Source organism: Salmo salar, unplaced genomic scaffold (genome assembly GCF_905237065.1).
Source record: "Salmo salar unplaced genomic scaffold, Ssal_v3.1, whole genome shotgun sequence".
NCBI classification, from domain to species: domain Eukaryota; kingdom Metazoa; phylum Chordata; class Actinopteri; order Salmoniformes; family Salmonidae; genus Salmo; species Salmo salar.
In genome coordinates, this window is record NW_025549288.1 from 1 (window position 1) to 67,242 (window position 67,242).

The 67,242-nt window shown below is 49.2% G+C and overlaps 1 protein-coding gene, 10 non-coding genes and 7 pseudogenes across 11 annotated transcripts; all 18 read right to left on the reverse strand.

Annotated features, from left to right (window-relative positions):
• Positions 1-390: 390 nt before the first annotated feature.
• On the reverse strand, positions 391-556 carry LOC123736328 (uncharacterized; annotated as a pseudogene).
• Positions 557-3,316: 2,760 nt separating this feature from the next.
• Positions 3,317-7,124, reverse strand: LOC106591448 (uncharacterized; the record flags this gene model as incomplete). Its single annotated transcript, XM_045713171.1, has 5 exons — positions 7,001-7,124; positions 6,651-6,859; positions 5,963-6,568; positions 4,260-4,525; positions 3,317-3,449 (listed from the first exon to the last, which is right to left on the reverse strand). Coding segments are annotated over exons 1-5 (1,338 nt in total), but the record flags the coding sequence as incomplete, so codon positions are not given.
• A 590-nt stretch (positions 7,125-7,714) lies between these two features.
• Positions 7,715-7,831, reverse strand: LOC123736331 (U5 spliceosomal RNA). The gene has a single exon (XR_006766060.1). It is a non-coding gene; the product is annotated as a U5 spliceosomal RNA (small nuclear RNA).
• Positions 7,832-8,479: 648 nt separating this feature from the next.
• On the reverse strand, positions 8,480-8,654 carry LOC123736335 (uncharacterized; annotated as a pseudogene).
• A 348-nt stretch (positions 8,655-9,002) lies between these two features.
• LOC123736322 (uncharacterized) lies at positions 9,003-10,681 on the reverse strand (annotated as a pseudogene).
• Positions 10,682-17,239: 6,558 nt separating this feature from the next.
• LOC123736326 (U2 spliceosomal RNA) lies at positions 17,240-17,437 on the reverse strand. The gene has a single exon (XR_006766056.1). It is a non-coding gene; the product is annotated as a U2 spliceosomal RNA (small nuclear RNA).
• A 5,436-nt stretch (positions 17,438-22,873) lies between these two features.
• On the reverse strand, positions 22,874-22,990 carry LOC123736332 (U5 spliceosomal RNA). The gene has a single exon (XR_006766061.1). It is a non-coding gene; the product is annotated as a U5 spliceosomal RNA (small nuclear RNA).
• Positions 22,991-23,410: 420 nt separating this feature from the next.
• Positions 23,411-23,593, reverse strand: LOC123736324 (U2 spliceosomal RNA). The gene has a single exon (XR_006766055.1). It is a non-coding gene; the product is annotated as a U2 spliceosomal RNA (small nuclear RNA).
• A 6,751-nt stretch (positions 23,594-30,344) lies between these two features.
• LOC123736333 (U5 spliceosomal RNA) lies at positions 30,345-30,461 on the reverse strand. Its single transcript, XR_006766062.1, has one exon. It is a non-coding gene; the product is annotated as a U5 spliceosomal RNA (small nuclear RNA).
• A 591-nt stretch (positions 30,462-31,052) lies between these two features.
• LOC123736337 (U2 spliceosomal RNA) lies at positions 31,053-31,247 on the reverse strand. The gene has a single exon (XR_006766064.1). It is a non-coding gene; the product is annotated as a U2 spliceosomal RNA (small nuclear RNA).
• Positions 31,248-37,844: 6,597 nt separating this feature from the next.
• On the reverse strand, positions 37,845-37,961 carry LOC123736330 (U5 spliceosomal RNA). The gene has a single exon (XR_006766059.1). It is a non-coding gene; the product is annotated as a U5 spliceosomal RNA (small nuclear RNA).
• A 482-nt stretch (positions 37,962-38,443) lies between these two features.
• On the reverse strand, positions 38,444-38,615 carry LOC123736325 (uncharacterized; annotated as a pseudogene).
• Positions 38,616-44,352: 5,737 nt separating this feature from the next.
• On the reverse strand, positions 44,353-44,469 carry LOC123736334 (U5 spliceosomal RNA). The gene has a single exon (XR_006766063.1). It is a non-coding gene; the product is annotated as a U5 spliceosomal RNA (small nuclear RNA).
• Positions 44,470-44,999: 530 nt separating this feature from the next.
• LOC123736338 (uncharacterized) lies at positions 45,000-45,180 on the reverse strand (annotated as a pseudogene).
• A 7,205-nt stretch (positions 45,181-52,385) lies between these two features.
• LOC123736329 (U5 spliceosomal RNA) lies at positions 52,386-52,502 on the reverse strand. Its single transcript, XR_006766058.1, has one exon. It is a non-coding gene; the product is annotated as a U5 spliceosomal RNA (small nuclear RNA).
• Positions 52,503-53,144: 642 nt separating this feature from the next.
• On the reverse strand, positions 53,145-53,319 carry LOC123736336 (uncharacterized; annotated as a pseudogene).
• Positions 53,320-53,637: 318 nt separating this feature from the next.
• Positions 53,638-55,304, reverse strand: LOC123736323 (uncharacterized; annotated as a pseudogene).
• A 6,554-nt stretch (positions 55,305-61,858) lies between these two features.
• Positions 61,859-62,056, reverse strand: LOC123736327 (U2 spliceosomal RNA). The gene has a single exon (XR_006766057.1). It is a non-coding gene; the product is annotated as a U2 spliceosomal RNA (small nuclear RNA).
• Positions 62,057-67,242: the final 5,186 nt, after the last annotated feature.

A 67,242-nucleotide genomic window follows, 5' to 3' on the forward strand; every position in this document is an offset into this window, starting at 1 on the left:
ACACACACACACACACAATCCTGGTGAAGTGATTGTATTTTTGGGGGGCACAAACACACACACACACACACACACACACACACACACACACACACACACAATCCTGGTGAAGTGATTGTATTTTTTTGGGGGCTACAAAACACACACACACACACACACACACACACAATCCTGGTGAAGTGATTGTATTTTTTGGGGGCTCAAAAACACACACACACACACACACACACACTCCTGGCCAATGTTTTTTTTTTATTTTTTTGGGGACCCCTATGAAGGGGGGCTTCGCACTTGTTTCAGTTTGGATGATTCTTCTTTTTCATTCCTTCTCTTCTTCTGCTAGCTGTTTTACATAGCTTGGTGTATTTCTTTTCCTTGACAATGGGAGAAAAGTGTTGCACCGTTCCCGGAGGTACTGCAATACCGGTCGATGCGTGGAGCGGACGGAGCAAGCCCCATTTCCGACTCCCTGTTCGAAAAATCCATTTAATATGTAGTCCCCGATGGGGGACGTATCAGATATTAAACTGATAAGAACAGATGATGATTAAAAGATTTTATTACTGTTCAAAAACATAAGCATAATAAACAAACCATCAACAATCATAATCATCACTTCCATTAAACTCAACACAAGGCATTTGAAATTTCAAAACAAATGAAACCCAAATTACAAATCAGGGGAGCATCTTCCCTCCCCCCTCAACACCGACATAAACTAGATTCCTAAATCTCTATATTTCCCTATCTCCCCATACCTATCTTATTCCGTTTCCCTATTCCCTTTACCACAGTCCTAAACCCCCTTCCACCTCTCCCGGCTGCATGCTGCCCCACTTCCTCTCCTCCCTCTTCATCCTCCCCCTCACATTTTCTTCCACCCTCCTCACTATCCCCTCCACTCCCCAATCTCTCCCTGTCTTTACCATGTTCTGTCTGGCTTCCCACAGCCCCCCGTTTAAAGAGGCTTATGAGAAGCCATAGTAGAAATCTGTCCCTTTCCGTCCCCTCGCTCTCCCTACTCCTCTCTCTACCCGAGCCCACGACAAAATAAAATCCCTCTTACCTTACCTAACAACACCCGTGCCCTAGCCCACACTACTCCGGCAAAGGCACAGTCCCAAAAGGCATGGCGCACTGTCTCCTCCCCGCCACAAGATGTTCTTGGGCAGGTGGGGGATCGCGCTAAGCTATGCCGGTACATAATGGAACGCACCGGCAAACACTTATGGAGGCTCAACCAATTCAGGTCCTTGAGCCTGTTGTCCAGACCCCGCGCCTGCACTCCCTCCCAGACCACTTCCGGGATACCCACCACAGGTGTCGGACACCCTCCCTGTCTGACCTCCTCGTACAGGTGCTTGTGGTCTAAACCTACTCGGGCAACTTCAACCTCGGGTGCGCACGTAACCACTTGGCCGCGTGACCAAAGTGCCACGGCAGCTGTTCCGCCCGAGGACCCGTGTTAGACCACACCATTACGCTTTCGCCTGGTATGAGAAGAACACCCGCAGGAGGTAACCGGACGGATGTACTACCGGATGAGCAAGCTCTGTCAACAAAAAGAAACAAAAATTGAGTCCAGCTTGAGGGGGAAGTGCGGTACCCCCCTACCTCCCTCCCCCGATGGGGCAAAGCATGCGTGCCCTGGCGACCCACTCGTACCTGCCACCCCACATGAACTGAAACACTAGCCTCACTAGAGGCCTCCTCAGACAAGCCGGCAATGGGTAGATGTACGCCAAATATAAAAGAGACGGCAATACATCCACCTTGAGGACCAGGACCTTGCCTACAAAAGACAACGACCTAGCCCTCCACATCGCTAGCTTCCTCTGTACCACTGCGATGCCCATGTTCCAGTTCAGCGTCGCTGAGTCGGAGGTCTCAAAATGAACCCCGAGAATCTTCAGGGCCCCGTTACAGAGAGATAACCCCCCGGGCACATCCGTCCTACCACGCCATCTTCCGAAAAACTTAACGGAAGACTTTGCGTGGTTAAGAACCGCTCCCGACGCTCGGGTGAAGTCCCCAATAATGGCAAGGGACCTTGTCAAGCACGAGTCCTTGCAAAGCAGCAAGGAAGTGTCGTCGGCGTACTGCGTCACCTTAACGCGCAGACCGCCACTTCCAGGGATTAACAAGCCTTCCACCCCTGTGTCTGCCCTAATGGCAGCCCCCAGAGGCTCCATGTACAGTACGAAGAGGAGAGCCGAGAGCGGGCACCCCTGCCTGACCCCTGACGAGAGGTCAAAAACGTCACCCATGTGACCGTTTACGCTAACCCGGCACCCCGCTCCGACATATAAAGTACGGATCCATCCTATGAACTTTTCCCCAAATCCTAATCTACCTAATACTCTGAAAAGAAAAGATCTATTCACGCGATCAAAGGCTTTCGCCTGATCAAGCGCTGCTACCATTAAAGGCAGACCTCTATCTTCTACCCAAGCGATGGAGTCCCTAATCAACTGCAGGTTCCACCTGATAGAGCGGCCCTCTACCCCGCACGCCTGATCCTCATGAACGACGTGAGGGAAGGGCTGTGCGCAACAGATCCGCTAGGACCTTTGCAAGTATCTTGTAGTCTACACACAGCATGGTCAATGGCCGCCAGTTGCCAAGGTCTGTGGCGTCCCCCTTCTTGTGAAGAAGTGACAGCACACCGACGGTCATTGATCCCCTGGGAACCCCGTCTCGAGAATGGCCTTCAAGACTTGAGGACCACCGGTCCGAGTATCCCCCCAAAACTTGAGGTAAAACTCGGCCGGCAGCCCATCCATCCCAGGTACCTTCCCTTTTCCCATCCTCCTAAGGGCGCTCTCAACCTCTTCTAGGGAGATCTGAGCCTCCATCGCTTCTCTAATGTCCTTCCGGCAATCGCCGGGACAAGTGTTCTAAAAACACATTTCCCTGCTCTACATCTACTTCCCTCTCCTTAAAGAAACTTCGGAAATGATCAGTTGTTACTCTGACCATCTCCTCCGGCTCTCTAGCTACACTACCATCTTCTTTCCTAACCCCGTACATTACCTTTCTACTCTGTCTATCCCTAACCGACTTAAAGAACATTGTGGAACAAGTCTCGTTATGTTCTAAAAGCCGCTTATGCGCACACTCCAGGAAAGCTCGAGCCTTCCGCTCCTGCAGCTCCCTGAGTTGCGCCTTCAGGGCAGTGGATCTCTCCCAGTCGACCGACCCGCCGAGGTTGCCTGCCTCGTACTCGAGTTCGAGCAACCTATGGATATGATCCACCTCCCTCCTTTCCTCCCTTTTTCTCCTCTTAATATCCTATAATAAAGATCCTAATCCTTACCTTGACTAAGTCCCACCACTCCAATACCCCCTCGCACATGGACCGGAGGCCCTCAAGCCCCCGAAACACACCAATAAAGGCATTAACAAAGGCTTGCTCATCCAGCACCTCCCGATCTAACTTCCAAAACCCCCTACCGAAGAGGCAGACTGGAGAACTCACCTGCAGGAGCACCCCGTCGTGATCTGAAAAGAACACAGGCAACAGCCGACCAGACAACTGACCCAAGGACCTGGATAGAAAAATATAGTCAAGCCTCCGCGCAACCCCCCTGGAGTTGCGCCATGTGGGACCGGCCATTTTCGGAGCAGTGTGCAGGCCACCATCAACCAGACCATGGCAAGCCATTAGCCCGGTGATGGCGCCTGCACTGCTGTCCCCCTACCCCTAAATCTATATTAAAGTCCCCCCCTATCACCAACTGCCTATTTGTGACACACAGGGGCGTCAGACAGTCCACCATCTCCCTCCTGTCTGCCGCCACCTGTGGTCCGTACACCCCAACTAATCTATACCTACAATCTCTTAATGTGACATCCACCCCAAAACCCTCCCCTGCATAACAACAAAAGTATCCTCAACCTTTACCTCCCTATTCCCAAACAAGATCCCTACCCCCGAAGAGTGAACCCCCCTATACCCCAAACTGATTCCCCTTTATCCCACTCCCTCTTAAACCTCACAACATCCCCCCATCCCTTAGGTGAACCTCCTGTAAAAACAAAAATCAAATCCCACACCCTCTAAATAACTAAAACCGCCCTTCTTTTATCCTATCCCTCAAACCCCTTACATTTAAACTAACAAAAGTAATTTTATCCATAATGAAAACATTAACAACAACCTACTAATAACAAAAACAAAACAAGAGGCTCACCCGATGCTCCCCTGCTCCATCTCCTCCGACAGGGAAACAAAAATGCTCCCCTCGTCCGAAGGATACAGGTCCTCCTCAGATGAGACCACCTGCTCGCACACAACTTGGGACACTCCGTTTCCCCCTTCCTCTAAGACCCCCAAGTCATCTGCCCACGAAGCCGGGAAAGGGTTGGGGATGGAGGTTTCCGGCTTCTCTGAACAGCCTTGCGACCCTCCATCCCCAGGATGCAGAGAGAGAGTAGAGGCCGTCATGTCCATTTCCTCTAGGGGTAAAGGGAGGGATGAGCCCTGTGAGGACAGGGGGGCCACTTCAGCGGCACTGTCTTTAACCTGTTGGGTCTAGGGGGCAGCATTTGCACGTCTGGATAAAAAAAATGTACCCGATTTAATCTGGTTACTAATCCTACCCAGTAACTAGAATATGCATATACTTATTATATATGGATAGAAAACACTCTAAAGTTTCCAAAACTGTTTGAATGGTGTCTGTGAGTATAACAGAACTCATTTGGCAGGCAAAACCCTGAGACATTTTCTGACAGGAAGTGGATACCTGATGTGTTGTATTGAGTTTAAACCTATCCCATTGAAAAACACAGGGGTTTAGGAATATTTTGGCACTTCCTATTGCTTCCACTAGATGTCACCAGCCTTTACAAAGTGTTTTGAGTCTTCTGGAGGGGAGATCTGACCGAACAAGAGCCATGGAACGGTGATGTCCCATTAGACACCTGGCGCGCTACTTCATGTTGGGTACCCTCGTTCCAATACGTTATAAAAGGCTATGCATTCGTCCACCTTGAATATTATTCATGTTCTGGTTAAAAAGGCCCTAATGATTTATGCTATACAACGTTTGACATGTTTGAACGAACGGAAATATATTTTTCCCCTCGTTCATGACGAGAAGTCCGGCTGGCTTACATCATGTGCTAACGAGACGGAGATTTTTGGACATAAATGATGAGCTTTTTTGAACAAAACTACATTCGTTATGGACCTGTGATACCTGGAAGTGACATCTGATGAAGAGAATCAAAGGTAATGGATTATTTACATAGTATTTTCGATTTTAGATCTCCCCAACATGACGTCTAGTCTGTATCGCAACGCGTATTTTTCTGGGCACAGTGCTCAGATTATTGCAAAGTGTGATTTCCCAGTAAGGTTATTTTTAAATCTGGCAAGTTGATTGCGTTCAAAAGATGTAAATCTATAATTCTTTAAATGACAATATAATATTTTACCAATGTTTTCTAATTTTAATTATTTAATTTGTGACGCTGACTTGACTGCCGGTTATTGGAGGGAAACGATTTCCTCAACATCAATGCCATAGTAAAACGCTGTTTTTGTATATAAATATGAACTTGATAGAACTAAAAATGCATGCATTGTCTAACATAATGTCCTAGGAGTGTCATCTGATGGAGATTGTAAAAGGTTAGTGTATCATTTTAGCTGGTTTTATGGTTTTGGTGACCCTGTCTTTGACTTGACAACACATTACACACAACTCTTGTAAATGTACTGTCCTAACATACTCTAAATTTATGCTTTCGCCGTAAAACCTTTTTGAAATCGTAAAACGTGGTTAGATTAAGGAGATGTTTATCTTTCAAATGGTGTAACATAGTTGTATTTTTGAAAAATTTGAATTTTGACATTTATTTGGATTCAAATTTGCCGCTCTTGAAATGCACCTGCTGTTGATGGAGTGCACCACGGGTGGCACGCTAGCGTCCCACCTAGCCCCAAGAGGTTAACCCCCATCGCACGCTTGCCTGTCCCTTCCCCTAAGCCTCCCACCTCTTTCTGCACATCACCCTTTCGCTTCGTCCTCTTCTTTTTGCCGATGTAGGGTTCCTGCTCCAGCTCCGGGATCACCCTCCCTACTGATGGTTCCTTCCCATCCTGCCTGAGCTCCAGCAGCACCCCAGAGTCTGAGGCCCACTCCCCTGCCCTTGACCCCAACACAGGAAGGTTTTCAACCATTTCTACCAGGGCCCCAAGCCCCTCCACCCCATCAAGTGATGAGCCCATCTCCTCCATTCCGCCACCCGCCTCCACCTCCGGCTGCTTGATAGCGGACCCCTCACCTCCTTCCACTGACGGCCCTGATGCCACCTCTTTCCTGGCCCTGGCTCGTGGAGTGGGCGTTGGTGAGGACATTCTCTCCTGCTCCTTCCTCTCTGAGTCTTTCTCCCTAGACCCAGGGTCCTTTTTCTCCAGTTGTTCCTCCGCAGAATCCCCTCCTTCCTTCCTCCCCGCCGCCGCCTCGGCATATGACTGCCGACGGGACGGGCAGTCTCGGAACAGGTGCAGCCTACTACCACACCCGTGGCACTCCTTCGGCTCCCTACAGTCCTTTGCCTCATGCTCCCCGATTTACAAAAACGGCATTTCCCCGTACTGCAGGCAGCCGTGACGTGTCCATACTCCCTACACTTCTTACAAAAGGGGGTTGACGTGTGTAGAAAAGCATCCCCCTGTCTGAGCCCAGTGAAAAGACCGCCGGGGGATGGAGGAATCCGTCTAAACCTCCTTTATCTGGCCTCAGCAGAACCTGGAACTGGCGGCGACCATTCCAGAACCCCAACGAGTCCTTCACGTACCTCGCCCCAGACGTCACGTCACAAAACCTACTCAGGAAAGCCCCTATTGCTATGTCCGCAACATGCGGATTGTACATGTGTACATTGATTGTCCTGAAGTTTGTCTTTGCCAGGCATGTTATGTTAAAAAAGGACAATGGCCTCTCCTCAGCCGCCACCTTGACTCTATCCATTACGACGTCACACATACCTTCTGTGTGTAAAGTAACGTCGTAGGCCTCCTCCATTGCGTTTCCCTGCAGGCACATCACTTCAGACACTCTTAGCTTCAGGGCCCCCATCAGCACGGTTCTTCCAAACGAATCCCTTGGCATTCTCATTTCCTCTTCCTTCTTCCACGCAAATCAGATCGTATTCTTCAGTCCAGTCCTGGGGACCGACCCTGCGCTGCTATTAGTGGCCATATCCTCACGGAAAAATGGCCGTAAATCCACGTTCTCACCGCAACAATAGAACTGGATTCTCTCTTACGCCCTCCGGCCTTCGGCTTTTGACCCAGCGAGCTTTGAGGCACCGCAGTACCGAGCTTGTATCTGAGCCAAAAGGCCGAGAAGCGATAACCCACAAATTGACCCCTGCACCCGCCGGTCCCCGGGGGCCTCGGCAGACCTCATCGGTTTGGCAAAAGTTGGCTCCTCCTCACCCAACGCTTCCCTGGTGACAGACGGGTGTGTTTTTTTAAAAAGTCGCTAATGCGTCGTTAGGTCACTAGCTCTTTAATCCTAGTGCGACTATTTGTTCAATGCCCAGCAAATACACCAGTCATCGTCGGGCTTGAACTCAATTGCCCGAGCGACTACTTTGAGTGGAAAAAATACGCCGGTCGGTCAGCCGGCTTCAAGTCAAACGCCTGAGCAAAAGTCTCGGCGTCATCTCTGTCAATTTCTCTTGAAACAAGATACCGGGCTCTGCCAGAAGCAAAGCCCTTCCAAAAATACGTTGAACTCGTAAGTGTTCCTCTCCACGGAAGTCTTTAGTAAAAGGCGAAAGGCTTGTGCGTAATGAAGAGAAACCAGAGTCGTATGGAAGTCAGAGGTCGGGACCCGAGACACACACGGTGCACTCTAGGCCGGGTCCCCGCGGGTGGTCCCCGAACCCACTCTTCCAAGTTTTCGAGGGCTGTGGGTAAAAAGTCACAGACAGACAGACAGACAGAGACAATCCTGGTGAAGTGATTGTATTTTTGGGGGGCCCAAAAAAACACACACACACACACACACACACACACACACACACACACACACACACACAATCCTGGTGAAGTGATTGTATTTTTGGGGGGCCCAAAACACACACACACACACACACACACACACACACACACACACACACACACACACACAATCCTGGTGAAGTGATTGTATTTTTTGGGGGCTCAAAACACACACACACACACACACACACACACACACACACACAATCCTGGTGAAGTGATTGTATTTTTTGGGGGGCTCAAAACACACACACACACACACACACTCACTCCTGGCCAATGTTTTTTTTTTTTTTTTTAATTTTTTAAGTAAAATGGCGGGAAAACAGGGGACCCCCATGAAGGGGGCTTCGCACTTGTTTCAGTTTGGATGATTCTTCTTTTTCATTCCTTCTCTTCTTCTGCTAGCTGTTTTACATAGCTTGGTGTATTTCTTTTTCCTTGACAATGGGAGAAAAGTGTTGCACCGTTCCCGGAGGTACTGCAATACCGGGTCGATGCGTGGAGCGGACGGAGCAAGCCCCATTTCCGACTCCCTGTTCGAAAAATCCATTTAATATGTAGTCCCCCGATGGGGGACGTATCAGATATTAAACTGATAAGAACAGATTTTTTCTTTTGGAAAAGTTTTATTGTCACAGTTCCTTTAAAAACAGCTCATATTTATATTTTTACATCATTTATACACAAAAAAAACAGCATGGAGGCATAAAACACAGCATTTGAGTTACATATTTGAAATTGTTAAAAAGTACATGTTGTTTACACCAATAAAAACAACCATTAATAAAAGTACTTTTCGTTGTATAAAACATCAATCTGTAAAGGCCATTTAAAATGTGTACAAATGATTCAAAAAGGACAAACATTTTTAAGACATAAAAAATGTATTTAAAAAGTCACTTGTTAAAAAGCTGTCTTCCGTCCTCTGTACAGGAGCGGGGTGAGTCCTTATCAAACTTGCCTCCTCCTGCTCTTCCGAATCAATCACCGTCCCGTCCTTCGGGGCCCAGAGGAGATGCCTCCCCTAGGTGCATCGCCCTAGGCGCCGCAGCGCTGTCAGGCCGTGGCCGCAGGGACCTTGGGTGTTGTGGGGGACCCTTCGCCTGGGGTCGAGGCCCCCTTCCTTCTGTACCACCCCAGGGCTTCTGTGGCTACCATGGCCACTGCCTGGGGGGTGGTGTTGACCTGTTTCGCTACCAGCAGGTTGCGGGAGGACCACAGTGCTGCCTTCAAACACGTGAGGGTGGGCCAGAGCTTGGTGAAGGCCTTTGATGGAATAGGCCTTCGGCCCACCCCATACAGCACGAGCTGGGGCGTTAGGTCCTCCCCTGCTGGCAGACACGGGGAGATCAGGGGGCCTACTTCCTTCCACAGGTCCCTGGCGGCTCTGCACTCCCAGAGCAAGTGCCTCACCGACTCCTCTTGGCCACAGCCTGGTCGGGGGCACGCGGATGTCCTCGCCATGCCCCGGGAGTGCATGACGGCCCTGACCGGGAGGATCTCATGGGCGACCATCCAGGACAGGTCCCGGTGCTGGTTCAGGAGAGCAGGATGAGCCACATTACGCCAAACCGTTGTGGGCTCGCCTATAGCAAGCCCACGCACTGGACACACTGGTTCCCGATCCTGCACAAGAGAGAGAAGAGAGCGATGTTTAGTTAAAACTGTGACTGCTTCTTTTTCCAATTTAAAATGTCTTAAAAACTTCTGGAGCTGGGCGTAGTGTGTGGGAAGCAGGAAAGAGACTGGGGCTCGCAGGTCGACTGGGATCAGCCTCAGAGACCTGAGGTAAGATCCCAGCCAGAACCTTGCGAGGGCCTGGGTCTTATTGGTGGCCGGGGAGGTGGCAAGAGTAAGATGTAACGCTATGTAGCGGCTGCCCAGGAACAAGTAGAGGTCAGGCAAGCCTTTCCCCCCTTGGACCTGGGCCTCTTGACCACCTCCCTCCTCAGCCTCTCCCACTTGCTCCCCCACAAGAAGTAAAACAGCATCCGCTCCAGGGCTAAGAGAATTCTCCTAAGGGGGATAAAAACAGAACTGATTAATAAAAGCACAGGTAAAATCACTGCTTTAATGATTAAAACCTTGCCCTCAAAAGTCAGCTGTCGTAGTCCCCAAAATCCCAGTCTCTGTCTTACTGTCCCCAGGATCCCACTCCAATTACCTCTCCCTCCTCCCTCCTTGTCAAACTTTACCCCGAGTACCCTTATGTCCGTCGTCTTCACAGTCAGTGGTAGTCTGGTCAAGTCTGGGTCTGCCCACGGTCCGAAAAATTGGGCCTCTGTCTTGTCTCTGTTCAGTCTCGCCCCAGAGGCTCGTCCGTACCAGTCAGTCCTGTCCAGGGTCCTGTCGACGGATAAAAGGTCGGTGCATAAAATGTTGACGTCGTCCATGTAAAATACGCACTTGGCGGTCATCCCCCCACTCCCCGGGATACCCACCCCACTGATCCGTTGGTCCCTTCTCAAGACCTGTGCCAGTGGTTCAATGCCGGCCACAAACAGAAGGGGAGATAACGGACAGCCCTGACGGACGCCGCAGTGTACTCCCACTGCTTTTGACAGATGCCCATTTACAAGGATTTTGCTGGTGATATCCCCGTACAGCAGTCCCACCCAAGCTAAAAACCTGTCCGGGAAACCCATTTTTTGCAGTACCTTAACCTCTTGGGGCTAGGTGGGACGCTAGCGTGCCACCTGTGGTGCACTCCATCAACAGCAGGTGCATTTCAAGAGCGGCAAATTTGAATCCAAATAAATGTCAAAATTCAAATTTTTCAAAAATACAACTATGTTACACCATTTGAAAGATAAACATCTCCTTAATCTAACCACGTTTTACGATTTCAAAAAGGTTTTACGGCGAAAGCATAAATTTAGAGTATGTTAGGACAGTACATTTACAAGAGTTGTGTGTAATGTTTTGTCAAGTCAAAGACAGGGTCACCAAAACCATAAAACCAGCTAAAATGATACACTAACCTTTTACAATCTCCATCAGATGACACTCCTAGGACATTATGTTAGACAATGCATGCATTTTTAGTTCTATCAAGTTGATATTTATATCCAAAAACAGCGTTTTACTATGGCATTGATGTTGAGGAAATCGTTTCCCTCCAATAACCGGCAGTCAAGTCAGCGTCACAAATTAAATAATTAAAATTAGAAAACATTGGTAAAATATTATATTGTCATTTAAAGAATTATAGATTTACATCTTTTGAACGCAATCAACTTGCCAGATTTAAAAATAACCTTACTGGGAAATCACACTTTGCAATAATCTGAGCACTGTGCCCAGAAAAATACGCGTTGCGATACAGACTAGACGTCATGTTGGGGAGATCTAAAATCGAAAATACTATGTAAATAATCCATTACCTTTGATTCTCTTCATCAGATGTCACTTCCAGGTATCACAGGTCCATAACGAATGTAGTTTTGTTCAAAAAAGCTCATCATTTATGTCCAAAAATCTCCGTCTCGTTAGCACATGATGTAAGCCAGCCGGACTTCTCGTCATGAACGAGGGGAAAAATATATTTCCGTTCGTTCAAACATGTCAAACGTTGTATAGCATAAATCATTAGGGCCTTTTTAACCAGAACATGAATAATATTCAAGGTGGACGAATGCATAGCCTTTTATAACGTATTGGAACGAGGGTACCCAACATGAAGTAGCGCGCCAGGTGTCTAATGGGACATCACCGTTCCATGGCTCTTGTTCGGTCAGATCTCCCTCCAGAAGACTCAAAACACTTTGTAAAGGCTGGTGACATCTAGTGGAAGCAATAGGAAGTGCCAAAATATTCCTAAACCCCTGTGTTTTTCAATGGGAGAGGTTTAAAGTCAATACAACACATCAGGTATCCACTTCCTGTCAGAAAATGTCTCAGGGTTTTGCCTGCCAAATGAGTTCTGTTATACTCACAGACACCATTCAAACAGTTTTGGAAACTTTAGAGTGTTTTCTATCCATATATAATAAGTATATGCATATTCTAGTTACTGGGTAGGATTAGTAACCAGATTAAATCGGGTACATTTTTTTTATCCAGACGTGCAAATGCTGCCCCCTAGACCCAACAGGTTAAAGAGGTACTGGTGCGAGACCCGATCAAAGGCTTTTTCAAAATCTAAATTTAGGACTACAAGCCGCATGTTTCTGTCTCTCGCATAACAGATGGCATCTCGGATCAGTATCAGGCTGTCCGTGATCTTCCTTCCGGGAATGGCACAGGTTTGATCCGGGTGGATCACCTCCCCTAAGACAGAAGACATTCTGAGTGTTAAAACCTTGGTAAAAAGTTTACAATCAAAATTTAAAAGGGTTATCGGTCTCCAGTTCTTCAGGTCCGTCCTGTCATTTTTCTTATATAAAAGAGTCACGATCCCCACTCTAAAACTGTCAGGTAGTCTGTCGAGGTATTCAAAGTCAGTAAAAACAGTCAGAAGTTCATCGGCTAAAACATCCCAAAAGGTCAGATAAAACTCCAAAGGGAGGCCGTCCTCCCCGGTGATTTACCCCTCTTAAAATGTTTCAGTCCTTGGTCAATTTCTGTCCTCGTCAAGTCTTTTGTCAGGTCGTCTGTGTTGGGTAAAATCTTGTCAATGTATGTTAAAACGTCCCCCATGGTTTCCTCACATACAACTTTTTCCCCAAACAGTTCCCCATAAAAATCCTCGACTACTTCTTTCATTCCCTCTGTGTCTGTTTTTAAAAACCCATCTTTATTTTTTAAACCTGTCATTGTCCTACCCTTACTAACTATTTTCTTAAAAAGTACCTTGTACACTTCTCCCCCTCTTCTAATTCCCTCTCCTTACTTCTTAAAATAACCCCCTTACTTTTCTGTTCAGCTAAAAGTGCCATTTCCTTTTTACTTCTTTAATTTCATAGTTAAAATCAAAGCCCTGTTGGCCAAGGTTAAAATATCTTTCCAGTCGCTTTTGCAGTCCCACCATGCGTCTATCTTTTTCTTTGCTTTTCTTCTTTCCTATCTCTCTAAAGAAAGTCCTCGTCCTACCCTTCACCATTTCCCACCATTGTGCTCGTGTGTCAAAGAAGTCCTGTAGCGTCTGCCACTGGCTGAACTGCTCCCTGTACTGGCTAACTACTCTATCATCTTCTAAAAGGGAACAGTTCAATTTCCAGGGCCCTCTTCCCACAGTCACACCCGAAGTTAGTGAAAGGGTGCACGTCAGCATTACGTGATCTGAGAAAAAGGCAGGGGTTATTCTAGCATCAGTTGGGGGCAGTCCCGGGTAAACAGATAGTCAATGCGAGAGGCTCTGGTGCCGTCACCACTGGTCCAGGTGAAGCCCTCCTCTCTTGGATGCAGGGTTTTAAAACAGTCAGTCAGTTTAAAATCCCTGCACAGCCCTTGCAATAAAACACTTGACCTATCTACCTTAAAATCCTCTCCCGCCCCTCTCCTGTCTGCTCTATTTAAAACACAATTAAAATCCCCACCCACCACTAGAGGATCCCTCCCTAGCATGTGGGACTGCAAGTCTTCTAAAAGTGCGCACCGGTCATGTTTATCGTTAAAACCATACACATTTAGCATGTTAAAATCCCTCCCCATAAAAGTACAATTGGCTAAAAGAGCGCGCCCACCTACCACCACCGTGCTCCCCCTCACCACCACATGTGGGGTCTTGATTAAAATGGCAACACCGTCATTTTTATTAAAATTTGAGCCACTCCAAATGGAGGGCCCATGCTGCCACTTCTCCTCCCATTTCCTATAAGAGGATAAAAAGGGTAGACCACACTCCTGTAATAAAAACACATCTGAATTAAACCTTTCTAAAAAGGATAAAACCGACTGTGCTCTTATTTCTGTTTTTATACTTCTCACATTTATAGTGGTGATGTTAAAACCATACACATTTAGCATGTTAAAATCCCTCCCCATAAAAGTACAATTGGCTAAAAGAGCGCGCCCACCTACCACCACCGTGCTCCCCCTCACCACCACATGTGGGGTCTTGATTAAAATGGCAACACCGTCATTTTTATTAAAATTTGAGCCACTCCAAATGGAGGGCCCATGCTGCCACTTGTCCTCCCATTTCCTATAAGAGGATAAAAAGGGTAGACCACACTCCTGTAATAAAAACACATCTGAATTAAACCTTTCTAAAAAGGATAAAACCGACTGTGCTCTTATTTCTGTTTTTAAACTTCTCACATTTATAGTGGTGATGTTAAAAGCCATAAAAGGGTGAGTAAAAACAGTGCTAAATGAAAAGGCATTTAAACAGTTGAAAGGAGGTTATTTTTCTGGTACTTCCTCTCTCTCCCGCCGGGGTAACGGGGGATGGCAGGGAGAGGAGGTTAAAACCGGACTTAAAAAGGAGATTGTGTTGGGGGAGTTGGGGGGGAAGGTTCTGGGTTCTTCCTCCCCTGGGAGCTCTCCCATTCCACCTTGCCCTTTTTCTCATCGCCTTGTTCGGGGTCGGAGAGCTCCTCCGCATTTCTTTTTCGTGGGGGGAGGTGTTCCTCCAGAATCTCCACCCCCTCTCCCATATCTCTTTCCGACACAGTCTCCATACTGTCTGACCCACTTGGGGAGTTCTCACTCAAGATCTCTCCGGGGCCGTCTTTCTCGGCCCTTTCTCCTTCAGGGGTCACATTAATCTGGGGCAGGGGGATTGGGGGGGGGGGTTGTCCTCTCCTCCCACTTTTTCCACCACTGCACCTTCCGCGCCCTCCACTACCACCGGCTCCACCACTACATTCTCAACCACCACCGGCTCCACCACCACCTCCTCGGCAACTGCCGTTCCCTCCCCTTGGCGCTCAGGAAGTCCGGTCCGCGGCCGCCGTCTCCCTCTCCCTCCTTTCGGCCCTGACCTTATTGGCCCAGGAGAAGGGGCAGCCGCGGATGAGGTGGGACCGCTCGCCACAGAGGTTGCACGACCTTCCGTTCGTGCACTCCTCGTAGCGGTGGCCCACCTCCCGGCACTTCATGCAGACGACCTTTTACAGGCCTCTGCCAGGTGGCCATGTTCACCACACTTACGGCACAGCTTGGGCTGGTCCTGGTAGTGAACATGGCCTCTATTCTCTCCGAGGACTATGGTGGATGGGATGGCTTTCAACCCACCATAGCCCCCAGGGTCCTCCCTCTGCTGGACAGTAACCCTCCAGGCCCCTGTCCAGATCCCATCGGGATCCTTCACCTGGACCAAGGGCCCCTTCACGTTGCAGTACCTGCCCAGCCATACTGCAACGTCCTCCGGCTGTACGGTTTCATTATACATACGGATAATAACGGTTTTAATGCTATTATCCGTCAGCTTGGTCACCTCAAACATGGCTGTGAGGGACCCCTGGGTGTTCAGGGAGTTCTGGAGTTGCCCCCAGAACTCCCGCAGGAAGCTGGCGTTGGCAAAACTGACATCGAAGCCCTTCCCATAGGGAAGGGCTAAGATGCAGTTTACCTGCGCGGGATGGAAACCGAGCTCTTTCTGGAGGAATTTTCTGGAGAAATCCAATCGGGATAACTCCATTATTTTCCCTCCCTTCTCCTTTAAGAGGAGGCGCACTGCATGGTGCCTCCTCATGCCAACCTGTGCTGCTGACATGATGGAGGCCCACTCCCTTTACAGCCCAACACCGGTAAAAAGGGGGGAGGGGAAGGGAAAAAGGGAGGGAAAGGAAGGGGGGGGGAGGGGGTTGGGAGTGGGGGTTGGGAAGAAGGAAAGGGGTGTAAGACACCCGAGGAAGCTGGCGGGCTCGGCCAGACTAAGCTAACCGGGCCTACCAGCACCACGGGACACACAACAACCTATCTAGCACAGCACCCAACTAATCTTATTAACAATGGGAAGGAACACTAGGAGGGGAATTTTTTGTTTTATATTTTCCACAAGAGGGGGAGGCACAAAAGGGAGAGACAAAAAATAAACCACACAACCAAACTAAGGCTAGAAAGCTAGCAGGCCCCGCCAGCAGGCCAGGCTAAGCCTACCAGCTGGCAGGCCCACCAGCCAAGAGGCCTCACAACAAAAACAAACACGGCACACCAACCAAAAGGGAAGACAAACTAGGGGGTAAGACTAACAATGCACAAGACTAACAAAACAAATTAATTAAGGTAAAAGGGGAACAAGGGGGGTAAGGGAGAAAAAAGGACACACTGACTAACAAACACCTGCCCAAACTTGAGGGACACGAAGGCTAGCAGGCCTCACCAGCAGGCCAGGCTATGCTAACCAGCTAGCAGGCTAGCCAGCAAAAGGTCCCTCAGTTGGCAACACAAATAACAAGAAACAGAAAAAAAAACTAAGGATACAAAGGGGATGGGGGTAAAGAAAAGAAAAACAGTCAAACAATGCCTGCCACGCCTAAGGGGCCGGGAGGCTAGCAGGCCAAGCTAAAGCTAGCAGGCCGACAAGCCAGAAAGCCACCCCAGCTAGCAGACTACACACAACTGAAGACAATGGGAGGAGCTAAGGAGGGGACTATAGGATACACAGGGGAGGAGAGATGCAAAACAGGACAAGCAGGGGAAAAACACAAATAAGTTAAATAACTAAAGAAAAAGACCAGAGGGCCTTTAAACTCACCCTACAGGTGCTGGTGCACCTGTAGTCCACCACCAAAACCACCACCTAACCCAGGACAAAGAATAAACAAGGGTGAGACAAAAAAACAACAATAAATAATAATTTGACCAAAATAAATAGCACAATTTCCCGGGTGCCCTCCGGCCTACGATCGCTTCTCTGATCAAGTGCAGCACTGACAAGGTAACTACACTTGATCTGAGCCAAAAGGCCGAGAAGCGATCATTCACACACACACACACACACAATCCTGGTGAAGTGATTGTATTTTTTTGGGGGGGGCTCAAAACACACACACACACACACACACACACACACACACACACACACACACACACACACACACACAATCCTGGTGAAGTGATTGTATTTTTGGGGGGGGCTCAAAAAACACACACACACACACACACACACACACACACACACACACACACACTCCTGGCCAATGTATTTTTTTATTTTTTAATTTTTATTTTTTTAAGTAAAATGGCGGGAAAACGGGGGACCCCCATGAAGGGGGCTTCGCACTTGTTTCAGTTTGGATGATTCTTCTTTTTTCATTCCTTCTCTTCTTCTGCTAGCTGTTTTACATAGCTTGGTGTATTTCTTTTTCCTTGACAATGGGAGAAAAGTGTTGCACCGTTCCCGGAGGTACTGCAATACCGGGTCGATGCGTGGAGCGGACGGAGCAAGCCCCATTTCCGACTCCCTGTTCGAAAAATCCATTTAATATGTAGTCCCCGATGGGGGACGTATCAGATATTAAACTGATAAGAACAGATTTTTATTTTTATTTATTTTTATTTTTTTTTATTTAACCAAACCATTCATTGTAAACACTTTACATTTCCCAAAATACTGGACATTTCAAAACCGGGACATGGAAAAAAACCACATAATCAAGCAAACAGTACATACACTTTGGCCAACCACTGCAACAAGGCCTCTTACTCATAAAGGTACTTCCAGCGTTCCTTAGAGGCATGGAAGCCATATTTGTCCACATCGAAATCAAACCTTTTCCTCAGGTCAGCTCTAACCCTACTTACCACTCCACCCACTCCCCAGTCCACATTGGATTTAACCAAAACCACCCTTGAATCCCACAGAGCTACCTTCCCCAAGGAAATCAAGAGCCAGATTAAAAAGGATCCCCTCCCGCTCCTGATCCCCAAACCCCTCCTCAACATAATTGCATCAAAGGATAGAATCCCCAGCATCTGGAAGAAGGAGCCCAAATCCCCCAAACCCTCCTGGCAAAGGAGCACTCCCAAAAAGTGTGACGGAGCGTCTCCTCGCCTTCACACCCTTCCCTTGGGCATATCTTGACCTTTGACAGGCCGTGCCTGTAAAGGACCTCCCTAACTGGCAGACGCCCATGTATACACAACCAATTTAGATCCTTCAACCTGTTAGAGAGACCCTTTTGCTGAATTGCCTGCCATACCACCGGCCCTACCCCATAGACACCGACAGGACCCCGCTTAGCCACCAAGGTCCTGTATAAAGCCCTGTGGTCCATGCAGAGCAGACCCTCCTGGCACTCAGTGTGCCTTCTGCTCCACTTCACCGCATGTTCAAAATGAGCCGGGAGGGATTCCGCCTTAGGTCGAGAGTTGTCCCAGGCTATCAACCTCCGCAGAGGGAAAGATAGCCAAAACAAAGCAAAAGCCTTGTAACCATGGTTACAAGGGTTAACCAGACTTTTACATATTGAAGAAAAGAAAATAGTGTCTAACTTCAGAGGGATGTCAGGAACTCCCCTTCCTCCCTCCTCCACTGATTGCACCATCCAGTCCCTTTTTATATACTCATAGCCCCCCAAACAAAAGAAAAAATGGTTCGCACTAAATCCTTCCTGTAACGAGGAGGTAAAGGAAAAACATAGGCCAAATAAACCAAGGACGGAAGAATGTCTGCTTTAATGACTAGAACCCGTCCACTCATAGAGAGCCGACGAGCTTTCCAGAGGCCCACCTTGGTGCGCACTTTCGCGATCCTCTGCCCCCAGTTAATTCCCTCACTACCTGTCACTTCAAAATCCACTCCCAGGACCCTCATAGGCCCCGAGCAGAGCGGGAGACCACTGAGGCCTTCCTCTCTCCCTGCCCATGGTCCAAAAAACTTGACTGAGGATTTCCCCAGGTTGACCCTAGCCCCGGATGCCAGTCCGAACTCCCCCAGGACCTCCACCGCCCTGGCGACACTCCCCTCGGATGTCAGAAACAAAGTCATGTCGTCCGCATACTGGGAGATCTTGACCTCTGAAGAGCCCCCACCAGGGGGCCGGAGGCCCCTAATACGTGCATCTGCCCGAATGGCTGCTGCCAGCGGCTCCATGTACAACACAAAGAGCAGTGGAGACAACGGGCAGCCTTGACGTACCCCAGTCTGCTGAGGAACCACCTCTCCTGCATGCCCATTTACCAAAACCCTACTTCCCACTGCAGTGTATAGAATCTCCACCCACCTCATAAACCCAGCCCCAAAACCCATCCTTTCCAACACTGAAAAGAGGAACCCATGGTGCACCTTATCAAAAGCTTTTTCCATGTCTAAGCCCACCAACATGAGGTGCACCCCTCTGTCCTGGGCCCAAGCAATACAGTCCCTCACCAGACTCAGGTTCCATTGTATGGACCTCCCCTCCACCCCACAGGTCTGGTCCTCATGTATGACATGGGGCAGAGCCTTCCTTAGGCGGCCCGCAAGGACACGGGCTACCACCTTATAGTCTGCACACAGTAGCGTAATGGGCCTGTAATTCCCCAGGTTATCCCTTTCCCCTTTCTTGTAAAGCAGCGTCAAAATCCCCTCCCTCATTGAAGACCCCAGGAGCCCTGAATCATATACCGCCTTTTAACTACCAACAGAAAATCTCTGCCCAAAATCTCCCAAAAGGTAACATAAAACTCCCGGGGAAGCCCATCGCAACCTGGCACTTTGTTGGTTGGTAAACCCCGCAAAGCAGCCTCAACCTCCTCAAGCTCGAAAGGGCGATCGAGATCAGAGGCTTCCTCCGGGGGAACCTTTTCCCTCAAAAACCCCAGAAAGACGTGTTCTTTCGACCCATCTATGTCCTTTTCCCTAAAGGACTCTTGGTAGAAAGATGACGCTGCTTCCACCATCCCCTTTGGGTCCGATACCATTCCCCCCTTTTCTGTTCGCAGCTGAGCAATAACTGCTTTGGCATGGGCAGCTTTTACCTGTTTGAAAAAATATGAACTGCTAGCCTCACCAAACTCGAACTTATCTCGTTGACACCTAAAGAGAAAGTCCCTGGCCTTACCCTGAAAATACAGGCCCAACTTACTTTTTAAAACCTCCATCCTCTCCACATCCCTCCCCTCACCCTTATTCTCGGCTGACACCAAAGCAGTCAGCTCCCCCTGAAGCCGCCGAAAAACCTCCCTGTCTGCTCGGGCCTTAGCGACACAGTGCGAAATAGCCAGGGTGCGCACATTGCGCTTTACGCACTCCCCCCATAGCTCATAATGGGATCTAAAAGCCTCCCTAAAGGAAAGATCTGCCAAAATTTGGGAATTTAATTTCCAAAACCCTCTTCCAAATATTGGCACGTCTACCGAGAACACTACCTGGACTTGGCAATGGTCAGAAAACCAGACCGGAGAAACAGTGACTTGCGATATTGGCACAGATACAGGTAAAAAAATGAAATCTATACGACTACGGGAACCCCATGTCATACCCTCCCCCTTGGGGTCGCAGACTCTGAAGGAGTCCCTAAAAGAAAAATCTTTAACCACAGAAACCAAATAGGGAAGGCTAAAGTCCCCCGTACCTTCGAAAGAGACATTGAAATCCCCGCCCAAAACCACAGTTCGGTTAGTAACACAAATATCTGGCAGAGCCAAAAAAAAGATCTTTCCTACCTCGAGGCTCTGCAGGTGCATAAATGTTAATAAAACGAAACTTCGCCCCCCTCCAATCTGCATCAACCACTAAAACCCTCCCCTGTATAACAGAAAAGGAACCCATCACACAAAAGTCCCTATCCCCAAACAAAATCCCCACCCCAGAGGAGTGCACCCCCCCCATCCCCCATCTGGACTCTCCCTTCGCCCACTCCTTTGAAAAAACAGGAACATCCCCCATATCCCTTAAATGAACTTCTTGTAGAAAACAAACCTGGAAGGAGACACAGGAAAGGTACTGAAACACCCCTCCTCTCTTCCCCATATCCCTTAATCCCCTTACATTCACTGTTATTACTGTGAAAAGTGCCATAAGAAATAAACAAGGAAATAAGCAAGATCACCCAGCGTCTCCATACAGTCTGTCAGATAGGAGCCTCCCCCATCCCGCTGTCACTCACCCCTTCCAGGTACCGGTCACTGTTCGGCGTGCCTGGTGCCACGAAAGAGCGTTCAGGGCTGGAAAAGTTCACACAGGCTGATACCTGTCCGCAGACCAACGACTCTTCCCCAGGACTGGAAGTGTGGTCTCCCCCTGACAGTACCTGTGCACAGTCCATTGAGGCCTCCTCAGGATTGGTGTCCATCTCCGTGGTGCCTGTCCCAGGAAGCGCAGGAACCAAGCAGATCCCCTGGACCTGCTCCCTAGACCTCCCCACCGAGGCTTCAGAGGCTGCTAATGCAGGAACCTTCAAGATAACAGAATCCTGTGTCTCGGCCCCCACATCTGACCCTTCATCCCCGGTATCAGGATTCAGCACTGTGAACCGGTTGGAGATGGCCACCAAAGGCCTCCTGTGTTCTTCCATCGCTACCCGACCAGCGACCCTCCTCCTCTTCTTTCTTTTCCCCTTGTACACCTTCCCGGACTCTCCATTGTCTGAAGATGCCGATCCAGTCGACCCGCCCCCGAAGACGACCTCATCTTCCGCGAGAGGGTTCGGGTAGCCGAGTCGTCTGACATCTCACTCAGTATACTATCCTCCCAGGCTCCCGTCAGCAGTTCCATCTCCTCCACAGTCCCCTTCGGACTGCCCTCCTTTACTGTACTTTCCCCTGGGGCTTTCGCCACCTCCTCTGCTGCCGCTCGGATTTCCTCAAAGACCTCCTCTATTGGCCGGAGGGGAGAGCCCGCAGCACCTTCCTCGGGGCCATCACCGGCTGCCTCCGCATAGGTCCGTTGCCTATTTGGACAGTCTTTAAACAAGTGGCCCTGCTTCCCACAGCCATTGCATACTCGAGCCTCCCTGCAGTTGGCTGCCCTGTGACCTGGTTTCCCGCAGTTTCTGCACTTCAGCAGATTGCACCCCGTGGCCAAATGACCGAAGCTACGGCAGTGCCTGCAAAAACTTGGTTGGCCTGAATAAAAAAGGTACCCCCGGTCCACTCCAATGGAGAAATAGGCTGGTGGGTGCACCAACTTATCTGCTCCTTCCGGATCTCTGTTCAGTGCGACACGGAATTGCCTCCTCCCTGACCAGATCCCATACCCGTCCCTTAGGTACCGCACCCCGGGACTCACTTTCCCAAACCGGCCTAGGAACGCCACGATGCTGTCATCCCCCACATAGGGATTGTAGATATGCACGGTAATCACCTTTAGATCCAACCGGCACAAGGGGACAACCTGAAAGTTTGAGAATGGCTCACTGGCTTCCTTCTCTTTGCAGGTGTCCATACACCGCCTGTACAAGGCCTCGCCATTTAGAGACAGGTCGTAGCCCTCCGCCGCCATGTTCCGCTGCAAGCAGAAAACTTGCCCTGGGTCCACCTTTAACCCTTCAATGATCACCGTCCTGATGAACCATTCTCTATTGCCAATTTGCTTGCCCTTGTTCTTCCAAACGAACTGCAACGTATTGCGCAGTCCAGCCCCTCTGGCTGACTGTGGATCCTGCCCTCCGGCCATCGGCTTTGGACTAAGAGTGTTATGGCACCTCGGTACACAACCTGATCTTAGCCAAAAGGCCGAGAAGCGATAACCCACAAATTGACCCCTGCACCCGCCGGGCCCGGGGGGCCTCGGCAGACCTCATCGGTTTGGCAAAAGTTGGCTCCTCCTCACCCAACGCTTCCCTGGTGACAGGCGGGTGTGTTTTTTTTAAAAAGTCGCTAATGCGTCGTTAGGTCACTAGCTCTTTAATCCTAGTGCGACTATTTGTTCAATGCCCGGCAAATACACCAGTCATCGTCGGGCTTGAACTCAATTGCCCGAGCGACTACTTTGAGTGGAAAAAATACGCAGGTCGGTCAGCCGGCTTCAAGTCAAACGCCTGAGCAAAAAGTCTCGGCGTCATCTCTGTCAATTTCTCTTGAAACAAGATACCGGGCTCTGCCAGAAGCAAAGCCCTTCCAAAAATACGTTGAACTCGTAAGTGTTCCTCTCCACGGAAGTCTTTAGTAAAAGGCGAAAGGCTTGTGCGTAATGAAGAGAAACCAGAGTCGTATGGAAGTCAGAGGTCGGGGCCCGAGACACACACGGTGCACTCTAGGCCGGGTCCCCGCGGTGGTCCCCGAACCCACTCTTCCAAGTTTTCTAGGGCTGTGGGTAAAAAGTGACAGACAGACAGACAGACAATCCTGGTGAAGTGATTGTATTTTTTGGGGGCTCAAAAACACACACACACACACAATCCTGGTGAAGTGATTGTATTTTTTGGGGGGCTCAAAAACACACACACACACACACACAATCCTGGCCAATGTTTTTTTTTTAAGTAAAATGGCGGGAAAACGGGGGACCCCCATGAATGGGGCTTCGCACTTGTTTCAGTTTGGATGATTCTTCTTTTTTCATTCCTTCTCTTCTTCTGCTAGCTGTTTTACATAGCTTGGTGTATTTCTTTTTCCTTGACAATGGGAGAAAAGTGTTGCACCGTTCCCGGAGGTACTGCAATACCGGGTCGATGCGTGGAGCGGACGGAGCAAGCCCCATTTCCGACTCCCTGTTCGAAAAATCCATTTAATATGTAGTCCCCCGATGGGGGACGTATCAGATATTAAACTGATAAGAACAGATTTTTTTTGATTTTTTTTAATAAAATATATTTATTACGTTCAATGCCTTTCAATACAAAACCATATATCAATCAAAAATCATAACTAGGCATTTTTAAACTATATCACAAACACTAAAACCCCAAAACAAAGACTCGTCTTCCCTTCCCACCTAAAAACCAAAACCCATACCCACATCAAATACCCAAAGAAACTCACCCTATACTCCCGACCGACGGGGACGCCTCCTCCACTCCTGACGCTCCTCCGTCGGCCACCATCCCCTCTCCCCTGGAAACAACACCAATACCCGGCACACCCACACTCTGTGTCTTGTGCCCCCCACTCAAATCCACCACCCCCCCTCCTCCGGGCTCCGGCTCGAGCACCCCATGCCCCCAAACAGGAAACTTGCTCCTTCCTCCATCCCCCATTCCTGGGCCATGCCTGGTAGGTCCAGCTCTGCCAGGGGTATAAAAACACATGAAGAAGAGGGAGCCCACGAGAGCCCTGCAACCTCTCCCCCCTGCCCTTCCCCCACCACCACCCTTTTACCACCCTTCTTCCTCCTGCTGTCCGGGCGCTCCCCCTTCTTCGGTCTCTTTATTGGTGGAGGGCGCAGCCAGGGAACATTCCTTTCCGCGTCCGTCAGCCCCCCCCTCGCTTCGTTCATATTGTCTGGCAGCCCCCCCACCATCTCCCTTAGCTCCTCCACCCGTGATCTCACCTCTTTACTGTCCCCCCACTCCTTCACTCCTTCTCCTACTGGTCCCGCCAACACTGCCTTCTCTGTCTCCTCCCTTTCTGTCTCTTTCTTCTCCACCACCTTCTTCCCTGTCTCCTTCCTTTCTGTCTCTTTCTTCTCCACCACCTTCTTCCCGGTCTCCTTCCTTTCTGTCTCTTTTTTCTCCACCGCCTTCTTCCCAGTCTCCTCCCTCTCTGTTCCCTTCTCCGTCTCCTTCCTCTCCACCGCCGTCTTCTCCGGCCCCTCCACTCTCCTGTCTCCTTCCTCCTCTTTCTCTCCTTCAGCCTCCTGCCCTTCCGTTTCCACTATGCTGTAGTCTTCTTTTCCTTTTTTTCCTCCCGCTTCCGTTTTTAATTTATTACCGTCAATACCATTCATACTTTACAAAATCATAATTTTCATTCTAATTCAAATAATAATGGCATTTGTATTCCAAAAACAAAATAAAACCCAAACAAAAAACTCAGGGGAGCATCATCCCTCCCCGTCATCCTACACACTACCTTTCCCGTCCCTATTCTAAAATAACCCCAGCCCTAATCCCCCCTTCCATCTCTCCCGGGCAGCGTGCTGCCCCCACTTCCTCTCCTCCCTCTTCATCCTCCCCCTCAAATCGCCTTCCATCCTCCTCACTATTCCTTCCACCCCCCAATCTCTCCCTGTCTTGACCATGTTCTGCCTGGCTTCCCACAGCCCCCACTTAAAGAGGCTCATGAGAAGCCAGAGCAGAAACCTATCCCTATCCGTCCCCCTCGCTCTCCCTACACCTCTCTCTAACCTAGCCCAAGTCAACACAAAATCACCTCTAACCCTTCCTAACAACACCCGTGCCTTTGCCCATACTACTCCGGCAATGGCACAGTCCCAAAAGACATGGCGCACAGTCTCCTCCCTGCCACAAGAAGTTCTTGGGCAGGTGGGGGATCGCGCCAAGCTATGCCGGTACATGGTGGAGCGCACCGGCAAACACTTGTGGAGGCTCAACCAATTCAGGTCCTTGAGCCTGTTGTCCAGACCCCGCGCCTGCACTCCCTCCCAGACCACTGCCAGGATGCCCACTACAGGTGCTGGACTTACTGCCCGTCTGACCTCCTCGTACAGGTGCCTGTGATCTAAACCTACTCGGGCGACTTCAACCTCGGGGTGCACACGCAGCCACTTGGCCGCATGGCCAAAGTGCCACGGCAGCTGTTCCGCCCGAAGACCCGTGTTAGACCACACCATTACGCTTCTCGCCTGATACGAGAAGAACACCCGCAGGAGGTAACCGGACGGGTGTATTACTGGCTGAGCAAGCTCCGTCAACAAAAAAGAAACAAAAATTGCGTCCAGCTTGAGGGGGAGATGTGGTACCCCCCTACCTCCCTCCCCGATGGGACAGAGCATGCGTGCCCTGGCGACCCACTCGTACCTGCCACCCCACATGAACTGAAACACCAGCCTCACTAGAGGCCTCCTCAGACTAGCCGGCAATGGGTAGATGTACGCCAAGTACAATAGAGATGGCAATACATCCACCTTGAGAACCAGGACCTTGCCTAAAAAGGACAAAGACCTAGCCCTCCACATCGCTAGCTTCCTCTGTACCACTGCGATGCCCATGTTCCAGTTCAGCGTCGCTGAGCCGGAGGTCTCAAAATGGACCCCGAGTATCCTCGGCCCCGTTACAGAGAGATAACCCTCCGGGCACATCCGTCCTACCACTCCATCTTCCGAAAAACTTAACGGAAGACTTCGCATGGTTAAGAACCGCCCCCGACGCTCGGGTGAAATCCCCACTGATGGCAAGGGACCTCATCAGGCACGAGTCCTTGCAAAGCAGCAAGGAGGTGTCGTCGGCGTACTGGGTCAACTTTACACGGAGACCGCCACTTCCAGGAATCAGCAAGCCCTCCACCCCTGTGTCTGCCCTAATGGCAGCCCCCAGAGGCTCCATGTACAGAAGAGGAGAGCCGAGAGCGGGCATCCCTGCCTGACCCCAGACGAGAGGTCAAAAACGTCACCTAAGTGACTGTTAACGCTAACCCGGCACCCCGCTCCGACATATAAAGTACGGATCCATCCTATAAACTTTTCCCCAAAATCCTAATCTACCTAACACCCTGAATAGAAAAGATCTATTCACGCGATCAAAGGCTTTCGCCTGATCTAGCGCTGCTACCATTAAAGGCAGCCCTCTATCTTCTACCCAAGCGATGGAGTCCCTAATCAACTGTAGGTTCCATCTAATCGAGCGGCCCTCTACCCCGCACGTCTGATCCTCATGGACGACGTAGGGAAGGGCTGTGCGTAACCGGTCCGCTAAGACCTTTGCTAACAACTTATAGTCTACGCACAGCATGGTCAACGGCCGCCAGTTGCCAAGGTCAGTTACTTCCCCCTTCTTGTAAAGAAGTGACAGCACCCCAACAGCCATTGATCCCCCCCGGGACCCCCGTCTCAAGGATGGCCTTCAAGACTTCGAGGACCACTGGTCCAATTATACCCCAAAACTTGAGGTAAAACTCGGCCGGCAGCCCATCCATCCCAGGCACCTTCCCTTTTCCCATCCTCCTGAGAGCACTCTCAACCTCCTCGAGGGAGATCTGAGCCTCCATCACGTCTCTAATGTCCTCCGGCAATCGCCGGGACAAGTGTTCTAAAAACACATTTCCCTGCTCTACATCTATTACCCTCTCTTTAAATAAACCTCGGAAATGATCAGTTGTTACCCTGACCATTTCCTCCGGTTTTCTAACTATGCTACCATCTTCTTTCCTCACCCCATGCATTATCTTCCTACTCTGTCTGCCCCTAACCGACTTAAAGAACATAGCGGAACAAGTCTCATTATGTTCTAGAAAGCTATTATGCGCACGCTCCAGGAAAGCTCGAGCCTTCCGCTCCTGCAGCTCCCTGAGCTGCGCCTTCAGGTCAGTGGATCTCTCTCAGTCAATCGACCCGCCGAGGTTGCCTGCCTCGTACTCGAGTTCGAGCAACCTTTGGATACGATCCACCTCCCTCCTTTCCTCCCTTTTTTTCCTCTTACAATATCCTATTATAAAAGCCCTAATCCTTACCTTAACTAAATCCCACCACTCTAACACCCCCTCGCACATGGACCGGAGGCCTTCAAGCCCCGAAAGAAACCAAAAAGGTGTCGACGAAAGCTTGCTCCTCCAGCACATCCCGATCTAATTTCCAGTACCCCCTACCGAAGAGGCAGACTGGCGGCCCCACCTGCAGGAGCACCCCGTCGTGATCTGAGAAGAAAACAGGCAACAGCCGCCCAGACAACTGACCCAAAGACCTAGATAGAAAAATATAGTCGAGCCTCCGCGCAACCCCCCGAGAGTTGCGCCATGTGGGACCCGCCATTGTCGGAGTAGTGTGCAGGCCTCCATCAACCAGACCATGGCAAGCCATAAGCCCGGTGATGGAGCCTGCACTACTATCACCCCCTACCCCTAAATCTATATTAAAATCCCCCCTATCACTAAGTGCCTATTTGTAACACACAGGGGCGTCAGACAGTCCACCATCTCCCTCCTGTCTGCCGCCACCTGTGGCCCATACACCACCACTAACCTATACCTACTATCCCTAAAAGTGACATCCATCCCCATAACCCTCCCCTGCATAACCACAAAAGAACCCTCCACCTTTACATCTCTGTGCCCACACAAAATCCTTACCCCCGATGAGTGCACTCCCCGATCCCCCCAAACCGACTCTCCCTTGTCCCACTCCCTTCTAAACCTATTGACATCCCCACCATCCCTCAGGTGAACTTCCTGTAGAAAACAGAAATCAAAACCCACCCCTTCTAGAAAACTAAACACCGCCCTCCTCTTAACAAAATCCCTTAACCCTCTTACATTTAAGCTAACAAAAGTAATCATCTTGAAAGAAAATTAAATTAAAATCAATACAAAACAACCTAACATCACCCAAATACTAAACCCAATGAAAACAAAAACAGGAGGCTCACCCGATGCTCCCCTGCTCCATCTCCACCGGCGGGGACTCCCTCCGCACTCCCGACGTCCCCCGTCTTCCTCCATCCCACCAATCCAGGATGATGGAATGGTGTTTGGCCGCTGAGTTTCCTGTACCCTGGGTTGACCCCCCACCTCCTCCACTTCCCCCTCCTCGTAACTTGTTGGGAAGAGAGTGGGAGAGCCCATGTCCTCAATCAAGAACAGCGTCCCCCCCATCCTTGTTGGGTTGTTCCACAACCCCCTGGAGTTGAGGGGCTGGGGAAGCCAGCGAGGACACAGATTTTTCTCCCAGCCCCATCGCTCGCTTGGCCACCCCCTCCCCCCTCTCGCTGTCCTCCGAGCCCCCCTTCCTTTTTCCTTTCTTTTTTTCGGTGTTTGGTGTAGCGGGGAAACACCACCCCCCCTCCCCCAGCTCCTCCACCATTCCCCTCATCTCCTCCACTAGGGCACTTGATGTTATGCTGTCCCCCCACTCCCTCCCTCCCACCCTCCCCCTCCTCCTCGTCTTCTGGTCCTTCCGCCGTCTCCTTCTTCCCCACCTCTTCCTCCTCTGCTGCTCTCTCTGGCTCCTCCACTTCCTTGCTTCTTCCTGCTTCCTTTCCTTTCTCTCCTCCTGGTTCTCCTGCTCCCTTGCCATCTCCATCTCTTCCTGCTGCCGCTCTTCCCTCCTCTGAGGCCTTCACCTCTGGGCCTGTAGTCGGGTCTTGTTCTTGGCCTCCTCCCCTCCTCTTCTTCCCCCATCCCCCGCTCCTGTCCCCCCTCCAGCTGCAGACGCGTATGACCGCTGACGAGCCGGGCATCCCCGCCACAGGTGTGCGGATGAGCCACACCCGTGGCACGCCTTCGGCTCGTCACAGTCCCAAGACTCGTGCTCTCCAGATCCACAAAATCGGCATTTTCTCGTGCTGCACGAGGCTAGGATATGACCGTAGGCCATACAGCGCCTGCAAAACGGGGGCTGACGTGCATAAAATAATGTCCCCCTGTCAGCCCCCAGGGAGAACATTGCCGGGGGATGAAGGTAGCCACCCAGCCCCTTCGGGTCCTCCCTGAGGAGGGCCTGGAAACCCCTTCGGCCACTCCAAAATCCAAGTGAATCTTTGAGGGCCCTTGCTGAGGAGACATTATCCATATATCTCCCCAGAAAGGCCCTCACCTCCTCATCTTTGACATACGGATTGTACATGTTTACAGTTACAACCCTGTAATTATTCCTCGCAAGGCTGGTCACCTCATAATTGCACATTGGCTTCGTGCCTCCCACTGCTTTCGCCTTTCTTAGTACCTCCTTGTGTTTTTCTTCTGTGTGTAATGCCACGTCAAAAGCTCCTTCCAATTAGTTCCCTTGTAGGCAAAACACGTCCTTAACTGACAGCTTGAAGATTCCAATCAAGATAGTCCTTCCAAATGTTTCCCGTCCAAACGGATCCAACTCCTTGTTCTTCCACGAAAAACGAACCGTGTTTGCAAGCCCGATCACAGGGACCGACCTGTATGAAGTATTTTGCGCCATCTCTGCTAGGAGATTGGCGCCCTCGACTCCTCTCTTGCTTCCTTCTCAGAAAGGGAAAAAAAAACCTAAAAAGATAAACAAAGAACAAAATGGCCGAGATACAATACCCAAAAATTAAAAAAAACTTACCGCTCTCCTGTCGTCGACCTTTTGACTCAGCGAGCTCTGGGGCACCTCGGTACCAAGCTTGATCTGAGCCAAAAGGCCGAGAAGCGATAACCCACAAATTGACCCCTGCACCCGCCGGGCCCCGGGGCCTCGGCAGACCTCATCGGTTTGGCAAAAGTTGGCTCCTCCTCACCCAACGCTTCCCTGGTGACAGGCGGGTGTGTTTTTTTTTAAAAGTCGCTAATGCGTCGTTAGGTCACTAGCTCTTTAATCCTAGTGCGACTATTTGTTCAATGCCCGGCAAATACACCAGTCATCGTCGGGCTTGAACTCAATTGCCCGAGCGACTACTTTGAGTGGAAAAAAATACGCCGGTCGGTCAGCCGGCTTCAAGTCAAACGCCTGAGCAAAAGTCTCGGCGTCATCTCTGTCAATTTCTCTTGAAACAAGATACCGGGCTCTGCCAGAAGCAAAGCCCTTCCAAAAATACGTTGAACTCGTAAGTGTTCCTCTCCACGGAAGTCTTTAGTAAAAGGCGAAAGGCTTGTGCGTAATGAAGAGAAACCAGAGTCGTATGGAAGTCAGAGGTCGGGGCCCGAGACACACACGGTGCACTCTAGGCCGGGTCCCCGCGGGTGGTCCCCGAACCCACTCTTCCAAGTTTTCGAGGGCTGTGGGTAAAAAGTCACAGACAGACAGACAGACAGACAGACAGACAGACAGATAGACAATCCTGGTGAAGTGATTGTATTTTTGGGGGGGGCTCAAAAACACACACACACACACACACACACAATCCTGGTGAAGTGATTGTATTTTTTTGGGGGCTCAAAAACACACACACACACACACACACACACACACACACACACACACACACACACACACACACACACACACACACACACAATCCTGGTGAAGTGATTGTATTTTTTGGGGGGGCTCAAAAACACACACACACACACACACACACAATCCTGGCCAATGTTTTTTATTTTGTATATATTCTTTTTAAAGTAAAATGGCGGGAAAACGGGGGACCCCCATGAAGGGGGCTTCGCACTTGTTTCAGTTTGGATGATTCTTCTTTTTTCATTCCTTCTCTTCTTCTGCTAGCTGTTTTACATAGCTTGGTGTATTTCTTTTTCCTTGACAATGGGAGAAAAGTGTTGCACCGTTCCCGGAGGTACTGCAATACCGGGTCGATGCGTGGAGCGGACGGAGCAAGCCCCATTTCCGACTCCCTGTTCGAAAAATCCATTTAATATGTAGTCCCCCGATGGGGGACGTATCAGATATTAAACTGATAAGAACAGATTTTTTGTTATTTATTTTTTATTTTTTTATTAATACAAAAATTTACAATTTACTGTGACATTCTTTTTCCATCAATACTTTCCCAGTTTCATGCAAGTTTTACACTTCCCCAAATGCCTTTACAAAAGTCTTCCCCATACACGTGTTTGTCCATTTCAATCACATTTCTTAACTTCCATACAAACAAATAAAAGGCATCTGCTGGTACCGTTGTATCTTTCTCCTTTTTAATACAAACATTTCTTTTTTCCCACAGTACCAGCTTCCCCAAACTGATCATACTCCACACTGCTCTAAACTCTTTCTTTGGCAATGTTAGGATCTCCTCTCCATACACAATATTCTTACCATTCAAAACAATATTGTTGCAGACCATGTTAATGAAAGGTGCGCACTTTCCCCAGAAATCTTTTGCAAAACCACACTCCCAGAATACATGCATTACTGTTTCGCTTTTTTTGCACCTGGGGCACTCTGCGTTCACTGCACAGTTGTGTCTATACATCCTCTCCTTTACGGCCAACCTATTTAACCTCTTGGGGCTAGGTGGGACGCTAGCGTGCCACCCGTGGTGCACTCCATCAACAGCAGGTGCATTTCAAGAGCGGCAAATTTGAATCCAAATAAATGTCAAAATTCAAATTTTTCAAAAATACAACTATGTTACACCATTTGAAAGATAAACATCTCCTTAATCTAACCACGTTTTACGATTTCAAAAAGGTTTTACGGCGAAAGCATAAATTTAGAGTATGTTAGGACAGTACATTTACAAGAGTTGTGTGTAATGTTTTGTCAAGTCAAAGACAGGGTCACCAAAACCATAAAACCAGCTAAAATGATACACTAACCTTTTACAATCTCCATCAGATGACACTCCTAGGACATTATGTTAGACAATGCATGCATTTTTAGTTCTATCAAGTTCATATTTATATACAAAAACAGCGTTTTACTATGGCATTGATGTTGAGGAAATCGTTTCCCTCCAATAACCGGCAGTCAAGTCAGCGTCACAAATTAAATAATTAAAATTAGAAAACATTGGTAAAATATTATATTGTCATTTAAAGAATTATAGATTTACATCTTTTGAACGCAATCAACTTGCCAGATTTAAAAATAACCTTACTGGGAAATCACACTTTGCAATAATCTGAGCACTGTGCCCAGAAAAATACGCGTTGCGATACAGACTAGACGTCATGTTGGGGAGATCTAAAATCGAAAATACTATGTAAATAATCCATTACCTTTGATTCTCTTCATCAGATGTCACTTCCAGGTATCACAGGTCCATAACGAATGTAGTTTTGTTCAAAAAAGCTCATCATTTATGTCCAAAAATCTCCGTCTCGTTAGCACATGATGTAAGCCAGCCGGACTTCTCGTCATGAACGAGGGGAAAAAATATATTTCCGTTCGTTCAAACATGTCAAACGTTGTATAGCATAAATCATTAGGGCCTTTTTAACCAGAACATGAATAATATTCAAGGTGGACGAATGCATAGCCTTTTATAACGTATTGGAACGAGGGTACCCAACATGAAGTAGCGCGCCAGGTGTCTAATGGGACATCACCGTTCCATGGCTCTTGTTCGGTCAGATCTCCCTCCAGAAGACTCAAAACACTTTGTAAAGGCTGGTGACATCTAGTGGAAGCAATAGGAAGTGCCAAAATATTCCTAAACCCCTGTGTTTTTCAATGGGATAGGTTTAAACTCAATACAACACATCAGGTATCCACTTCCTGTCAGAAAATGTCTCAGGGTTTTGCCTGCCAAATGAGTTCTGTTATACTCACAGACACCATTCAAACAGTTTTGGAAACTTTAGAGTGTTTTCTATCCATATATAATAAGTATATGCATATTCTAGTTACTGGGTAGGATTAGTAACCAGATTAAATCGGGTACATTTTTTTTATCCAGACGTGCAAATGCTGCCCCCTAGACCCAACAGGTTAAAGCACACAGCCATCCCAAATCCTTGCACTCATTATCCATCCATTTTGGTTGTATCCCCTCCCAATTAACTGCTTTCAAATCAGCCTCATATCTCTGCTCCCAATTTTCCCTTATAATTTCATTAATTTTCCTGTGGTCTAATAAGACCTCTCTTTCCATTTCCTTTATGTGTATTTTCAGAAATGATATGGCCTGCGTGTAATATTCAGGTTTTACCTCTGCATTCGGAACCCTGTTGTCCCAAGGTAACATCCCTCTTAAAGTAGACCCGAACCACATCCTAACAAAGAAAAATGATTTATGCTGTATTCCTTTCAACAAAGTTTTACACATCTGATTGAGGAAAAGACAATCCAGTTTCACCGACAAACATGGGATGTCTCTCCCTCCCTTTGATACTTGCCCATACATCATCTCTCTCTTTACGCTTTCATATGAGCCACCCCATATAAATGAAAATATCAACCTTGTCACAACGATTTTACTCCTGGCATTGATTGGGAACACCAGTGCCAGGTAAATTAAAGTTGGTAATATATCTGTTTTTATTGCCATAATCTTTCCGCTGATCGTTAACCTTCTGCTTTTCCACATGTTGAGTTTTACCTTTACTTTTTCAATCTTTCCTTCCCAATTTTCTTTTATTCCGTCCTTTTGAAAGAAATACACCCCTAATATTTTTAACCCATCTTTACAGACAGTTATGCCTCCCTTGCCCTCTGTTCTCCCTTCCCAGGCGCCACAGTACATCATAGAAGACTTCCCCAAATTAATTTTTGACCCCACTGCTTCTCCATAAGTTTTCAACAGTATGATCGCCCTGTCTATCGCCCGGTCAGAGCATAGGAACAAAGTGGTGTCGTCTGCATACTGGGCGATTCTAACCCTTTCTCCGTTACTCCCTGGGATATGCACCCCGTCTATACCTTTATCGTTCCTTATCACATTAGCTAGTGGTTCAGCAAATAGCACGTACAGTAGTGGTGACATTGGGCACCCCTGTCTCACCCCACCTTCTTGAAGTACCGGTTTGCTGAAAAACCCGTTGATTTGCACTCTACTGTATGCTTTATTATACATTGTCTTAATCCAATTAACAAAAATCGTGCCACAATTCATTCTTTCTAGAATTGAGAACAGGAAGTCATGACTGACCCTGTCGAAAGCCTTCTCCTGATCAACGTTCAACACACACAAAGGTAGGTTTCTGTCTTTGGCCCAAACGATCACATCCCTGGTTAACTGTAGGTTGTATGTTGCGGACCTATTCATAACCCCGCATGTCTGGTCTTCATTAACCAGGCTAGGCATCACCTCTTTCAGTCTATTTGTTATTACTTTCCCCAAGATTTTGTTGTCCACATTTAGCAAAGTAATGGGCCTCCAATTTTTTAAGAGCTCTTTTTCTCCCTTCTTGTATATTAAGCTTACTACACCAGACCTCATAGATTCCGGCATCATCCCATCGACCAAGATCTCTCTATACACCTCCAGTAAGTCCTCACCTAGGATTCCCCAAAAACAACAGTAAAATTATTTTGGTAATCCATCACACCCGGGAGTTTTATCAGCTTTCAGAGATTTCAATGCCTCCTCTATTTCCTTTTTGGATACTTCTCTTTCTAAATTTGTTCTTTCTTCATTATTTAGCTTTTTGCTTATATTATTTAATAATTCCTCCGCTCTTGCATTATCCACTTCTCTTTTCTTAAACAAAGCTTGATAGAACTCCTGAGCATGCGTCATTATATCTTCTTTTTTGGTGACTTTCCCCCTACCTGTTTCTAATTCGGAGATTGCACACCTTCTCTGTTTTTCTTTAATACTTTGAAAAAAAAACTTGGAACATTTTTCATCTTGTTCTTTTTCTGTTATTTTGGCCAAAAATGCAAAGTTCTTGACCTTTGTTTCAATGTTATGCTCTATTTTCTTTTGGATGTTTCTGTATTCCTCCCCACACACCTGCTTACCCTCGTTTATTTCAGAATGTATAGCCTGTAATTCATCTTGCAATTCTTTCTCAAGATGCCGCTCTTCCTTTTTTTCCCTTTTGCTATAAATTTGACAAAAATACCTTATTTTGATTTTTACCGCCTCCCACCATTCAGCTGTATTTTTAAATGCCCATTTCATATCCCTCCATGAATTATAAAGGTCGTAAACTCAGCTCTAAATTCCGCACACTCCAACTCCTTCATGTTTAACTTCCAAAATCCTCTTCCTATCTCCACCCCTTGAACTTGACAAGAAGCCCCAATTGTGTCATGATCTGAAAACCAGTTTGGATATATGAAGAAGCTCGAACTTTGGATGGTCTTGGATATAAACAGATAATCTAGTCTTTTGCTTGCTCCTCTTGAGTTTCTCCATGTATGCCCTATACCTTTTTATTATGTCTCCTATATATGTCTGCCAAATTGTAGTCACCCAAAACGTTTTTTAAGTATTGTGCAGTAAAATCATATTCCCCCTCTAAGTAGGTGTTGAAATCTCCACCCATTATCACTATGCGATTTGTGCACAGAACATTAGGTAAATGCTTAAAGAAATCTAACCTTTCTCCTTTTAAAGCAGGAGCGTACACGTTTACTAGGCGAAGCTTGTTGTTGTTCAGCCTGCCATCTACATATACAAGCCTCCCTGGTATAATAATTCTTTCCTCCTCAATTACAAACCCAGTATCCTTAAATATTATCCCCACCCCGTCCGAGTGCACGTTGCCTATGCTCCATACTGAAGCACCTGCCTTCCAGTCCTTGCTGAACCTTTTGATGTCCTCTGTGTTCTTTAGGTGACACTCCTGAAGGAAGCACACCTGGAAGTCCAATGCCTTTAAGGAAAAAAACAGAGATGTCCTCTTGACAGTGTCTCTCAATCCCCTGGCATTAACTGACAGGACATTAAACATAATTTTCTTTTATGTTCCGTCTCTTTTCCCCTTGGTCAGAAACATTGTTGTTGACTTCAGGCTATCCACCATAGAGCCACTCGCAAACTCCGGCTGGGAATCCACGCTGCCCTCACTGTCCTCCTCTGATGGTGCGACCAACGGCACTGGTGGAGACTCTCCTGCTGAGGACAGCTCGGGACCCGGATCTCCTTGCTCTCTCGTCTCCTCATTCTCCAGAGCGTCGAACCTGCTGAAAGTCTCTATTACTTGTTTGTTTTTTTCGGTGTCCAACCTCTCCTCTGTTCCTTTCCGCTTTGCTGTTCTCTTCCCCTCTACTGTTTTCCAATCCATCTCTTTATCCTCTTCTGTTTCACCCCACTGTACTCTACTTTCCTCTGGGGTATCTGATATTATTATCCCCAGTGAAGATTCCTCTATTGCCACCTGTCCTGGTTGAGCAGAGGTTCCTGCCACCGGATTCCCGAAAGCGTAGGGATCCGACACATCACCCGGAGTCTTTCTCAGAGAAGCCTCCGGAAGAGGCCTTGGGAGATTCTCCTGTGCGGGTGCATGGTCTCTCGAGATCTCGTCCAATACCACCTCAATGTTCCGCAGTGATTCTGCATAGGTTTTGTGTCTGTCTGGGCAGTCTTTGAACATGTGCTCAATTGAATCACACAGATTACACGATTTGGGTTTTTTACAATCTCTTGCCAAATGACCCGCCTCCAAACAGTTTCTACAGAATGTGTTCGGGCACAGTGCTGCGATGTGGCCCTCTTCTCCACATCTCCTACACGTTTTAGGCTGCCCATAGAAGTAGAGGTACCCCTTTACACCGCCAATGTAGAAGGACGCTGGGGATACTCAATTCCTCCCGTCCGTGTTCTGAATCGGACAGCGTACTTTCTATTCCCATTCCACATACCATCATAATCCATTTCTTTTGTTCCAACCCCCAGTACATCACAGTATTTACCCAGGAAGGATCGTATATCCTGCTCTTTCACATACGGATTTTGCATGCAGACAGTTATGGTCCTTACCCGACTTGCGAACAGAGGCTCCACATTGAAGTTGGAAATCGGTGTTTCGTCCTTGTGTTCCAAGCACTTGTTCCAAGCTTCCTGACACAGGTAATCCCCCATGAAGGTGACCTCGAAAGCATTCCGTAGAGGAAAATATCTGTAGCAGTAGATTCGTTCTGTCGTCACTCCAAGAAATCCAAAGATGACATCTTTTGCGAAGCTCCTTCTTCCCATAGCGAACTGCATTCCGTCCATTTCCTTCCCGACAAACCGGATTGTATTCAAAAGTCGCGCCGAAGGGGCCGACGTAAAGTCTCCCGTCGCCATCACCTTCTCTTTTCTTTCGTTGATCAAACTGCGGGCGTGCCACACGCTTGGTTTGAGCCAAAAGGCCGAGAAGCGATAACCCACAAATTGACCCCTGCACCCGCCGGGCCCCGGGGGCCTCGGCAGACCTCATCGGTTTGGCAAAAGTTGGCTCCTCCTCACCCAACGCTTCCCTGGTGACAGGCGGGTGTGTTTTTTTTTAAAAGTCGCTAATGCGTCGTTAGGTCACTAGCTCTTTAATCCTAGTGCGACTATTTGTTCAATGCCCGGCAAATACACCAGTCATCGTCGGGCTTGAACTCAATTGCCCGAGCGACTACTTTGAGTGGAAAAAATACGCAGGTCGGTCAGCCGGCTTCAAGTCAAACGCCTGAGCAAAAAGTCTCGGCGTCATCTCTGTCAATTTCTCTTGAAACAAGATACCGGGCTCTGCCAGAAGCAAAGCCCTTCCAAAAATAAGTTGAACTCGTAAGTGTTCCTCTCCACGGAAGTCTTTAGTAAAAGGCGAAAGGCTTGTGCGTAATGAAGAGAAACCAGAGTCGTATGGAAGTCAGAGGTCGGGGCCCGAGACACACACGGTGCACTCTAGGCCGGGTCCCCGCGGGTGGTCCCCGAACCCACTCTTCCAAGTTTTCGAGGGCTGTGGGTAAAAAGTCACAGACAGACAGACAGACAGACAGACCGGGAGAGCAGCGAGATAGACAATCCTGGTGAAGTGATTGTATTTTTGGGGGGCTCAAAAACACACACACACACACACACACACACACACACACACAATCCTGGTGAAGTGATTGTATTTTTTGGGGGGCTCAAAACACACACACACACACACACACACACACACACACACAAACTCCTGGCCAATGTTTTTTTAAAGTAAAATGGCGGGAAAACGGGGACCCCCATGAAGGGGCTTCGCACTTGTTTCAGTTTGGATGATTCTTCTTTTTCATTCCTTCTCTTCTTCTGCTAGCTGTTTTACATAGCTTGGTGTATTTCTTTTTCCTTGACAATGGGAGAAAAGTGTTGCACCGTTCCCGGAGGTACTGCAATACCGGGTCGATGCGTGGAGCGGACGGAGCAAGCCCCATTTCCGACTCCCTGTTCGAAAAATCCATTTAATATGTAGTCCCCGATGGGGGACGTATCAGATATTAAACTGATAAGAACAGATTTTTTTTTTGAAAAATAATTTATTACTTTCAAATGCCATTCATACAATACAAAATTATAATTTTCATCCAAACATAGCTAATGGCATTTTTAATTAATAAACAAAACCACAAACAAAAACCTCAGGGGAGCATCGTCCCTCCCCATCATTCCTACAAAATACCTTTCCCTATCTACCCTTCCCTAATCTATCCCGTTACAATCCTAAATTAAACCCAGCCCTAAACCCCCCTTCCACCTCTCCCGGGCAGCATGCTGCCCCCACTTCCTCTCCTCCCTCTTCATCCTCCCCCTCAAATCTCCTTTCACAATGCCTTCCACCCCCCAATCTCTCCCTGCCGTGACCATGTTCTGTCTGGCTTCCCACAGCCCCCGCTTAAAGAGGCTCATGAGAAGCCAGAGCAGAAACCTATCCCTATCCGTCCCCCTCGCTCGCCCTACACCTCTCTCTAATCTAGCCCAAGTTAATACGAAATCCCCTCTAACCCTTCCTAACAACACCCGTGCCTTTGCCCATACTACTCCGGCAATGGCACAGTCCCAAAAGACATGGCGCACAGTCTCCTCCCTGCCACAAGAAGGTCTTGGGCAGGTGGGGGATCGCGCCAAGCTATGCCGGTACATGGTGGAGCGCACCGGCAAACACTTGTGGAGGCTCAACCAATTCAGGTCCTTGAGCCTGTTGTCCAGACCCCGCGCCTGCACTCCTTCCCAGACCACTTCCGGGATGCCCACTACAGGTGCTGGACTTACTGCCCGTCTAACCTCCTCGTACAGGTGCCTGTGATCTAAACCTACTCGGGCGACTTCAACCTCGGGGTGCGCACGCAACCACTTGGCCGCATGGCCAAAATGCCACGGCAGCTGTTCCGCCCGAGGACCCGTGTTAGACCACACCATTACGCTTCTCGCCTGATACGAGAAGAACACCCGCAGGAGGTAACCGGACGGGTGTAGTACTGGCTGAGCAAACTCCGCTAACAGAAAAGAAACAAAAATTGCGTCCAGCTTGAGGGGTAGATGTGGTACCCCCCTACCTCCCTCCCCGATGGGACAGATCATGCGTGCCCTGGCGACCCACTCGTACCTGCCACCCCACATGAACTGAAACACTAGCCTCACTAGAGGCCTCCTCAGACAAGCCGGCAATGGGTAGATGTACGCCAAATACAAAAGAGATGGCAATACATCCACCTTGAGGACCAGGACCTTGCCCAAAAAAGACAAAGACCTAGCCCTCCACATCGCTAGCTTCCTCTGTACCACTGCGATGCCCATGTTCCAGTTCAGCGTCGCTGAGCCGGAGGTCTCAAAATGGACCCCGAGAATCCTCAGGGCCCCGTTACAGAGAGATAACCCTCCGGGCACATCCGTCCTACCACTCCATCTTCCGAAAAATTTAACGGAAGACTTCGCGTGGTTCAGAACCGCCCCCGACGCTCGGGTGAAATCCCCAAAAATGGCAAGGGACCTTATCAAGCACGAGTCCTTGCATAGCAGCAAGGAGGTGTCGTCGGCGTACTGTGTCAACTTGACACGGAGACCGCCACTTCCAGGGATCAGCAAGCCCTCCACCCCTGTGTCTGCCCTAATGGCAGCCCCCAGAGGCTCCATGTACAGAACGAAAAGGAGTGCCGAGAGCGGGCATCCCTGCCTGACCCCAGACGAGAGGTCAAAAACGTCCCCTAAGTGACTGTTAACGCTAACCCGGCACCCCGCTCCGACATATAAAGTACGGATCCATCCTATAAACTTTTCCCCAAATCCTAATCTACCTAACACCCTGAATAGAAATGATCTATTCACGCGATCAAAGGCTTTCGCCTGATCAAGCGCTGCTACCATTAAAGGCAGCCCTCTATCTTCTACCCAAGCGATGGAGTCCCTGATCAACTGTAGGTTCCACCTAATAGAGCGTCCCTCTACCCCACACGTCTGATCCTCGTGGACGACGTAGGGAAGGGCTGTGCGCAACCGGTCTGCTAAGACCTTTGCTAAGAGTTTATAGTCTACACACAGCATGGTCAACGGCCGCCAGTTGCCAAGGTCGGTTGCTTCCCCCTTCTTATAAAGAAGTGACAGCACACCGACAGCCATTGATCCCCCGGGACCCCCGTCTCCAGGATGGCCTTCAAGACTTCTAGGACCACCGGTCCAAGTATACCCCAAAACTTGAGATAAAACTCGGCCGGTAGCCCATCCATCCCAGGCACCTTCCCTTTTCCCATCCTCCTGAGAGCGCTCTCAACCTCCTCGAGGGAGATCTGAGCCTCCATCACATCTCTAATGCCCTCCGGCAATTGCAGGGACAAGTGTTCTAAAAACACATTTCCCTGCTCTACATCTATTTCCCTCTCCTTAAATAAACCTCGGAAATGATCAGTTGTTACCCTGACCATTTCCTCCGGTTTTCTAACTATGCTACCATCTTCTTTCCTCACCCCATACATTATCTTCCTACTCTGTCTGCCCCTAACCGACTTAAAGAACATAGCGGAACAAGTCTCATTGTGTTCTAAAAAGCCATTATGTGCTCGCTCCAGGAAAACTCGAGCCTTCCGCTCCTGCAGCTCCCTGAGCTGCGCCTTCAGGGCTGTGGATCTCTCCCAGTCAAACGACCCGCCGAGGTTGCCTGCCTCGTACTCGAGTTCGAGCAACCTTTGGATACGATCCACCTCCCTCCTTTCCTCCCTTTTTGTCCTTTTACAATAACCTATTATAAAAGCCCTAATCCTCACCTTAACTAAATCCCACCACTCTAAAACCCCTCGCACATGGACCGGAGGCCTTCAAGCCCCGAAAGAAACCAAAAAAGGCGTCAACGAAAGCTTGCTCCTCCAGCACATCCCGATCTAATTTCCAGTACCCCCTACCGAAGAGGCAGACTGGCGACCCCACCTGCAGGAGCACCCCGTCGTGATCTGAAAAGAACACAGGCAACAGCCGCCCAGACAACTGACCCAAAGACCTGGATAGGAAAATATAGTCGAGCCTCCGCGCAACCCCCCGGGAGTTGCGCCATGTGGGACCCGCCATTGTCGGAGTAGTGTGCAGGCCTCCATCAACCAGACCATGGCAAGCCATTAGCCCGGTGATGGCGCCTGCACTTCTATCCCCACTAACCCTAAATCTATGTTAAAATCCCCTCCTATCACCAAGTGCCTATTTGTAACACACAGGGGCGCCAGACAGTCCACCATCTCCCTCCTGTCTGCCGCCACCTGTGGCCCGCACACCCCACTAATCTAAACCTACAATCCCTTAGCGTGACATCCACCCCCAAAACCCTCCCCTGCATAACCACAAAAGAACCCTCCACCTTTACCTCCCTGTGCCCACACAAAATTCCCACCCCCGTTGAATGTACCCCGCCTATACCCCAAAATGACTCCCCCTTATCCCACTCCCTCTTAAACCTATTCACATCCCCTCCATCCCTCAGGTGAACCTCCTGTAAAAAACTAAAATCAAAACCCACACCCTCCAAATAACTAAAAACCGCCCTCCTCTTAACAAAATCCCTTAAACCCCTTACATTTAAACTAACGAACGTAAAATTAGACCCCATGAATAAAAATTAAAAACAAAACAACATCCTACACCCAACTACTAAACACAAACAGAAAACAAAAACAGGAGGCTCACCCGATGCTCCCCTGCTTCATCTCCACCGGCAGGAACGTCATCTCCTCTCCCGACGTCCCCCCGTCTTCCTCCATTTCCCCAATCCAGGATGCCGGAATGGTATTAGGCACCCGAGTGCCCTGCATCCTGGATTGTCCATCCAAACCCTCCATTTCATCTGCCCCACATCTTGCTGGGCAAAGAATATTTGAGTCCGTGTCTCCAAACAGGGATTGTGATTCTCCCCCTGCTGCCCAACCCTGAGCCACGACCGGGGAATCCAAAACCACCAGTAGTTCAGCACCTGGGGGAGCCAGCGAGGACATAGATGATTCCTCACCTCCTTTTTTCACCCATTGGCCTCTTGGCCTCCCCTCCTCACCGCTCTCCCTCTTGCTTTCTGTGGCGTGCACCCTCCTCCTTCCTTTCCTCTTCAGTGTAGGCGGTAGAGGCAGCACATGGGAGACATCTCCCCCCCTCTCCGCCAGCTCCTCCACCATCCCCCTCATTTCTTCCACCAATGCACTAGCCACCCCCCTTCCCCCCCAATCCTTCCCTTCATCTCCCCTCTCCTCCTCTCCCTCTGGTCCTGTCGCTGCTCCTTTCACCACTTCCTCTTTCTCCGCCGTCACCGTCTCCTGCCTCTCCACTCCCTCTGCTCCTGTCGCTTTCTGCCCCTCCTCTCCTTCTGCCCCATCCTTCTCAACCCTTTGCTCCTCTCCTCCCTGTGCCTCCTTTCTTCCTTCCTCCTCCCGTGTAGATCCTTCTTCTGGGCCTGTCCTGGTGTCCGGGCCCCCTCTTCCTCCACCCCCTGCTCCCCCCCCGGCTGCAGACGCGTATGACCTCTGACGAGCCCGGCAATCCCGCCACAGGTGTGCTGATGAGCCACACCCATGGCACGCCTTAGGCTCGTCGCATTCCTTAGCCTCGTGCTCACCTGATCCGCAGAATCTACACTTCCTGATGCCTCCGCACGAGGCCAAGGTATGTCCTTAGGCCATACAACGCCTGCAGAACGGAGGCTGACGGGCATAGTACAATGTCCCCCTGTCAGCCCCCAGGGAGAACATTGCAGGGGGATGGAGGTATCCTCCCAGGCCCTTTGGGTCTTCTTTAAGGAGAGCCTGGAAGCTTCTTCTCCCATTCCAGAATCCGAGAGAGTCCTTGAGGTGCCTTGCTGAGGAGATATTCTCCATATACCGCCCCAGGAAGGCCCTCACATCTTCGTCCTTAACGTGTGGGTTATACATATTTACAGTCACCACTCGGAAATTGTTTTTCGCCAGGCTGGTGACTGCATAATGGCCCAACGGCTTTGCCTCTCCCACTTCTTTTACCTTCTTCATTGTCTCCTCATGCTGCTCCTCAGTATAGAGGGTCACATCGAATGCCCCCTCCATCAGGTTCCCTTGAAGACAGAATACTTCCTTCACCGTAAGCTTCAGGACTCCCATCAGGATCGTTCTCCCGAAGCTCTCTCTCCCAATCGGCTCCATTCCTTTCTCCTTCCATGTAAAACGTATGGAGTTCGCCTGGCCGATCCCGGGGACCATCCTGCTCGCTGTATTTCGTGCCATTTCTCCCCTGTAAATGGCGTACTTGAATAAACAAAAAAACGTCTCTCTTCAAAAAAAGAAACCGTTAAGAAAATTTGTTTTGGAAAACAGAAAAAATACCTGGTTCAACCAAAACTTCGTACGCCCTCCGGCCTTCGGCTTCCAGCTAAGCGAGCTTTGGGGCACCGCAGTACCAAGCTTGATCTTAGCCGGAAGGCCGAGAAGCGATAAACCACAAATTGACCCCTGCACCCGCCCGGGCCCCGGGGCCTCGGCAGACCTCATCGGTTTGGCAAAAGTTGGCTCCTCCTCACCCAACGCTTCCCTGGTGACAGGCGGGTGTGTTTTTTTTTAAAAGTCGCTAATGCGTCGTTAGGTCACTAGCTCTTTAATCCTAGTGCGACTATTTGTTCAATGCCCGGCAAATACACCAGTCATCGTCGGGCTTGAACTCAATTGTCCGAGCGACTACTTTGAGTGGAAAAAATACGCAGGTCGGTCAGCCGGCTTCAAGTCAAACGCCTGAGCAAAAAGTCTCGGCGTCATCTCTGTCAATTTCTCTTGAAACAAGATACCGGGCTCTGCCAGAAGCAAAGCCCTTCCAAAAATACGTTGAACTCGTAAGTGTTCCTCTCCACGGAAGTCTTTAGTAAAAGGCGAAAGGCTTGTGCGTAATGAAGAGAAACCAGAGTCGTATGGAAGTCAGAGGTCGGGGCCCGAGACACACACGGTGCACTCTAGGCCGGGTCCCCGCGGGTGGTCCCCGAACCCACTCTTCCAAGTTTTCGAGGGCTGTGGGTAAAAAGTCACAGACAGACAGACAGACAGACAGACAGACAGACAGACAGATAGACAATCCTGGTGAAGTGATTGTATTTTTGGGGGGGCTCAAAACACACACACACACACACACAATCCTGGTGAAGTGATTGTATTTTTGGGGGGGCTCAAAAACACACACACACACACACACACACACACAATCCTGGTGAAGTGATTGTATTTTTTGGGGGGGGCTCAAAAACACACACACACACACACACACACTCCTGGCCAATGTTATTTATTTTTTTTAAGTAAAATGGCGGGAAAACGGGGGACCCCCATGAAGGGGGCTTCGCACTTGTTTCAGTTTGGATGATTCTTCTTTTTTCATTCCTTCTCTTCTTCTGCTAGCTGTTTTACATAGCTTGGTGTATTTCTTTTTCCTTGACAATGGGAGAAAAGTGTTGCACCGTTCCCGGAGGTACTGCAATACCGGGTCGATGCGTGGAGCGGACGGAGCAAGCCCCATTTCCGACTCCCTGTTCGAAAAATCCATTTAATATGTAGTCCCCCGATGGGGGACGTATCAGATATTAAACTGATAAGAACAGATTTTTTTTTTTTTTTTTTAATAATTTATTACATTCAATGCCATTCATACAATACAAAACAATACAAACTCATATATTCCATCCAAACACAAATAATAATGGCATTTTTAATTCAAAAACCAAACGAAAACCCAAAACAAAAACTCAGGGGAGCATCATCCCTCCCCGTCATCCTAAACACTAACTTTCCCTATCTTCCCGTCCCTAATCTAAAATAACCCCAGCCCTAATCCCCCCTTCCATCTCTCCCGGGCAGCATGCTGCCCCCACTTCCTCTCCTCCCTCTTCATCCTCCCTCTCAAATCTCCTTCCACCCTCCTCACTATTCCTTCCACCCCCCAATCTTTCCCTGTCTTAACCATGTTCTGCCTGGCTTCCCACAGCCCCCGCTTAAAGAGGCTCATGAGAAGCCAGAGCAGAAACCTATCCCTATCCGTCCCCCTCGCTCTCCCTACACCTCTCTCTAGCCTAGCCCAAGTCAAAACAAAATCCCCTCTAACCCTTCCTAACAACACCCGTGCCTTTGCCCACACTACTCCGGCAATGGCACAGTCCCAAAAGACATGGCGCACAGTCTCCTCCCTGCCACAAGAAAGCCTTGGGCAGGTGGGGGATCGCGCCAAGCTATGCCGGTACATGGTGGAGCGTACCGGCAAACACTTGTGGAGGCTCAACCAATTCAGGTCCTTGAGCCTGTTGTCTAGACCCCGCGCCTGCACTCCCTCCCAGACCACCGCTGGGATGCCCACTACAGGTGCCGGACTTACTGCCCGTCTGACCTCCTCGTACAGGTGCCTGTGGTCTAAACCTACTCGGGCAACTTCAACCTCGGGGTGTGCACGCAGCCACTTGGCCGCATGACCAAAGTGCCACGGCAGCTGTTCCGCCCGAGGACCCGTGTTAGACCACACCATTACGCTTCTCGCCTGATACGAGAAGAACACCCGCAGGAGGTAACCGGACGGGTGTAGTACTGGCTGAGCAAGCTCCGTCAACAGAAAGGAAACAAAAATTGCGTCCAGCTTGAGGGGGAGATGTGGTACCCCCTACCTCCCTCCCCGATGGGACAGATCATGCGTGCCCTGGCGACCCACTCGTACCTGCCACCCCACATGAACTGAAACACCAGCCTCACTAGATGCCTCCTCAGACAAGCCGGCAATGGGTAGATGTACGCCAAGTACAATAGAGATGGCAATACATCCACCTTGAGAACCAGGACCTTGCCTAAAAAGGACAACGACCTAGCCCTCCACATTGCTAGCTTCTTCTGTACCACTGCGATGCCCATGTTCCAGTTCAGCGTCGCTGAGCCGGAGGTCTCAAAATGGACCCCGAGTATCCTCAGGGCCCCGTTACAGAGAGATAACCCTCCGGGCACATCCGTCCTACCACTCCATCTTCCGAAAAACTTAACGGAAGACTTCGCATGGTTAAGAACCGCCCCCGACGCTCGGGTGAAATCCCCACTGATGGCAAGGGACCTCATCAGGCACGAGTCCTTGCAAAGCAGCAAGGAGGTGTCGTCGGCGTACTGGGTCAACTTTACACGGAGACCGCCACTTCCAGGAATCAGCAAGCCTTCCACCCCTGTGTCTGCCCTAATGGCAGCCCCCAGAGGCTCCATGTACAGAACGAAAAGGAGTGCCGAGAGCGGGCATCCCTGCCTGACCCCAGACGAGAGGTCAAAAACGTCACCTAAGTGACTGTTTACACTAACTCGGCACCCTGCTCCGACATATAATGTACGGATCCATCCTATAAACTTCTCCCCAAATCCTAATCTACCTAACACCCTGAATAGAAAGGATCTATTCACGCGATCAAAGGCTTTCGCCTGATCTAGCGCTGCTACCATTAAAGGCAGCCCCTATCTTCTACCCAAGCGATGGAGTCCCTGATCAACTGTAGGTTCCATCTGATCGAGCGACCCTCTACCCCGCACGTCTGATCCTCATGGACGACGTAGGGATGGGCTGTGCGTAACCGGTCCGCTAAAACCTTTGCAAGTAGCTTGTAATCTACGCACAGCATGGTCAACGGCCGCCAGTTGCCAAGGTCAGTTGCTTCCCCCTTCTTATAAAGAAGTGACAGCACACCGACCGCCATTGATCCCCCGGGACCCCCGTCTCAAGGATGGCCTTCAAGACTTCGAGAACCACTGGTCCAAGTACACCCCAAAACTTGAGGTAAAACTCGGCCGGCAGCCCATCCATCCCAGGCACCTTCCCTTTTCCCATCCTCCTGAGAGCGCTCTCAACCTCCTCGAGGGAGATCTGAGCCTCCATCGCATCTCTAATGTCCTCCGGCAATCGCCGGGACAAGTGTTCTAAAAACACATTTCCCTGCTCTACATCTATTACCCTCTCTTTAAATAAACCTCGGAAATGATCAGTTGTCACCCTGACCATTTCCTCCGGTTTTCTAACTATGCTATCATCTTCTTTCCTCACCCCATGCATTATCTTCCTACTCTGTCTGCCCCTAACCGACTTAACCTCTATGGGACCGGCGGGACGAATTCGTCCCACCTACGTAACATCCACTGCCAGCCTGTGGCGCGATTTTCAAAATCTTCAAAATCCTATTACTTCAATTTCTCAAACATATGACTATTTTACAGCCATTTAAAGATAAGACTCTCGTTAATCTAACCACACTGTCCGATTTCAAAAAGGCTTTACAACGAAAGCAAAACATTAGATTATGTCAGCAGAGTACCAAGCCAGAAATAATCAGACACCCATTTTTCAAGCCAGCATATAATGTCACCAAAACCCAGAAGACAGCTAAATGCAGCACTCACCTTTGATGATCTTCATCAGATGACAACCCTAGGACATTATGTTATACAATACATGCATGTTTTGTTCAATCAAGTTCATATTTATATCAAAAACCAGCTTTTTACATTAGCATGTGACGTTCAGAACTAGCATACCCCCCGCAAACTTACGGGGAATTCGCTAACATTTTACTAAATTACTCACGATAAACGTTCACAAAAAGCATAACAATTATTTTAAGAATTATAGATACAGACCTCCTCTATGCACTCGATATGTCCGATTTTAAAATAGCTTTTGGTGAAAGCACATTTTGCAATATTCTAAGTATATAGCCCAGGCATCACGGGCTCGCTATTTAGACATCCGGCAAGTTTAGCACTCACCATAATCATATTTACTATTATAAAAATGTCATTACCTTTTGTTGTCTTCGTCAGAATGCACACCCAGGACGTCTACTTCAATAACAAATGTTGGTTTGGTCCAAAATAATCCATCGTTATATCCGAATAGCGGCGTTTTGTTCGTGCGTTCCAGACACTATCCGAAATAGTAAAGAAGTGTCGCGCTTGGCGCAATTCCTGACAATAAAATTCAAAGTATTCAATTGCCGTACGTCGAAGCATGTCAACCGCTGTTTAAAATCAATTTTTACGTCATTTTTCTCGTAGAAAAGCGGTAAAATTCCGACAGGGAATCTCCTTTTCGGCAAACAGAGGAAAAAAATCCCAAAGGCGGGGGCGGTCGGGGTCACGCGCATAAGCTAGTGTCTCTTGATGGGCCACTTGAGAAAGGCGATAATGTGTTTCAGCCTGGGGCTGGAATGACGACATTCTCTTTTTTCCCGGGCTATGAGAGCCTATGGACGACGTGGGAAGTGTCACGTTAGAGCAGAGATCCTTAGTAAATGATAGAGATGGCAAAGAAGTTCCAGAAATGGTCAGACAGGCCACTTCCTGTAAAGGAATCTCTCAGGTTTTGACCTGCCATTTGAGTTCTGTTATACTCACAGACACCATTCAAACAGTTTTAGAAAATTTAGGGTGTTTTCTATCCATATGTAATAAGTATATGCATATTCTAGTTACTGAGTAGGAGTGGTAACCAGATTAAATCGGGTATGTTTTTTATCCAGCCGTGTCAATGCTGCCCCCTAGCCCTAACAGGTTAAAGAACATAGCGGAACAAGTCTCATTATGTTCTAGAAAGCCATTATGCGCACGCTCCAGGAAAGCTCAAGCCTTCCGCTCCTGCAGCTCCCTGAGCTGCGCCTTCAGGTCAGTGGATCTCTCCCAGTCAATCGACCCGCCGAGGTTGCCTGCCTCGTACTCGAGTTCGAGCAACCTTTGGATACGATCCACCTCCCTCCTTTCCTCCCTTTTTTTCCTCTTACAATATCCTATTATAAAAGCCCTAATCCTTACCTTAACTAAATCCCACCACTCTAACACCCCTCGCACATGGACCGGAGGCCTTCAAGCCCCCGAAAGAAACCAAAAAGGTGTCAACGAAGCTTGCTCCTCCAGCACATCCCGATCTAATTTCCAGTACCCCCCTACCGAAGAGGCAGACTGGCGACCCCACCTGCAGGAGCACCCCGTCGTGGTCTGAAAAGAACACAGGCAACAGCCGCCCAGACAACCGACCCAAAGACCTAGATAGGAAAATGTAGTCGAGCCTCCGCGCAACCCCCCTGGAGTTGCGCCATGTGGGACCAGCCATTGTCGGAGTAGTGTGCAGGCCTCCATCAACCAGACCATGGCAAGCCATTAGTCCGGTGATGGCGCCTGCACTGCTATCCCCACTAATCCTAAATCTATATTAAAATCCCCTCCTATCACCAAGTGCCTATTTGTGACACACAGGGGCGCCAGACAGTCCACCATCTCCCTCCTGTCTGCCGCCACCTGTGGCCCGTACACCCCCACTAATCTAAACCTACAATCCCTTAGCGTGACATCCACCCCCAAAACCCTCCCCTGCATAACCACAAATGATCCCTCCACCTTTACCTCCCTGTGCCCACACAAAATTCCTACCCCTGTCGAATGTACCCCGCCTATACCCCAAACTGATTCCCCCTTATCCCACTCCCTCTTAAACCTATCAACATCCCCTCCATCCCTCAGGTGAACCTCCTGTAAAAAACAGAAATCAAAACCCACACCCTCCAAATAACTAAACACCGCCCTCCTCTTAACAGAATCCCTCAAACCCCTCACATTTAAACTAACAAAAATAATAGATGGCTCCATAACACGAAAATTATTAAATAAAATCCATAACCATCACCCATCTACTAAACCCACAAAGAAAATAAAAACAGGAGGCTCACCCGATGCTCCCCTGCTCCCTCTCCACCGGCAGGGACGTCATCTCTCCTCCCAACGTCCCCCCGTCTTCCTCCATCTGTCCAACCCAGGATGCAGGAATGGTGTTAGGCTCCCGAGTGCCCTGCATCCTGGGCTGACCACCCACCTCCTCCATTTCCCCTGCTCCATAGCTGGCTGGGCAGAGAACAAGGGACCCCGTGTCCCCAAACAGGGACTGCGATCCTCCCCCAGATGACCAACCCTGAGCCACGCTTGGGGGGTCCAGCTCCACCATCAGTTGAGGGGTTTGGGAAACCAGCGAGCACACAGAGGTTTTTGCCGCTCCACCTCCCTTGTCCTCCATCACCCTCTTGGCCACCCCCTCCCCCCCCCACCACTCTCCCTCTTTCTGACCGTTGGGCTCCCCCTCGTCTTTCCTCTTTTCTTCGGTGTGTGCGGCGAAGGCGAAAGCTCTTCCCCCTCCCCGCCAGCTCCTCCACCATCCCCCTCATTTCTTCCACCAAGGCGCTCGACATAAGGCTGTCTCCCCACTCCTTTGCTCCATCTCCCCCTCCTCCTCTCCTTCATGTCGTTCGGGTCCTGTTACCAACTCCTTCTCAGTCCCCTCTCCTTCCGTTTTTGCCGTTTCTGTATCCCCCGCTCCCTTGCCTCCTTCTGCGTCTTTCCCCTCCTCTTCTTCCAGCTCTGCTGCTTCCGTCGCACTCCTGTCCTCCTCTCCTCCCACTGCTGCTTTCGGATCCTCCTCCTTCCGAGCAGCTGTTCCCTCTGGGCCCGAGCTTGTGTCTGTGCCTCCTCCTCTTCTTCCCCATCCGCCGCTCTCGCTCCCCCCCGGCTGCAGACGCGTATGACCTCTGACGAGCCGGGCAGTCCCGCCACAGGTGTGCTGACGAGCCACACCCGTGGCACGCCTTAGGCTCGTCAGATTCCTTAGCCTCGTGCTCACTTGATCCGCAGAATCGACATCTTCTTGTGCTGCACGAGGCCAGGATATGGCCGTAGGCCATACAACGCCTGCAAAAAGGAGGCTGACGGGCATAATATAACGTCCCCCTGTCAGCCCCCAGGGAGAACATAGCTGGAGGATGGAGGTAGCCACCCAACCCCTTTGGGTCCTCCCTGAGCAATCCTTGGAAACCTCTTCTCCCATTCCAAAAGCCCAGGGAGTCCCTGAGAAGCCTCGCTGAGGAGACATTGTTCATATACCGCCCCAGAAAGGCTCTCACTTCCTCGTCCTTGACATGTGGATTGTAAATATTTACAGTCACCACCCTGAAATTATTTTTAGCCAAACTTGTAACCTCATAGTTGCACATGGGCCTCGTAACTTCCACCGCCTTCACCTTCTTCATGATTTCTTCATGTTTATCCTCCGTGTAGAATGTTACGTCGTAGGCTTTCTCATTCGGGTTACCTTGGAGGCAGAGAACATCTTTAACGGCTAGTTTCAGGATGCCCATCAGGATGGTTCTCCCGAACGTCTCTCTTCCGAAAGGCTCCATCTCCTTGTTTTTCCATGCAAATCTAACGGTATTTGCTAACCCGCTCCCAGGAACCGACCTGTTTGGTGTGTTTTGCGCCATCTTGCCAAAAAAAAGCTCTCTTAACAAAGAAGCCAATGGAAAAAAGAAACCGGAAAACTGAAAAGTACCGATTACTGAAAACAACAAAATTTCCTCCCTCCTGCCTTCCTTCGACCTTTTGGCTCAGCGGGCTTTGGGGCACCTCGGTACCAAGCTTGATCTGAGCCAAAAGGCCGAGAAGCGATAACCCACAAATTGACCCCTGCACCCGCCCGGTCCCCGGGGCCTCGGCAGACCTCATCGGTTTGGCAAAAGTTGGCTCCTCCTCACCCAACGCTTCCCTGGTGACAGGCGGGTGTGTTTTTTTAAAAAGTCGCTAATGCGTCGTTAGGTCACTAGCTCTTTAATCCTAGTGCGACTATTTGTTCAATGCCCGGCAAATACACCAGTCATCGTCGGGCTTGAACTCAATTGCCCGAGCGACTACTTTGAGTGGAAAAAATACGCCGGTCGGTCAGCCGGCTTCAAGTCAAACGCCTGAGCAAAAAGTCTCGGCGTCATCTCTGTCAATTTCTCTTGAAACAAGATACCGGGCTCTGCCAGAAACAAAGCCCTTCCAAAAATACGTTGAACTCGTAAGTGTTCCTCTCCACGGAAGTCTTTAGTAAAAGGCGAAAGGCTTGTGCGTAATGAAGAGAAACCAGAGTCGTATGGAAGTCAGAGGTCGGGGCCCGAGACACACACGGTGCACTCTAGGCCGGGTCCCCGCGGGTGGTCCCCGAACCCACTCTTCCAAGTTTTTGAGGGCTGTGGGTAAAAAGTCACAGACAGACAGACAGAAAGACAGACAGACAGATAGACAATCCTGGTGAAGTGATTGTATTTTTGGGGGGGGCTCAAAAACACACACACACACAATCCTGGTGAAGTGATTGTATTTTTGGGGGGCTCAAAACACACACACACACACACACACACACACACACACACACACACACACACACACACACACACACACACACACACACACACACAATCCTGGTGAAGTGATTGTATTTTTTGGGGGGGGCTCAAAAACACACACACACACACACACACACACACAATCCTGGTGAAGTGATTGTATTTTTTGGGGGGGGCTCAAAAACACACACACACACACACTCCTGGCCAATGTATTTTTTTGTTTTTTGGTTTTTTTAAGTAAAATGGCGGGAAAACGGGGGACCCCCATGAAGGGGGCTTCGCACTTGTTTCAGTTTGGATGATTCTTCTTTTTTCATTCCTTCTCTTCTTCTGCTAGCTGTTTTACATAGCTTGGTGTATTTCTTTTTCCTTGACAATGGGAGAAAAGTGTTGCACCGTTCCCGGAGGTACTGCAATACCGGGTCGATGCGTGGAGCGGACGGAGCAAGCCCCATTTCCGACTCCCTGTTCGAAAAATCCATTTAATATGTAGTCCCCCGATGGGGGACGTATCAGATATTAAACTGATAAGAACAGATTTTTTCTTTTGGAAAAGTTTTATTGTCACAGTTCCTTTAAAAACAGCTCATATTTATATTTTTACATCATTTATACACATTTGAGTTACATATTTGAAATTGTTAAAAAGTACATGTTGTTTACACCAATAAAAACAACCATTAATAAAAGTACTTTTCGTTGTATAAAACATCAATCTGTAAAGGCCATTTAAAATGTGTACAAATGATTCAAAAAGGACAAACATTTTTAAGACATAAAAAATGTATTTAAAAAGTCACTTGTTAAAAAGCTGTCTTCCGTCCTCTGTACAGGAGCGGGGTGAGTCCTTATCAAACTTGCCTCCTCCTGCTCTTCCGAATCAATCACCGTCCCGTCCTTCGGGGCCCAGAGGAGATGCCTCCCCTAGGTGCATCGCCCTAGGCGCCGCAGCGCTGTCAGGCCGTGGCCGCAGGGACCTTGGGTGTTGTGGGGGACCCTTCGCCTGGGGTCGAGGCCCCCTTCCTTCTGTACCACCCCAGGGCTTCTGTGGCTACCATGGCCACTGCCTGGGGGGTGGTGTTGACCTGTTTCGCTACCAGCAGGTTGCGGGAGGACCACAGTGCTGCCTTCAAACACGTGAGGGTGGGCCAGAGCTTGGTGAAGGCCTTTGATGGAATAGGCCTTCGGCCCACCCCATACAGCACGAGCTGGGGCGTTAGGTCCTCCCCTGCTGGCAGACACGGGGAGATCAGGGGGCCTACTTCCTTCCACAGGTCCCTGGCGGCTCTGCACTCCCAGAGCAAGTGCCTCACCGACTCCTCTTGGCCACAGCCTGGTCGGGGGCACGCGGATGTCCTCGCCATGCCCCGGGAGTGCATGACGGCCCTGACCGGGAGGATCTCATGGGCGACCATCCAGGACAGGTCCCGGTGCTGGTTCAGGAGAGCAGGATGAGCCACATTACGCCAAACCGTTGTGGGCTCGCCTATAGCAAGCCCACGCACTGGACACACTGGTTCCCGATCCTGCACAAGAGAGAGAAGAGAGCGATGTTTAGTTAAAACTGTGACTGCTTCTTTTTCCAATTTAAAATGTCTTAAAAACTTCTGGAGCTGGGCGTAGTGTGTGGGAAGCAGGAAAGAGACTGGGGCTCGCAGGTCGACTGGGATCAGCCTCAGAGACCTGAGGTAAGATCCCAGCCAGAACCTTGCGAGGGCCTGGGTCTTATTGGTGGCCGGGGAGGTGGCAAGAGTAAGATGTAACGCTATGTAGCGGCTGCCCAGGAACAAGTAGAGGTCAGGCAAGCCTTTCCCCCCCTTGGACCTGGGCCTCTTGACCACCTCCCTCCTCAGCCTCTCCCACTTGCTCCCCCACAAGAAGTAAAACAGCATCCGCTCCAGGGCTAAGAGAATTCTCCTAAGGGGGATAAAAACAGAACTGATTAATAAAAGCACAGGTAAAATCACTGCTTTAATGATTAAAACCTTGCCCTCAAAAGTCAGCTGTCGTAGTCCCCAAAATCCCAGTCTCTGTCTTACTGTCCCCAGGATCCCACTCCAATTACCTCTCCCTCCTCCCTCCTTGTCAAACTTTACCCCGAGTACCCTTATGTCCGTCGTCTTCACAGTCAGTGGTAGTCTGGTCAAGTCTGGGTCTGCCCACGGTCCGAAAAATTGGGCCTCTGTCTTGTCTCTGTTCAGTCTCGCCCCAGAGGCTCGTCCGTACCAGTCAGTCCTGTCCAGGGTCCTGTCGACGGATAAAAGGTCGGTGCATAAAATGTTGACGTCGTCCATGTAAAATACGCACTTGGCGGTCATCCCCCCACTCCCGGGATACCCACCCCACTGATCCGTTGGTCCCTTCTCAAGACCTGTGCCAGTGGTTCAATGCCGGCCACAAACAGAAGGGGAGATAACGGACAGCCCTGACGGACGCCGCAGTGTACTCCCACTGCTTTTGACAGATGCCCATTTACAAGGATTTTGCTGGTGATATCCCCGTACAGCAGTCCCACCCAAGCTAAAAACCTGTCCGGGAAACCCATTTTTGCAGTACCTTAACCTCTTGGGGCTAGGTGGGACGCTAGCGTGCCACCTGTGGTGCACTCCATCAACAGCAGGTGCATTTCAAGAGCGGCAAATTTGAATCCAAATAAATGTCAAAATTCAAATTTTTCAAAAATACAACTATGTTACACCATTTGAAAGATAAACATCTCCTTAATCTAACCACGTTTTACGATTTCAAAAAGGTTTTACGGCGAAAGCATAAATTTAGAGTATGTTAGGACAGTACATTTACAAGAGTTGTGTGTAATGTTTTGTCAAGTCAAAGACAGGGTCACCAAAACCATAAAACCAGCTAAAATGATACACTAACCTTTTACAATCTCCATCAGATGACACTCCTAGGACATTATGTTAGACAATGCATGCATTTTTAGTTCTATCAAGTTGATATTTATATCCAAAAACAGCGTTTTACTATGGCATTGATGTTGAGGAAATCGTTTCCCTCCAATAACCGGCAGTCAAGTCAGCGTCACAAATTAAATAATTAAAATTAGAAAACATTGGTAAAATATTATATTGTCATTTAAAGAATTATAGATTTACATCTTTTGAACGCAATCAACTTGCCAGATTTAAAAATAACCTTACTGGGAAATCACACTTTGCAATAATCTGAGCACTGTGCCCAGAAAAATACGCGTTCGCGATACAGACTAGACGTCATGTTGGGGAGATCTAAAATCGAAAATACTATGTAAATAATCCATTACCTTTGATTCTCTTCATCAGATGTCACTTCCAGGTATCACAGGTCCATAACGAATGTAGTTTTGTTCAAAAAAGCTCATCATTTATGTCCAAAAATCTCCGTCTCGTTAGCACATGATGTAAGCCAGCCGGACTTCTCGTCATGAACGAGGGGAAAAATATATTTCCGTTCGTTCAAACATGTCAAACGTTGTATAGCATAAATCATTAGGGCCTTTTTAACCAGAACATGAATAATATTCAAGGTGGACGAATGCATAGCCTTTTATAACGTATTGGAACGAGGGTACCCAACATGAAGTAGCGCGCCAGGTGTCTAATGGGACATCACCGTTCCATGGCTCTTGTTCGGTCAGATCTCCCTCCAGAAGACTCAAAACACTTTGTAAAGGCTGGTGACATCTAGTGGAAGCAATAGGAAGTGCCAAAATATTCCTAAACCCCTGTGTTTTTCAATGGGAGAGGTTTAAAGTCAATACAACACATCAGGTATCCACTTCCTGTCAGAAAATGTCTCAGGGTTTTGCCTGCCAAATGAGTTCTGTTATACTCACAGACACCATTCAAACAGTTTTGGAAACTTTAGAGTGTTTTCTATCCATATATAATAAGTATATGCATATTCTAGTTACTGGGTAGGATTAGTAACCAGATTAAATCGGGTACATTTTTTTTATCCAGACGTGCAAATGCTGCCCCCTAGACCCAACAGGTTAAAGAGGTACTGGTGCGAGACCCGATCAAAGGCTTTTTCAAAATCTAAATTTAGGACTACAAGCCGCATGTTTCTGTCTCTCGCATAACAGATGGCATCTCGGATCAGTATCAGGCTGTCCGTGATCTTCCTTCCGGGAATGGCACAGGTTTGATCCGGGTGGATCACCTCCCCTAAGACAGAAGACATTCTGAGTGTTAAAACCTTGGTAAAAGTTTACAATCAAAATTTAAAAGGGTTATCGGTCTCCAGTTCTTCAGGTCCGTCCTGTCATTTTTCTTATATAAAAGAGTCACGATCCCCACTCTAAAACTGTCAGGTAGTCTGTCGAGGTATTCAAAGTCAGTAAAAACAGTCAGAAGTTCATCGGCTAAAACATCCCAAAAGGTCAGATAAAACTCCAAAGGGAGGCCGTCCTCCCCGGTGATTTACCCCTCTTAAAATGTTTCAGTCCTTGGTCAATTTCTGTCCTCGTCAAGTCTTTTGTCAGGTCGTCTGTGTTGGGTAAAATCTTGTCAATGTATGTTAAAACGTCCCCCATGGTTTCCTCACATACAACTTTTTCCCCAAACAGTTCCCCATAAAAATCCTCGACTACTTCTTTCATTCCCTCTGTGTCTGTTTTTAAAAACCCATCTTTATTTTTTAAACCTGTCATTGTCCTACCCTTACTAACTATTTTCTTAAAAAAGTACCTTGTACACTTCTCCCCCTCTTCTAATTCCCTCTCCTTACTTCTTAAAATAACCCCCTTACTTTTCTGTTCAGCTAAAAGTGCCATTTCCTTTTTTACTTCTTTAATTTCATAGTTAAAATCAAAGCCCTGTTGGCCAAGGTTAAAATATCTTTCCAGTCGCTTTTGCAGTCCCACCATGCGTCTATCTTTTCTTTGCTTTTCTTCTTTCCTATCTCTCTAAAGAAAGTCCTCGTCCTACCCTTCACCATTTCCCACCATTGTGCTCGTGTGTCAAAGAAGTCCTGTAGCGTCTGCCACTGGCTGAACTGCTCCCTGTACTGGCTAACTACTCTATCATCTTCTAAAAGGGAACAGTTCAATTTCCAGGGCCCTCTTCCCACAGTCACACCCGAAGTTAGTGAAAGGGTGCACGTCAGCATTACGTGATCTGAGAAAAAGGCAGGGGTTATTCTAGCATCAGTTGGGGGGCAGTCCCGGGTAAACAGATAGTCAATGCGAGAGGCTCTGGTGCCGTCACCACTGGTCCAGGTGAAGCCCTCCTCTCTTGGATGCAGGGTTTTAAAACAGTCAGTCAGTTTAAAATCCCTGCACAGCCCTTGCAATAAAACACTTGACCTATCTACCTTAAAATCCTCTCCCGCCCCTCTCCTGTCTGCTCTATTTAAAACACAATTAAAATCCCCACCCACCACTAGAGGATCCCTCCCTAGCATGTGGGACTGCAAGTCTTCTAAAAGTGCGCACCGGTCATGTTTATCGTTAAAACCATACACATTTAGCATGTTAAAATCCCTCCCCATAAAAGTACAATTGGCTAAAAGAGCGCGCCCACCTACCACCACCGTGCTCCCCCTCACCACCACATGTGGGGTCTTGATTAAAATGGCAACACCGTCATTTTTATTAAAATTTGAGCCACTCCAAATGGAGGGCCCATGCTGCCACTTCTCCTCCCATTTCCTATAAGAGGATAAAAAGGGTAGACCACACTCCTGTAATAAAAACACATCTGAATTAAACCTTTCTAAAAAGGATAAAACCGACTGTGCTCTTATTTCTGTTTTTATACTTCTCACATTTATAGTGGTGATGTTAAAACCATACACATTTAGCATGTTAAAATCCCTCCCCATAAAAGTACAATTGGCTAAAAGAGCGCGCCCACCTACCACCACCGTGCTCCCCCCTCACCACCACATGTGGGGTCTTGATTAAAATGGCAACACCGTCATTTTTATTAAAATTTGAGCCACTCCAAATGGAGGGCCCATGCTGCCACTTGTCCTCCCATTTCCTATAAGAGGATAAAAAGGGTAGACCACACTCCTGTAATAAAAACACATCTGAATTAAACCTTTCTAAAAAGGATAAAACCGACTGTGCTCTTATTTCTGTTTTTAAACTTCTCACATTTATAGTGGTGATGTTAAAAGCCATAAAAGGGTGAGTAAAAACAGTGCTAAATGAAAAGGCATTTAAACAGTTGAAAGGAGGTTATTTTTCTGGTACTTCCTCTCTCCCGCCGGGTAACGGGGGATGGCAGGGAGAGGAGGTTAAAACCGGACTTAAAAAGGAGATTGTGTTGGGGGAGTTGGGGGGAAGGTTCTGGGTTCTTCCTCCCCTGGGAGCTCTCCCATTCCACCTTGCCCTTTTCTCATCGCCTTGTTCGGGGTCGGAGAGCTCCTCCGCATTTCTTTTTCGTGGGGGAGGTGTTCCTCCAGAATCTCCACCCCTCTCCCATATCTCTTTCCGACACAGTCTCCATACTGTCTGACCCACTTGGGGAGTTCTCACTCAAGATCTCTCCCGGGGCCGTCTTTCTCGGCCCTTTCTCCTTCAGGGGTCACATTAATCTGGGGCAGGGGGATTGGGGGGGGGTTGTCCTCTCCTCCCACTTTTTCCACCACTGCACCTTCCGCGCCCTCCACTACCACCGGCTCCACCACTACATTCTCAACCACCACCGGCTCCACCACCACCTCCTCGGCAACTGCCGTTCCCTCCCCTTGGCGCTCAGAAGTCCGGTCCGCGGCCGCCGTCTCCCTCTCCCTCCTTTCGGCCCTGACCTTATTGGCCCAGGAGAAGGGGCAGCCGCGGATGAGGTGGGACCGCTCGCCACAGAGGTTGCACGACCTTCCGTTCGTGCACTCCTCGTAGCGGTGGCCCACCTCCCGGCACTTCATGCAGACGACCTTTTACAGGCCTCTGCCAGGTGGCCATGTTCACCACACTTACGGCACAGCTTGGGCTGGTCCTGGTAGTGAACATGGCCTCTATTCTCTCCGAGGACTATGGTGGATGGGATGGCTTTCAACCCACCATAGCCCCCAGGGTCCTCCCTCTGCTGGACAGTAACCCTCCAGGCCCCTGTCCAGATCCCATCGGGATCCTTCACCTGGACCAAGGGCCCCTTCACGTTGCAGTACCTGCCCAGCCATACTGCAACGTCCTCCGGCTGTACGGTTTCATTATACATACGGATAATAACGGTTTTAATGCTATTATCCGTCAGCTTGGTCACCTCAAACATGGCTGTGAGGGACCCCTGGGTGTTCAGGGAGTTCTGGAGTTGCCCCAGAACTCCCGCAGGAAGCTGGCGTTGGCAAAACTGACATCGAAGCCCTTCCCATAGGGAAGGGCTAAGATGCAGTTTACCTGCGCGGGATGGAAACCGAGCTCTTTCTGGAGGAATTTTCTGGAGAAATCCAATCGGGATAACTCCATTATTTTCCCTCCCTTCTCCTTTAAGAGGAGGCGCACTGCATGGTGCCTCCTCATGCCAACCTGTGCTGCTGACATGATGGAGGCCCACTCCCTTTACAGCCCAACACCGGTAAAAAAGGGGGGGAGGGGAAGGGAAAAAAGGTAGGGAAAGGAAGGGGGAGGGGGTTGGGAGTGGGGGTTGGGAAGAAGGAAAGGGGTGTAAGACACCCGAGGAAGCTGGCGGGCTCGGCCAGACTAAGCTAACCGGGCCTACCAGCACCACGGGACACACAACAACCTATCTAGCACAGCACCCAACTAATCTTATTAACAATGGGAAGGAACACTAGGAGGGGAATTTTTTGTTTTATATTTTCCACAAGAGGGGGAGGCACAAAAGGGAGAGACAAAAAATAAACCACACAACCAAACTAAGGCTAGAAAGCTAGCAGGCCCCGCCAGCAGGCCAGGCTAAGCCTACCAGCTGGCAGGCCCACCAGCCAAGAGGCCTCACAACAAAAACAAACACGGCACACCAACCAAAAGGGAAGACAAACTAGGGGGTAAGACTAACAATGCACAAGACTAACAAAACAAATTAATTAAGGTAAAAGGGGAACAAGGGGGGTAAGGGAGAAAAAAGGACACACTGACTAACAAACACCTGCCCAAACTTGAGGGACACGAAGGCTAGCAGGCCTCACCAGCAGGCCAGGCTATGCTAACCAGCTAGCAGGCTAGCCAGCAAAAGGTCCCTCAGTTGGCAACACAAATAACAAGAAACAGAAAAAAAAAACTAAGGATACAAAGGGGATGGGGGTAAAGAAAAAGAAAAACAGTCAAACAATGCCTGCCACGCCTAAGGGGCCGGGAGGCTAGCAGGCCAAGCTAAAGCTAGCAGGCCGACAAGCCAGAAAGCCACCCCAGCTAGCAGACTACACACAACTGAAGACAATGGGAGGAGCTAAGGAGGGGACTATAGGATACACAGGGGAGGAGAGATGCAAAACAGGACAAGCAGGGGAAAACACAAATAAGTTAAATAACTAAAGAAAAAGACCAGAGGGCCTTTAAACTCACCCTACAGGTGCTGGTGCACCTGTAGTCCACCACCAAAACCACCACCTAACCCAGGACAAAGAATAAACAAGGGTGAGACAAAAAACAACAATAAATAATAATTTGACCAAAATAAATAGCACAATTTCCCGGGTGCCCTCCGGCCTACGATCGCTTCTCTGATCAAGTGCAGCACTGACAAGGTAACTACACTTGATCTGAGCCAAAAGGCCGAGAAGCGATCATTCACACACACACACACACACAATCCTGGTGAAGTGATTGTATTTTTTTGGGGGGGGCTCAAAAACACACACACACACACACACACACACACACACACACACACACACACACACACACACACAATCCTGGTGAAGTGATTGTATTTTTGGGGGGCTCAAAAAACACACACACACACACACACACACACACACACACACACACACACTCCTGGCCAATGTATTTTTTTATTTTTTATTTTTTATTTTTTAAGTAAAATGGCGGGAAAACGGGGGACCCCCATGAAGGGGGCTTCGCACTTGTTTCAGTTTGGATGATTCTTCTTTTTTCATTCCTTCTCTTCTTCTGCTAGCTGTTTTACATAGCTTGGTGTATTTCTTTTTCCTTGACAATGGGAGAAAAAGTGTTGCACCGTTCCGGAGGTACTGCAATACCGGGTCGATGCGTGGAGCGGACGGAGCAAGCCCCATTTCCGACTCCCTGTTCGAAAAATCCATTTAATATGTAGTCCCCCGATGGGGGACGTATCAGATATTAAACTGATAAGAACAGATTTTTATTTTTATTTATTTTTATTTTTTTTTATTTAACCAAACCATTCATTGTAAACACTTTACATTTCCCAAAATACTGGACATTTCAAAACCGGGACATGGAAAAAAACCACATAATCAAGCAAACAGTACATACACTTTGGCCAACCACTGCAACAAGGCCTCTTACTCATAAAGGTACTTCCAGCGTTCCTTAGAGGCATGGAAGCCATATTTGTCCACATCGAAATCAAACCTTTTCCTCAGGTCAGCTCTAACCCTACTTGCCACTCCACCCACTCCCCAGTCCACATTGGATTTAACCAAAACCACCCTTGAATCCCACAGAGCTACCTTCCCCAAGGAAATCAAGAGCCAGATTAAAAAGGATCCCCTCCCGCTCCTGATCCCCAAACCCCTCCTCAACATAATTGCATCAAAGGATAGAATCCCCAGCATCTGGAAGAAGGAGCCCAAATCCCCCCCAAACCCTCCTGGCAAAGGAGCACTCCCAAAAAGTGTGACGGAGCGTCTCCTCGCCTTCACACCCTTCCCTTGGGCATATCTTGACCTTTGACAGGCCGTGCCTGTAAAGGACCTCCCTAACTGGCAGACGCCCATGTATACACAACCAATTTAGATCCTTCAACCTGTTAGAGAGACCCTTTTGCTGAATTGCCTGCCATACCACCGGCCCTACCCCATAGACACCGACAGGACCCCGCTTAGCCACCAAGGTCCTGTATAAAGCCCTGTGGTCCATGCAGAGCAGACCCTCCTGGCACTCAGTGTGCCTTCTGCTCCACTTCACCGCATGTTCAAAAATGAGCCGGGAGGGATTCCGCCTTAGGTCGAGAGGTTGTCCCAGGCTATCAACCTCCGCAGAGGGAAAGATAGCCAAAACAAGCAAAAGCCTTGTAACCATGGTTACAAGGGTTAACCAGACTTTTACATATTGAAGAAAAGAAAATAGTGTCTAACTTCAGAGGGATGTCAGGAACTCCCCTTCCTCCCTCCTCCACTGATTGCACCATCCAGTCCCTTTTTATATACTCATAGCCCCCAAACAAAAAGAAAAAATGGTTCGCACTAAATCCTTCCTGTAACGAGGAGGTAAAGGAAAAACATAGGCCAAATAAACCAAGGACGGAAGAATGTCTGCTTTAATGACTAGAACCCGTCCCACTCATAGAAAGCCGACGAGCTTTCCAGAGGCCCACCTTGGTGCGCACTTTCGCGATCCTCTGCCCCCAGTTAATTCCCTCACTACCTGTCACTTCAAAATCCACTCCCAGGACCCTCATAGGCCCCGAGCAGAGCGGGAGACCACTGAGGCCTTCCTCTCTCCCTGCCCATGGTCCAAAAAACTTGACTGAGGATTTCCCCAGGTTGACCCTAGCCCGGATGCCAGTCCGAACTCCCCCAGGACCTCCACCGCCCTGGCGACACTCCCCCTCGGATGTCAGAAACAAAGTCATGTCGTCCGCATACTGGGAGATCTTGACCTCTGAAGAGCCCCCCACCAGGGGCCGGAGGCCCTAACACGTGCATCTGCCCGAATGGCTGCTGCCAGCGGCTCCATGTACAACACAAAGAGCAGTGGAGACAACGGGCAGCCTTGACGTACCCCAGTCTGCTGAGGAACCACCTCTCCTGCATGCCCATTTACCAAAACCCTACTTCCCACTGCAGTGTATAGAATCTCCACCCACCTCATAAACCCAGCCCCAAAACCCATCCTTTCCAACACTGAAAAGAGGAACCCATGGTGCACCTTATCAAAAGCTTTTTCCATGTCTAAGCCCACCAACATGAGGTGCACCCCTCTGTCCTGGGCCCAAGCAATACAGTCCCTCACCAGACTCAGGTTCCATTGTATGGACCTCCCCCTCCACCCCACAGGTCTGGTCCTCATGTATGACATGGGGCAGAGCCTTCCTTAGGCGGCCCGCAAGGACACGGGCTACCACCTTATAGTCTGCACACAGTAGCGTAATGGGCCTGTAATTCCCCAGGTTATCCCTTTCCCCTTTCTTGTAAAGCAGCGTCAAAATCCCCTCCCTCATTGAAGACCCCAGGAGCCCTGAATCATATACCGCCTTTTAACTACCAACAGAAAATCTCTGCCCAAAATCTCCCAAAAGGTAACATAAAACTCCCGGGAAGCCCATCGCAACCTGGCACTTTGTTGGTTGGGTAAACCCCGCAAAGCAGCCTCAACCTCCTCAAGCTCGAAAGGGCGATCGAGATCAGAGGCTTCCTCCGGGGAACCTTTTCCCTCAAAAACCCCAGAAAGACGTGTTCTTTCGACCCATCTATGTCCTTTTCCCTAAAGGACTCTTGGTAGAAAGATGACGCTGCTTCCACCATCCCCTTTGGGTCCGATACCATTCCCCCTTTTCTGTTCGCAGCTGAGCAATAACTGCTTTGGCATGGGCAGCTTTACCTGTTTGAAAAATATGAACTGCTAGCCTCACCAAACTCGAACTTATCTCGATTGACACCTAAAGAGAAAGTCCCTGGCCTTACCCTGAAAATACAGGCCCAACTTACTTTTTAAAACCTCCATCCTCTCCACATCCCTCCCCTCACCCTTATTCTCGGCTGACACCAAAGCAGTCAGCTCCCCCTGAAGCCGCCGAAAAACCTCCCTGTCTGCTCGGGCCTTAGCGACACAGTGCGAAATAGCCAGGGGTGCGCACATTGCGCTTTACGCACTCCCCATAGCTCATAATGGGATCTAAAAGCCTCCCTAAAGGAAAGATCTGCCAAAATTTGGGAATTTAATTTCCAAAACCCTCTTCCAAATATTGGCACGTCTACCGAGAACACTACCTGGACTTGGCAATGGTCAGAAAACCAGACCGGAGAAACAGTGACTTGCGATATTGGCACAGATACAGGTAAAAAATGAAATCTATACGACTACGGGAACCCCATGTCATACCCTCCCCTTGGGGTCGCAGACTCTGAAGGGAGTCCCTAAAAGAAAAATCTTTAACCACAGAAACCAAATAGGGAAGGCTAAAGTCCCCCGTACCTTCGAAAGAGACATTGAAATCCCGCCCAAAACCACAGTTCGGTTAGTAACACAAATATCTGGCAGAGCCAAAAAAGATCTTTCCTACCTCGAGGCTCTGCAGGTGCATAAATGTTAATAAAACGAAACTTCGCCCCCTCCAATCTGCATCAACCACTAAAACCCTCCCCTGTATAACAGAAAAGGAACCCATCACACAAAAGTCCCTATCCCCAAACAAAATCCCCACCCCAGAGGAGTGCACCCCCATCCCCCCATCTGGACTCTCCCTTCGCCCACTCCTTTGAAAAAACAGGAACATCCCCCATATCCCTTAAATGAACTTCTTGTAGAAAACAAACCTGGAAGGAGACACAGGAAAGGTACTGAAACACCCCTCCTCTCTTCCCCATATCCCTTAATCCCTTACATTCACTGTTATTACTGTGAAAAGTGCCATAAGAAATAAACAAGGAAATAAGCAAGATCACCCAGCGTCTCCATACAGTCTGTCAGATAGGAGCCTCCCCCATCCCGCTGTCACTCACCCCTTCCAGGTACCGGTCACTGTTCCTGGCGTGCCTGGTGCCACGAAAAGAGCGTTCAGGGCTGGAAAAGTTCACACAGGCTGATACCTGTCCGCAGACCAACGACTCTTCCCCAGGACTGGAAGTGTGGTCTCCCCCTGACAGTACCTGTGCACAGTCCATTGAGGCCTCCTCAGGATTGGTGTCCATCTCCGTGGTGCCTGTCCCAGGAAGCGCAGGAACCAAGCAGATCCCCTGGACCTGCTCCCTAGACCTCCCCACCGAGGCTTCAGAGGCTGCTAATGCAGGAACCTTCAAGATAACAGAATCCTGTGTCTCGGCCCCCACATCTGACCCTTCATCCCCGGTATCAGGATTCAGCACTGTGAACCGGTTGGAGATGGCCACCAAAGGCCTCCTGTGTTCTTCCATCGCTACCCGACCAGCGACCCTCCTCCTCTTCTTTCTTTTCCCCTTGTACACCTTCCCGGACTCTCCATTGTCTGAAGATGCCGATCCAGTCGACCCGCCCCCGAAGACGACCTCATCTTCCGCGAGAGGGTTCGGGTAGCCGAGTCGTCTGACATCTCACTCAGTATACTATCCTCCCAGGCTCCCGTCAGCAGTTCCATCTCCTCCACAGTCCCCTTCGGACTGCCCTCCTTTACTGTACTTTCCCCTGGGGCTTTCGCCACCTCCTCTGCTGCCGCTCGGATTTCCTCAAAGACCTCCTCTATTGGCCGGAGGGGAGAGCCCGCAGCACCTTCCTCGGGGCCATCACCGGCTGCCTCCGCATAGGTCCGTTGCCTATTTGGACAGTCTTTAAACAAGTGGCCCTGCTTCCCACAGCCATTGCATACTCGAGCCTCCCTGCAGTTGGCTGCCCTGTGACCTGGTTTCCCGCAGTTTCTGCACTTCAGCAGATTGCACCCCGTGGCCAAATGACCGAAGCTACGGCAGTGCCTGCAAAAACTTGGTTGGCCTGAATAAAAAAGGTACCCCGGTCCACTCCAATGGAGAAATAGGCTGGTGGGTGCACCAACTTATCTGCTCCTTCCGGATCTCTGTTCAGTGCGACACGGAATTGCCTCCTCCCTGACCAGATCCCATACCCGTCCCTTAGGTACCGCACCCGGACTCACTTTCCCAAACCGGCCTAGGAACGCTACGATGCTGTCATCCCCCACATAGGGATTGTAGATATGCACGGTAATCACCTTTAGATCCAACCGGCACAAGGGGACAACCTGAAAGTTTGAGAATGGCTCACTGGCTTCCTTCTCTTTGCAGGTGTCCATACACCGCCTGTACAAGGCCTCGCCATTTAGAGACAGGTCGTAGCCCTCCGCCGCCATGTTCCGCTGCAAGCAGAAAACTTGCCCTGGGTCCACCTTTAACCCTTCAATGATCACCGTCCTGATGAACCATTCTCTATTGCCAATTTGCTTGCCCTTGTTCTTCCAAACGAACTGCAACGTATTGCGCAGTCCAGCCCCTCTGGCTGACTGTGGATCCTGCCCTCCGGCCATCGGCTTTGGACTAAGAGTGTTATGGCACCTCGGTACACAACCTGATCTTAGCCAAAAGGCCGAGAGCGATAACCCACAAATTGACCCCCCTGCACCCGCCGGGTCCCCGGGGCCTCGGCAGACCTCATCGGTTTGGCAAAAGTTGGCTCCTCCTCACCCAACGCTTCCCTGGTGACA